This window comes from Mus caroli, unplaced genomic scaffold (genome assembly GCF_978045245.1).
Source record: "Mus caroli unplaced genomic scaffold, Mus_caroli_1 scaffold_5, whole genome shotgun sequence".
NCBI lineage: Eukaryota > Metazoa > Chordata > Mammalia > Rodentia > Muridae > Mus > Mus caroli.
This window is the reverse complement of record NW_028227260.1, coordinates 77,696,258-77,768,346: the sequence shown is the minus strand read 5'-3', so window position 1 is coordinate 77,768,346 and position 72,089 is coordinate 77,696,258. Positions and strand designations below refer to the sequence as shown.

Genomic DNA, 72,089 nt, shown 5'->3' with positions numbered 1-72,089 from the left:
CATTTCTAAGAGGAAAACTCATAGCTCTGAGTGCCTCCAAAAAGAAACTAGAGAGTGCACACATTAGCAGCTTGACAACACAACTAAAAGCACTAGAACAAAAGGAAGCAAATTCACCAAAGAGGAGTAGACAGCAGGAAATAATAAAACTCAGGGGCGAAATCAACCAAGTGGAAACAAGAAGAACTATTCAAAGAATCAACCAATCAAGGAGCTGGTTCTTTGAGAAAATCAACAAGATAGATAAACCCTTAGCCAGACTCACTAGAGGGCACAGGGAAAGCATTCTAATTAACAAAATCAGAAATGAAAAAGGAGACATAACAACAGATCCTGAAGACATACAAAACACCATCAGATCCTTCTACCAAAGGCTATACTCAACAAAACTGGAGAACCTGGATGAAATGGAGAAGTTCCTAGACAGATACCAGGTACCAAAGTTGAATCAAGATCAGGTTAATGATCTAAACAGCCCTATATCCCCCAAAGAAATAGAAGCAGTCATTAATAGTCTCCCAACCAAAAAAAGCCCAGGACCAGATGTGTTTAGTGTAGAGTTCTATCAGACCTTCAAAGAAGATTTAATCCCAGTTCTTCACAAACTATTCCACAAAATAGAAACAGAAGGTACTCTACCCAACTCATTCCATGAAGCCACAATTACTCTGATACCTAAACCACAAAAAGACCTTATAAAGATAGAAAACTTCAGACCAGTATCCCTTATGAATATTGATGCAAAAATTCTCAAAAAAGTTCTTGCTAACCGGATCCAAGAACACATCAAAACAATCATCCAACTTGACCAAGTACATTTTATTCCAGGGATGCAGGGATGGTTCAGTATTCGGAAATCCATCAACGTAATCCAGTATATAAACAAACTCAAAGACAAAAACCACATGGTCATCTCGTTAGATGCGGAAAAAGCATTTGACAAGATCCAACACCCATTCATGATAAAAGTCTTGGAAAGATCAGGAATTCAAGGCCCATACCTAAACATGATAAAAGCAATCTACAGCAAACCAGTAGCCAACATCAAAGTAAATTGTGAGAAGCTTGAAGCAATCCCTCTAAAATCAGGGACTAGACAAGGCTGTCCACTTTCTCCATACCTATTCAACATAGTACTTGAAGTCCTAGCCAGAGCAATTCGACAACAAAAGGAGATCAAAGGGATACAAATTGGAAAAGATGAAATCAAAATATCACTTTTTGCAGATGATATGATAGTATATATAAGTGACCCTAAGAATTCCACCAGAGAACTCCTAAGCCTGATAAACAGCTTCGGTGAAGTAGCTGGATATAAAATTAACTCAAACAAATCAATGGCCTTTCTCTACACAAAGAATAAACAGGCTGAGAAAGAAATTAGGGAAACAACACCCTTCTCAATAGTCACAAATAATATAAAATATCTTGGCGTGACTCTAACTAAGGAAGTGAAAGATCTGTATAATAAAAACTTCAAGTCTCTGAAGAAAGAAATTATAGAAGATCTCAGAAGATGGAAAGATCTCCCATGCTCATGGATTGGCAGGATCAATATTGTAAAAATGGCTATCTTTCTGAAAGCAATCTACAGATTCAATACAATCCCCATCAAAATTCCAACTCAATTCTTCAACGAGTTAGAAAGTGCAATCTGCAAATTCATCTGGAATAACAAAAAACCTAGGATAGCAAAAACTCTTCTCAAGGATAAAAGAACCTCTGGTGGAATCACCATGCAGGACCTAAAGCTTTACTACAGAGCAATTGTGATAAAAACTGCATGGTACTGGTATAGTGACAGACAAATAGACCAATGGAATAGAATTGATGACCCAGAAATGAACCCACACACCTACGGTCACTTGATCTTCGACAAGGGAGCTAAAAACATCCAGTGGAAGAAAGACAGCATTTTCAACAAATGGTCCTGGCACAACTGGTTGTTAATATGTAGAAGAATGTGAATAGATCCATTCCTATCTCCTTGTACTAAGGTCAAGTCTAAGTGGATCAAGGAACTTCACATAAAACCAGAGACACTGAAACTTATAGAGGAGAAAGTGGGGAAAAGCCTTGAAGATATGGGCACAGGGGAAAAATTCTTGAATAGAACAGCAATGGCTTGTGCTGTAAGATCAAGAATTGACAAGTGGGACCTCATGAAACTGCAAAGCTTCTGCAAGGCAAAAGACACCATCAATAAGACAAAAAAACCACCAACAGATTGGGAAAGGATCTTTACCTATCCTAAATCAGATAAGGGACTAATATCCAATATATATAAAGGACTCCAGAAATTCAAATAACCCCATTAAAAAATAGGGTTCAGAACTGAACAAAGAATTCTCACCTGAGGAATACCGAATGGCAGAGAAGCACCTGAAAAAATGTTCAACATCCTTAATCATTTGGGAAATGTAAATCAAAACAACCCTGAGATTCCACCTCACACCAGTCAGAATGGCTAAGATCAAAAATTCAGGTGACAGCAGATGCTGGCGAGGATGTGGAGAAAGAGAAACACTCCTCCATTGTTGGTGGGATTGCAAGCTTGTACAGCCACTCTGGAAATCAGTCTGGCGGTTCCTCAGAAAATTGGACATAGTACTACTGGAGGATCCAGCAATACCTCTCCTGGGCATATATCCAGAAGATGTCCCAACCGGTAAGAAGGACACATGCTCCACTATGTTCATAGCAGCCCTATTTATAATAGCCAGAAGCTGGAAAGAACCCAGATGTCCCTCAACAGAGGAATGGATACAGAAATTATGGTACATTTACACAATGGAGTACTACTCAGCTATTAAAAAGAATGAATTTATGAAATTCCTAGCCAAACGGATGAACCTGGAGGGCATCATCTTGAGTGAGGTAACACAATCACAAAGGAACTCACATAATATGTATTCACTGATAAGTGGATATTAGCCCAAAACTTAGGATACCCAAGATATAAGATACAATTTGCTAAACTCATGAAACTCAAGAAGAATGAAGACCAAAATGTGGACAATATGCCCCTTCTTAGAATTGGGAACAAAACACCCATGGAAGGATTTACAGAGACAAAGTTTCGAGCTGTGCTGAAAGGATGGATTATCTAGAGACTGCCGTATCCAGGGATCCATCCCATAATCAGCTTCTAAACGCTGACACCATTGCATACACTAGCAAGATTTTGCTGAAAGGACTCAAATATAGCTGTCTCTTTCGAGACTATGCCGGGGCCTAGCAAACACAGGAGTGGATGCTCACATTCAGCTATTGGATGTATCACAGGGCTCCCAATGGAGAAGCTAGAGAAAGTACCCAAGGAGCTAAAGGGATCTGCAACCCTATAGTTGTAGCAACATGATGAACTAACCAGTACCCCGGAGCTCTTGTCTCTAGCTGCATATGTATCGAAAGATGGCCTAGTCGGCCATCACTGGAAAGAGAGGCCCATTGGACTTGCAAACTTTATATACCTCAATAAAGGGGAATGCCAGGGCCAAAAGAATGGGAATGGGTGGGTAGGGAAGTAGGGGGTGGTATGGGGGACTTTTGGGATAGCATTGGAAATGTAATTGAGGAAAATATGTAATAAAAATATTAAAAATTTAAAAAAAAGAACTCACATATGAGCTGATAACTTCCTAGCTGACAAATAATTTCAAAAGAAAAACTCACGGACATTTTGCCATATTTTAATATCCAAACTGATCTTTCCAAATGTTATAAATGAATATTACCATTATTATTATCAAGAAGAAGAATGTTTAGTTTAGATTTAATGCCATAAACAATACTGATGATGGAACCCAAGCCTCTGAACATGTTATTAGGCAAATGTAATACCACTGAGGAATACTCCCAGTTCAAATTATGTATTGTAATAATAACTAATCCAAAGTAATGCTTAACCCATGACCAACGGTGATTTCCAAATACTAATTCCCATTAATAAGAATCAGAATGTTTGAGGAAAATAGCATGGGCAAGAAATGTGCAAGATGTGTCTGAATTTTTCCATTAAACTTGGGAGCAAGGGCACTACTATCATGGTATTGTTGTGTCCAAAGAACTAGGAAGCCAATTTACAGAGGCTCCCTCCCACTGACCAAAGAAGGGGATGTATACAAGTAAGAATGGCAATGGAGGGGATAGGGCTCTAGCTGCATCAGGACAGTACTTGTGTAGTATACAGAAGGCTCTGGTAATCCCAGCCTTACAAATGAATACAATTCTGATCCATGCAACAATGTGGATAGACCTTGAACACACTGTCTTAGGGCTTCTATTCCTGCACAAACATCATGACCAAGAAGCAAGTTGGGGATGAAAGGGTTTATTCAGCTTACATTTCCACATTGCTGTTCATCACCAAAGGAAGTCAGGACTGGAACTCAAGCAGGTCAGGAAGCAGGAGCTGAGCAGAGGCCACGGAGGGATGTTCTTTACTGGCTTGCTTTCCCTGGCTTGCTCAGCCTGCTCTCTTATAGAACCAAGACTACCAGCCCAGAGATGGTCCCACCCACAAGGGGCCTTTCCCCCTTGATCACTAATTGAGAAAATGCCTTACAGTTGGATCTCATGGAGGCATTTCCTCAACTGAAGCTCCTTTCTCTGTGATAACTTCAGCTGTGTCAAGTTGACACACAAAACCAGCCAGTACACACACTATTCTATGTAAAACTGTATTTGAACTGGGAGTACCTCTCAGAGGTTGGTTAGACACTAAAAGTACAAATATTGTGTATGTCAACTTATATGAGGTGCCTAGAACAGTCAAATACATAGAGACAAAAAATGATGCATAACAGAGGCTAGAGAATGGGGAGGCAGTATTAATATTTAAGAGGTACAGAGTCTTTTGGAGGATTATGCAAACATTGTGGAGTTAGATGATGTTGATAACAACACAACCTAGAAATGTACTTAAACTGCTAAATTTAAAAATAATTAAAGTGGTATTGGATAACCAATTGGTGTGCTCTTACCTGAGGAAAACTATTTTTCTTGTGTTCAACAGGTCTTAGTTTCCTATAGCTCCTTGTGTACTGTGGAGGTCTCATGGGTATTCCCTGTCCAATTTGACATGTTTGTTGTTGTGCTTGTTCAGCTCAATTTAGGCAGCAATGTGAGACTTTATGAGTGTAGCTTTTAACATAGACATATGAGTAACATTATAAGGATGGGCCAAATATTGTTTATGTATTTATATAGTGATAATTAATGAAAAATAGACTATAAATCTGAAAGAGAACAAGGAGGAGTATATGGGATATAAGAGAGGGTCTGGAGGCAGGAAAAGAAAGAGAGAAATATCAAAAAATAAAATAAATGATGGACAAGTTTATATTTCACCCTAGTTAAAAAATCAGTATTTTTTTTTTTTTTAGAAATGTGTGAATTGTGTGTTAAGGATTGTTTCAAAATATTCAGGGTAGGAGAGTGAATGAGGATACAAACAAAACAGGAATTGATAATGTATAGGTTCAGAAAAACATATTATGCTGGTGTCTGTACCTTTACATGTATCTGAAACTTTTCACTAAAAAAGAAATGGATGATGCTCACACTTGTAGTACCAGCACTTGGGAAATGGAAGCAACATTATCAGAAGTTCAAGCCCACCCTTGCTTACAGCAAGTTTGAGTTAAATTTAGACTATGTGATAACTTGTCTTAAGAAGGGCAAAATATGAAAAGAGACATTCTGCTATACATGTTTCATTTTATGGATGCCCATCATTTTAAGAAACTCAGTCATTCTTGGTCAGCATCTCAACAGATGAGATCTGGAATTAATTATATTGATATACAAGGTTGTACAGTTATTACCTCCTGACTTAAATTCTGGATCTTTGCCATCTGTTAAATATTATTGTGAACCCTTGGATGGATTCTCCCCTGAGGCACTGTAACTGCTGTCCTTTCTATATCACCCCTTTTGTAGTTCAAATCAGTTAAGAGACATTGGTGCCCCAAACCCCTGAAATTAATTTAGATGATCTCTGAAGGGGCTACCCAAGTCCTAATCATTCTCTCCTCCTCCTCCTCCTCCTCCTCCTCCCCTTCCTCCTCCCCTTCCTCCTCCCCTTCCTCCTCCTCCTCCTCTTCCTCCTCTTCCTCCTCCTCTGTCTTGCTGTTCTCCATATGTTTTCAGGACTCAGAACTAAAACATATGGACCAAAGCCTTTTCTACATCACTCAACTTCTCTGAATTACCTGCTCTCAGAAAGCCTTTGAAATTTTCTGCTCAGCTTAATATCCTGCAGGACCAACTTAATTTTTTGGCTTCTATAGAACTGTAGAACTAAATCTTACTTCTGCCAAGAATAGAATTTATGCTTTCTGTGAATGATGCTGCTTCCACTCCATCAAATTTTAACTGGGTTGAGATGGCTCCCAAAATGAAACTTCAACCACAATCCTCTTCCGATGTTTGGATTTTTAAATTTCCTCCCACTCTGCCACTCTGCCTTCTCCACTTGCCCACTTCCTTCCTCTTTTTTGTAACCCATACTTTGCTTTATCATCTTTTTTGCATCCCAATGACCCTCACCCTACCACAGTTCCATGTGTTTATGACACAACTACAAAAAAAAAACACTTATAAGATTTAAATGCTGTGAAGAAACTTGGCCTGCACAGGACCTTCATGACTTGTGCCCCAGGCCAAATAAATTTCTTTTTTATGCTGTGGCCTGTCATCAACTGGGACTCACTCATAGATGGCCTCAAACAGTTTTGGCTCCAGGGGACTTCCCTCAAGTACACACCATACCAAATCTAGTTTTTCTCCCTCTGCCTGTATTTCTTCCTCTTTCTCCTAAGGGATGTTCTGTAACATCTGTAGTTGCCTAACTGAATACAGAGTTGCTCTTCTCTTCCTAGAGGGCGTGCTATACACAGATGCTCCCCTTCCATACCCAGAATTAGAAGAATCAGCTCTTTCTAGCTCTCATGGATCTTATTATTGTCATATTACTAGAAGTTATTCACTACCATCCCTACCTTGAGGTACCTTCCAGATAGACACTCCACCCTCAATTATGTGTACTCAAATCTTGATGCTTTAATCTTATACATTCTTCAGCTTCCTCTTGCCATACACTGTCACCCAACTATCACTACAAAAATGAAGGCTGGCATGTTTTATGTGTGCTTAATTCCCGGAACTCCACCTCCACTCCTCTCCTCAGCCTAACACCTCTTTTTTCAGATGCTGTTGAGTACAAGGGGGGGGGGGAACAAAACTGACCTTTGCCATAAATATCATTATGCTGTGTAGTGACCACATCAGCATAAACCAGCACCTCTATTTTTATTTTATTTTATTTTTATTGGGTATTTATTTGATTTACATTTCCAATGCTATCCCAAAAGTCCCCCACACGCTCCCCCACCCACTCCCCCACCCACCCACGCCCAATTCTTGGCCCTGTCATTCCCCTCTACTGAGGCATATAAAGTTTGCATGACTAATGGGCCTCTCTTTCCACTGATGGCCAACTAGGCCATTTTCTGATTCATATGCAGCTAGAGACACAAGCTCCAGGGGGGTACAGGTTAATTCATATTGTTGTTCCAACTATAGGATTGCAGATCCCTTTAGCTCCTTGGGTACTTTCTCTAGCTCCTCCATTGGGGAACGGGTGGTCCATCCAATAGATGAATGTGAGCATCCACTTCTGTGTTTGCTGGGCCCCAGCATAGTCTCACAAGAGACAGCTCTATCTGGGTCCTTTCAGCAAAATCTTGCTAGTGTATAGAATGGTGTCAAGGTTGGAAGCTGATTATGGGATGGATCCCCAGATATGGCAGTCTCTAGATGGTCCATCCTTTCATCACAGCTCCAAACTTTGTCTCTGTAACTCCTTCCATGGGTGTTTTGTTCACAATTCTAAGAAGGGACAAAGTGTCCACACTTTGGTCTCTGTTCTTCTTGAGTTTCATGCGTTTAGCAAATTGTATCTTATATCTTGGATATCCTAAGTTTCTGGGCTAATATCCACGTATCAGTGAGTACATATTGTGTGAGATCCTTTGTGATTGGGTTACCTTACTCAGGATGATGCCTTCCAGGTCCATCCATTTGCCTAGGAATTTCATGAATTCATTTTTTTAATTGCTGAGTAGTATCCCGTTATGTAAATGTACCACATTTTCTGTATTTATTCCTCTGTTGAGGGACATCTGGATTCTTTCCATCTCCTGGTTATTATAAATAAGCCTGTTATGAACATAGTGGAGCATATGTACTTATTACAAGTTGGAACATATTCTGGGTATATTCCCAAGAGCGGTACTGTTGGATCTTCCAATAGAACTATGTACAATTTTCTGAGGAACCACCAGACTGATTTCCAGAGTGGTTGTACCAGCTTGCAATCCCACCAGCAATGGAGGAGTGTCCCTCTTTCTCCACATCCACAACAGCATATGGCATCACCTGAATTTTTGATCTTAACTATTTTGACAGGTGTGAAGTAGAATCTCAAGGCTGTTTTGATTTGCATTTCGCTGATGATTAAGAATGTTGAACATTTTTTCAGGTGTTTCTCAGCCATTGAGTATTCCTCAGTTGAGAATTGTACCCCATTTGTTTAGCTTTGTACCCCATTTTTTAATAGGGCTATTTGATTTTCTGGAGTACATCTTCTTAAGTTCCATATATATATATATATATATATATATATATATATATATATTGGATATTAGTCCCATATCTTATTTGGGATTGGTAAAGATCTTTTCCCAATTTGTTGTTGGCCTTTTTGTCTTATTGACAGTGTCTTTTGCCTTACAGAAGCTTTGCAATATTATGAGGTCCCATTTGTCAATACTCAATCTTATAGCACAAGCCATTGCTGTTCTGTTCAGGAGTTTTTCTCCTGTGCCCATATCTTCGATTCTTTTCCCCACTTTCTCCTCTATAAGCTTCAAAGTCTCTCATTTTATCTGGAGTTCCTTGATCCACTTAGACTTGAGCTTTGTACAAGGAGATTAAGAATGGACCAATTCCCATTCTTCTACATGAAATCCACCAGTTGAGCCAGGACCATTTGTTGAAAATGCTGTCCTTTTTTCCCACTGGATGGTTTTAGTTCAGGTGTCAAAGATCAATTGACCATAGGTGTGTGGGTTCATTTCTGGGTCTTCAATTCTATTCCATTGGTCTATTTGTCTGTCACTATACCAGTACCATGCAGTTTTTATCACAATTGCTCTGTAGTACACCTTGAGGTCAGACATGGTGATTACTCCAGAGGTTCTTTTATCATTGTGAAGAGTTTTTGCTATCCTAGGTTTCTTGTTATTCCAGATGAATTAACAAGTTTTCCTTCCTAACTTGGTGAAGACTTGAGCTGGAATTTTGATGGGGATTGCATTGAATCTGTAGATTGCTTCCAGCAAGATACCAATTTTGACTATATCAATCCTGCCAATCCTGCGTGAGAGATCTTTCCAACTTCTGAGATCATCTTCGAATTCTTTCTCCAGAGACTTGAAGTTCTTATCATACAGATCTTTCACTTCCTCAGTTAGAGTCACACAAAAGTATTTTAGATTATTTGTGATTATTTTGAAGGTTGTTGTTTCCCTAATTTCTTTCTCATCCTTTTTATCCTTTGTGTAAAGAAAGGCCACTGATTTAATTGAGTTAATTTTATAATCCAGCTACTTCACTAAAGCTGTTTATCAGTTTTAGGAGTTCCCTGGTGGAATTTTTAGGGTCACTTATATATACTATCATATTCTGTGAAAATGGTGATATTTTGACTTCTTCCTTTGCAATTTGTATTCACTTGATCTCCTTTTGTTGAATAATTGCTCTGGCTAGGACTTCAAATACTATATTGAATAGGTAGGGAGAAAGTGGGCAGCCTTGTCTAGTTGCTGATTTTAGTGGAATCACTTCAAGTTTCTCTCCATTTAGTTTGATGTTGGGTACTGGTTTGAAGTATATTACTTTTATTATATTTAGGTATGGGACTTGAATTCTTGTTCTTTTCATGACTTTTATTATGAATGCGTGTTGGATTTTGTCAAATGATTTCTCAGCATCTATAGATATGATCATGTGGTTTTTGTCTTTGAGTTTGTTCATATAGTCGATTATATTGATGAATTTCCATATATTACACCATCCCTGCATCCCTGGAGTGAAGCCTAGTTGATGATTATGGATGATGCTTTTGATGTGTTCTTGGATTTGTTTAGAGAGAATTTTACTGAGTATTTTTGCATTGACAGTCATAAGGGAAATTGGTCTTAAGTTCTCTTTCTATGTTGCATCTTTGTGTGGTTTAGGTATCAGAGTAATTGTGGCTTCATAGAATGTATTGGGTAAAACACCTTCTGTTTCTGTTTTGTGGAATAGTTTGAGGAGAACTGGAATTAGGTCTTCTTTGAAGGTCTGATAGAACTCTACACTAAACCCAGCTTGTCCTGGACTTTTTTTGTTTGGGAGACTATTAATGACTACTTGTATTTCTTTAGGGGATATGGGACAGTTTAGATCATTAATCTGATCCTGTTTAATTTTGGTACCTGGTATCTATCTAGGAATTTGTCAATTTCATCCAGATTTTCCATTTATTGAGTACAGCCATGTGTAGTAGTATCTGATAATGTTTTGTATTTCCTCAGGTTCTGTTGTTATCTCTCCCCTTTCATTTCTGTTTTTGTTCATTAGTATACTGTTCTTCTGCCCTCTAGTTAGTCTGGCTAAGGGTTTATCTATCTTGTTGATTTTCTTAAAGAACCAGCTCTTGGATTGGTTGATTCTTTGAATAGTTCTTTTTGTTTCCACTTGGTGGATTTCAGCCCTGAATTTGATTATTCCCTGCCCTCTACTCCTTTTTGGTGAATTTGCTTCCTTTTGTTCTAGAGCTTTTAGTAGTGCTGTCAAGCTGCTAGTGTATGCTTTCTCTAATTTCTTTTTGGAGGCATTCAGAGCTATGTGTTTTCTGCTTAGGACTGCTTTCATTGTGTCCCATAAGTTAGGGTATGTTGTGGTTTCCCTTTCATTAAACTCTAAGAAGTCTTTAATTTCTTTCTTTTCTTCTTTGACCAGAGTATCATTAAGTAGAGTGTTGTTCAGCTTCCACGTGAATGTTGGATTTCTACTATTTATGTTGTTATTGAACATCAGCCTTAGTCCATGGTGATCTGATAGGATGCATGGGATAATTTCAATATTTTTGTATCTGTTGAGGCCCATTTTGTGACCAATTATATGGTCAGTTTTGGAGAAGGTACTATGAGGTCCTGAGAAGAAGGTATATCCTTTTGTTTTAGGATAAAATATTCTGTAGATATCTGTTAAATTCATTTGTTTCATAAATTCATTTGTTTCAGTTATTTTCAATGTGTCTCTGTTTTGTTTCTGTTTCCAGGATCTGTCCTTTGATGAGAGTAAGGTGTTGAAGTCTCCCACTATTATTGTGTGAGGTGTAATATGTGCTTTGAGCTTTACTAAGGTTTTTTTAATGAATGTGGCTGCCCTTGCATTTGGAGCATAGATATTCAGACTTGAGAGTTCCTCTTGGAAGATTTTACCTTTGATGTGTATGAAGTGCCCTTCCTTGTCTTTTTTGATAACTTTGGGTTGGAAGTCAATTTTATTCGATATTAGAATGGCTATTCCAGCTTGTTTCTTCAGACTATTTGCTTGAATAATTGTTTTCCAGCCTTTCACTCTGATGTAGTGTCTGTATTTTTCCCCTGAGGTAGGTTTCCTGTAAGCAGCAAAATGTTGTGTCCTGTTTGCATAGCCAGTCTATTAGTCTATGTCTTCTTATTGGGGAATTGAGTCCATTGATATCAAGATATAATAAGGAAAAGTAATTGGTGCTTCCTGTTACTTTTGTTGTTATAGTTGGGATCCTGTTCTTGGGGCTGTCTTTTTTTAGGTTTGTTGAAGGACCACTTTCTTGCTTTTCCTAGTACATAATTTCTGGTGTTTTCCCATTATTATCCTTTGAAGGGTTAGATTCTTGGAAATATACTGTTTCAATTTGGTTTTGTCATGGAATACTTTGGTTTCTCCATCTATGGTTATTGAGAGTTTTGCTGGTTATAGTAGCCTGGGCTGGCATTTGTGTTCTCTTAGGGTCTGCATCATATCTGTCCAGGATCTTCTGGCTTTCATAGTCTCTAGTGAGAAATCTGGTGCAGTCTAATAGGTCTGCCTTTATATGTTACTTGACCTTTTTCCCTTACTGCTTTTAATATTCTATCTTTATTTAGTGCATTTGTTGTTCTGATTATTATGTGTTGGGAGGAGTTTCTTTTATGGTCCAGTCTGTTTGGAGTTCTGTAGGCTTCTTGTACGTTCATGGACATCTCTTTCTTTAGGTTAGGGATGTTTTCTTCTATAATTTTGTTGAAGATATTTGCTGGCCCTTTAAATTGAAAATCTTCATTCTCATCTATACCTATTATCCTCTAAGTTTGGTCTTCTTATTGTATCCTGGATTTCCTGGATGTTTTGATTTAAGATCTTTTTGAATTTTGCATTTTCTTTGATTGTTGTGTCCATGTTTTCTATGGAATCTTCTGCACCTGAGATTTTCTCTTCCATCTCTTGTATTCTGTTGCTGAAGCTCTCATCTGTAGTTCCTGATTTCTTTCCAAGGATTTCTATCTCCAGAGGTGGTGTCTTTTGTGATTATTTTATTGTTTCTACTATCATTTTTAGATCCTTGGTGTTTTTGTTCAATTCTTTCACCTGTTTGTTAGAGTTTTCCTGTAACTCTCTAAGATATTTTTGTGTTTCTTCTTTAAGGGCTTCTTGCTGTTTACCTGTGTTTTCCTGTATTTCTTTCTTAAATTCCTCCATCATCATCATGAGAAGTGACTTTAGATTCATATCTTGCTTTTCTGGTGTGATGGATGTGGGAGAGTTTGGTTCTGATGATGCCAAGTAACTTTGGTTTCTGTTTTTTTTTCTCTTCCTGTGCTTGCCTCCTGCCATCTTGATTATCTCAAGTGCTTTCTGCCCTTAATATATTTGATTATAGCCTGTCTTTCCTATAAGTCCAGTTGATTCAGGACTCCTCAGAGTCCAGCTTTCTCTGTGATCCTGTGATTCTGGGCTCCTGTAAACCTGAGCTTGTGGGTGTGTCAGAGATCCTAGCAGTCAAGTTTCCCCTGAGACCCTGAGATCCTGGTGTGACCAAGCTCCTGTTATCCTTGGATCCTGGAATCCTAAGATCCTGGGCTAGTTATAATGCCTGGAAGTGGTGTCTCTTCTGAGGATCATGGAGCTGTCTGGTCTGTTTGAAACCAAGGTATACCAATATCAATTAAAAGGATCTTGAGCATCTGGTTAGGCAGGGCTCCCGTGTCCTTGCTCTTGCTGTCACAGGCTCATCACAATTGGTTTGGAACCAATATTGTGTACCAATCACCAGTGATCCTCCAGTGCTCCTAAGATTGTGTTGAGAATCCCCTGTGGACTGTGGGACCTTCAGTCAATTCATGCCTAAGGTGACCTTGAGCTGACTGGAAGGGACTTATGCCCTTGGTCGGGCAGGTTTTCTTTTTCCCTGCTGCTGACTCAGGTCCTGTGCAATTGGATTGGAACCTATGTTGTGTTCCACTCACCAGTGATCTTAAGATTGCATGGAAAGCCCTCTGTGGACCATGGGAAGGTCTGCAAAATCATGCCCAAGGTGACCCAGAGCCAGTGCACTGACAGGAAGGGGAGTAGCATCTTTTCTGGTTGACTATTTAAATTTTCAGTAGTTTATTTTCCTCTATACCTCTTTCTCTCTGTGTGTCTCTCACTATCTCTCTAGGTTTCTCTCTGTCTCTGTTTCTCTGTCTCTGTCTGTCTCTGACTCTGTCTCTCTCTGTCTCCCTTTCTCTGTCTCTGTCTGTCTCTGTCTCTGTCTCTGTCTCTGTCTCTGTCTCTCTCTCTCTCTCTCTCTCTCTCTCTCTGTGTGTGTGTGTGTGTGTGTGTGTGTTTTGAGGTCATTCCCCAAACACAGTATATAACTTTCTGTTTTTTGTTTGTTTGTTTTTTTTAATTATGTTGGGTATTTTATTGTTTTTGAAAGTACTTAATTGTACTATCACAAAAACTGTATAAGAAGCTTGGTTTTCTCTTTCTCTCTCCCCTTCTTCCTTCTAACTTAAGTAACTTTTCCTTATTACTGGAGCAGTTAGAGGGTGGGTGGGGGAGTGGAATATAGGAGTATAAAAAAACTAATGAAAAGAATGGTGATTGTGGGACAAGTTTTGCATCTGTCTGACAGAAAAAAACTGATGGTGAATGAAATGGTAGAGAAGACCAGGAACACTTCAACTCTAGAGCTGTGTAACTTTCTGTTTTTGAGAAAGTCTTCTTAGTGGTCTGGAACTTGTCAAGTAGATAAGACTGGTTGACTAGCAGACCCTTAAGATCTATTTTCTCAGAGTTGAGATTACAAGTAGATCCCACCATGAATATCTTTTAAACTTGTTTTGGGATAATGGAACTCAGGTATTCATTCTACAAACTGATATATCACCTCATCTCACTAATATCCTCTAAGGACAAATAAGCATAATTTCTACAATTCTGAAAGTCTCATATATTTGTCTTGTTTTCTTTTCCTTTTGTATAAGGAATACAGGAAAGTCTGTTTTAATCACTTTCATGCATCTTTCTTTTTAAATGAATGCTTATTAATTCCCAATATTAACCTTTTCATTTGTTTCAATATCAGTAGATATTTAACAAGATGTGAAAGATAAAGTTTTGGTACTTATAAATTGTTCAGACCATATTTTTTTGTGATTCAGAAGCATAACATTACAGTGGAAAAGAAATATTTGGAATCACACAAGAGGGTAATTATCTCAATACGTGAAAATAAAATATTAGACACATGAATGTCAAACTTGCTTAAATCCTTTTGTTACTCTTTTTAATATTTGTTTTAGTATAAAAAGATTCCTGGGCTTTTGTAGTTTATTCAAGAATATTTCTCATATAATTTTGATTGTGAGTCTAGCCTTTCAAAGCTGAGCCATCTCTTGATGCAGCAGAGAAGAGTGATGTCCAGAGGTACCCTCTCAGAGGTGGAATGAAGAACTCTGTAAGGCTCTGTGAGGGGAAAAAGGGGGAACAACATTTGGGGGGTAAATAAATAAAATGATTAATTATTAGAAAATGAAGCTTTCAAGTTAATTTAACCATGGTTATAAAACAAATCTTAGTATACATTTCCAAAAAAAAAATAGTTAATGATTATTTCTACCAGAGTGTAAGAGCTTCTATGTTAGATCTGAAATGACTTTAAGAAAAAATGTCTTTGAACATATAGCATATGCTCAAATCCATGGGAATACAAACTGTGATTCACTGTGATATACTGCTTTCTTCTATACAAATAAAATATTCAATATTCTTAATTTAATTTGATGTACTCAAATGTTTTAACCTGCCAAACATATGTGAATATTGTTCCAAGGAATATTATAGTGATCAATAAATATAATTCTGTTAAAGTTATTCACATGTGAGAGTCTAGATGATTTTTACTTTAATAGTGAATCACACACCTAGCAGTTTCTATGACTTACTAATTACATACACAATTTTAATGTGTGGAAGCCTTACTTGAATTATTATTATTGATGAATTGTTTGACAAATGTATGCTAAAATATTATGGATTATAAAATATTTCTCCAATGCCCCAGATTCATCTTCAGCTCTGTAGCAGAAAATGTGCTGTGGCCTCTCTTTCCTTTCTGAACCCATCACCAATAAAAGACCTTCAAACCTTCCTTTCCACAACTCATCCCATTACCCTATCCTCCTTTAGCAGCAGACATTCCTTGGGAATACACCAGCTGAGAAGGCCAAGGAAATAGGTTCACAGAAATATCTCCTACTAAGCAGTACATAATCATCACACTCTCTTAAAGTTCTGGAAGGAAACAGAAACCCAAGGCACAAAATACTCCACCAACAGAAGCAAAATCATGTAGCATCACCTAGAACCTATAATCATCCCAATCTTAACCCTACAGAATGTGCTAGAAGGAAAACTGCAACATAAGGAAACAGTTAACTGCACATGTAAAAGTAGGGAATACATAGCCTTACACCCCGGCAATATCAAAAGAAGGAAAGAACATACACACACACAGAGACAGAGAGAGAGAGAGAGAGAGAGAGAGAGAGAGAGAGAGAGAGAGAGAGAGAGAGAGAGAGAGTACCACCACCACCACTACCACCATCACCAAGGAAATAGAAATTAACAATCATTGATCACTGATGTCTCTCTATTTAAATAGTATCAACTCCCCAATAAAAAGACATGGACTAACAGAATGGAAGAAAAAATAAGGCCCATCCTTCTGCTGCATACAAGAAATACACCTAAATAACAAGGATAGACACTACCTCAGAGCAAATGGGTGTAACAAGCAAGTCAGTATAGCCATTTTAATATCTAATAAAATAGTCTTTAAATCAAAACTAATCAAAAGATCTAGACAAGACACTACATACTCATCCATGCAAAAATATCTACCAAGAAGACATTTTAATTCATAATATCTATTTCCCAAACACAAGGGTAACCATGTGTATAAATGAAATACCACTACAGCTTAAATCACATATTGACCCTCATACACTGATTGTAGATGACTTCAACAGCCCACTCTCATGGATGGATGGATTATCCTGACAGACTAACTATAAATACTGAAATTAACAGACATTCTAAACCAAATGACCTAACAGACATCTAGTAAATATTTCACCCAAACACAAAAGCATGTACTTTCTTCTCATCACTTTGTAGAACTTTCTCTAAAATTGGGACTCCTGAGTATGAGAACAAATTTGTCTCTGATACTTGAGCCTACTCTTGGGGCTCTTTTACTTTTCGGTCAGCTTGCCTTGTCCTCCTTTGATATGATGGGTTTTGTTTTATTCAATAATAATAGGATAATAATTGTCACTTTTGTTAATTATCTTTTAGAAGCCTGTTCTTTTTATAAAAAAGAAAAGAAAAATCCTGTTGCTCATACATATACCTGAAAATATACATGCATACAGAGCTGGTTATATGCAATAGGAAAAGGGATCAACTAGCCTGAATATTTAATGAAGACCCTTCTTTTTCAGACATTAGAAATATATTTCTGCAGTCATGATATATACTACATATTATCTACTATGTATATTTACAATAAAAATAAACAATAAATAAATTTATATTTTAAGAAATTAATAATAATTCCAAAGTTAACAAAATTATATGGTAGATCTAATTGACTAAATATCAATTATTTGCTAATCTGTATTCCATTTAATTTTTTTATTATGTTACATCTTAGGAGATGAAATTGTATCCATGATGTGACCAGTCCTTGGTCCTGCTTCTGCATTTCTTTCTGTTCTGGCTACTTGATAAGTGTCTATGTTTGGATTAGAGAAGAATGCAGGCTTTTGTTTATTAGATACCAGTTGGATGCCTATGAACCTGAACTAAATCTGCTTCACAGTCTTTAGTCCTGGAGTTTCATTGCTGTGTGCCCAACTCTTAGTCATCAAGCTAATTTTTTCTACAATGCAAGTAGGTGTATATGTGGGAACAATTCTCCAGTGGTTCCTGCTTAAGAACATAGAGTCCCATAGTGAAACTGAGCACTGGCTTATGTCCCATCCAGCCTTCATTTTAGTAGATGCATCACATAGCCTAAATTTGTGTACAGGTTCATTCCTCTCACAGCAATAGAGATTATTGTGTATCATCCTCACTTCTTTCACAGATTTGTACTTCTATTATACAATCTTACCTGGAAATTTCTAAATTCCTATATTACTTTTCAACAGTTTACATACCAACTGTGTTAACAGCTGGCATTACTTGGCATTATTGTAATATATAGCTTGTCTTTTTTTAATCTTTCTGAAAAGCTTACATTTTTTGTCATATACAACAATTGACTATAATTTTAGGATCCCAAGGACATTTATCTGCAATACTCTATTTTGTACATTATCCATTCAACATCAGAAAATCAGCTTTGTTGTTCCTATATGTTTCAGGAATGAGTAAATTCAATTACTCTTCTATGTTTCACTCTGATTTGCATATGAACACACATCAAGACTCACATTATCTACCATTAAATTTTTTCATACATTTCATACACTGTATTCTGATAAAAATGTTTTTCATCTTCTTTTCCTTTTCTCTTTATGTTATTAATCCATTGATTATTATCACTGTGTCTGATTAATCCCAGAAAAATGATTCAACTGATTTATATAAAAACAACTACACAATAATAAAGCAATTTAAAATACAAAGAAAGGATTGAAAACAAGAATGGACTCAGGATATACATCAGTGTTAGAGTGCTGATCTGCCTTTGATAAGCCCAAGTGATTGAACCGAGTTATGAGAGAAAAAGAAAGGGAGGGGAGAAAGGAAAGAAAGGAAGAGGGGGTGTTTTACCAACGAAAATTCAATTCACTTCCACTACAATCAGTATTCAAACAAAGGTGTTCACTTTCGCCATTCCTATTGACTATTGTGCTTAAGTTTTAACTAGATCAATACAAAAAGAGACAAGAAGACACAAATGAGAATGGAACAAGTCAAAGTATGCTAATTCTTAGAGTATCTTGTTCAATATTACCCCTACTTTCAAAAGTTCAGTTTTGAGTCATCACCCAGTCCTGCTCATCCTTGTATAATGCCAATATTGTCTGAACAAGAAATGTATGGAGATAAAGCCTGGTTAATACAGAAAGGACATAATGATTGATGAAAGATGCATGTTTTTGTTTTTTTTTTTTTTTTTTTTTTTTTTTTTTTTTTTTTTTATTCATCTCACCTCACCTCACATCTAGAATGGGCTCCTGACCCATTCTTGGAAAGAGGTGTAGTTAGTCAAAATTCAAAGTTTCAGGGATTTGAGAGATCCTTTAATCACAAAGCAACTGAAGGGTCCTCAAACCTTACAAGATAAAGAAGACCATATATTTGTCCATATTCTCACTACACTGAGAATCTGACAGGTAAGTGTTTCAGACCACTCACTGCTTGCTCTGACAGAAACTCAGTTTTTCAGTAATCTGGCATGAATATTATTCCCCATTTCATAATGATCACTCTATCTACCATGAATGAATTCATGCAAATGACTTCAAGGAAGGAAAGTGGGTTTTGCTCTATACCTAACTTTTAAAAAATGCCAGCTTTCACTATAAAACTAACTATTGACCTGAAACTTAGACATGATACAACAAAGAGGTAACATCTTTTCAAATTTCTGAAAAAAATAGACCAAAACAGAGAAGTGGGGAAAAAAGACATAGTTTGATTCATCTGATTTTGTACAACTCCTACTGTTAAGATTCAGAGAACATCACAGAAAAGCCAGAGGATCAAGAGAGAATGTATTTGTCATATGGCAGGGAAGCAACACATGAAATATCAACAATGTGGTTGCCAAAACATGCTTTGAAATATGACAATACTAAATGACCTGCCAACATACACAGGGATAATCTTATATGGCACTACCCTTACATAAAATGGTACAGGTAAGTAATTGCTGCTTAGAGAGGGAGACTCAGTCTTTTCAAGGGATTATATGCCTGATTAACCAATCCAAGCAATCAGCTGGAAACACAAATACACACACATGCACACACATGAACGACACTAAATTAACTTAGTAGGTTGTACTTATAAATGTATACTTATATGCATATATATGTGTATATGTATATAAAAATAGGTAATTAATATAGAGCTGCAAATTTGAGGAGGGGTGGAAGCTAGGGTGAATTTGGATGGAAGTAAGGGAGGGGGAAATTATAGAAATACAACACTCAAATATAAAATTCTCAAAAAATAAAAATTTAAGAGTAAATATGCTTTCCTCATATTTTTATTGCTCCAATTATGTTTGTACACATAGTGCCATGTTTATAACAATTGTCCCAGGCCAAGTGATTCCATTTTATTTCCAAGAGTGATGCACAAAATTATAATTTTTCCAGTGAGTAGACTTAACTCCTATTTCCCAAGAGTTCCACAAAGAAGGGAGAGATAGAACCTGTAGAGACCACCTGTGTATGGCTCCCGGTCAAGGGATGGGGCCACCCACCCATCTCAATGTTTTTAACCCAGAAATGAAAACCTTACACTATCAAGAAGCTCTTGCTGACAGGAACCTGGAGTGGTGGTTCCTTGGGAGGTCCAGCTAACTGACCAATGCAGATGTGAATGCATGGAGCCAACCATCAGAATGAGCTCAGAAAACCTGGTGGGGGAGCTGGCAGAAGGACTGGAAGAGCAGAGTGTGATTGCAGCCCATTGGAAGAACAGCATAGGCTGGCCTAACCACCCAGTTATGCCAAGAGACTGGACCCCCAAGCAAGTAGTATACCTGGAGGAGTCTATGGCTCAATATACATATGTAGCAGAGTATGCCTGACAGCAATGGGAGGGGAGGCCCTTGGTCTCAGGGAGGTTTGATGCTCCAGTGTAGTAGGATGCTGGAATGGTGGGGTGGACGGGGGTGGGTGGGGGAGCAACCTTATATAGGAAAAGGGGAGGGGGAAGGGTTGTGTGGGATGAGGTGTTAGTGGAGGGATAACCAGGAAGTGGGATATCATTTGAGATGTAAACAAATGGAAGGATTATTAATAAGAAAAGTGTCCCATAATTAGGTTGGAGTGGCTAAGATGACAAGAATTGAATACTTTCTAGATATTGAAAAGGAATATACTGAAAAGAATGTTTGGAATGACAATTATCTTTGGAAATATATAGGTCTAGAAGCACATAAAGTTCTGAAAGACAAAGTATGACTGAAAATATGTTATGGCTCCTCAAAGATTCTGACCTCCTGGTGGTAGTGATCAAGGCATGTAATCTTATGCCCCAAGGCAGTTGGTTTGATTATAATAAACAGATTATGAAAATGTAGTGGTCTATCATTTGATACTAACATTCTATATGCCAAATGCAAGATGACAGTTTTTAAACAACATATATTATATAAGATATTATGTTGCCTCAAATTAATTTTTGCTGTGATATATAAAGCTATCATGTTATAAACAGTCTATGGAGAAGAAATATGGCATAAAATTAGAGGCTGCATTTAAAAACTGATATTTTCTGAAAAAAAATCAACTAGATTTTTATACCAATTTTCACAAGAGAGGATGCTAATGAACTCACAATTAGTATTTTTTTATTGGATTAATAAATAAGACCACAGGGCAAACTATGGGTCACAAAACTTGGACAAGTATAGGAGAAGACAGAAAGTATCTCAATCCTCTGTAACAGAAGTTAGGAAAGAGAAGCAACTGTCATTGGCAATATTGGCAATAAGTATAACTGCTTAATCATCATTAGAAACTCGCTTAAGAACTAAGAACTTCAGTGTTATCCAGTATTTAGTGGTGCATAAAATTTTCTTTTCTTTTTTTTTTTTAAAGATATATTTATTTATTTCATGTATATGAGTACACCATTGCTCTCTTAAGATACACCAGAAGAGGGCATCAGATCTCATTACAGATGGTTGTGAGCCACCATGTGGTTGCTGGGAATTGAACTCAGGACCTGTGGAAGAGCAGTCAGTGCTCTTACCCGCTGAGCCATCTGTCCAGCCCCTAAAATTTTCTTAAATGTATACTCATGAATTGTGGTAGTTTTTTTTTTAACAATATAGACTAAGGATTAGATAAAGTTTTCTTTGTACTGAAAGTACATTGAGAAAGAGAGATTTTTGAAGCTATTGTGATGTATGTGGATTTTGTTCTTCAACATAAAACGTACCTGCTGAAAAAAGAAACTATACATCAGACCTTGTGTTTCCTGTATTTTAGAAGAGCCTAAATAAGGAAGTAGAATATGAAACTCCAGACTCTTCTTACAAGCAGAGATATGAAATGACTTTGTACACACTCTCGACTTTCTTCTTTTAATGTGGAAAAAGCATGAGAAGCCCTTAAGCAGTATCCAAGTGGCAGAGGCTCACTGAGATTCTGAAGCCCCATCATGAGGTTATACAAGGCTTCTTTTCTAACACATCAAGAGTGGTCCTCAATTAAACAGAACAACACTATGGAAAGAAGTGCACGTCTAAGAAATAGGGAGTATAAATCTAAGAACATCAGAAAGGCTTAAGCCTCTATCATCTACAGTTTCAGTAAACAGCCTTTTATGAATGAAGATTCTGATACTGCACACTAATCACCTAATTAACTTAGTTACTATTAAGACATTATATACAATATAACAAACTATACTAGGAGACAAAGGAAATTGAAGCAAAATACTAAGCACTAATACCAAGTGGAAGTAAAGTACCTATGATGGATATGCTAAGGGCCATAATAGTAAAAGTAGATAATAAGTAAAATTAAATGGGTAATGTAAGCAGAGATATGACAAAATAAATTAAGAGATACAGCACATTAAACGGAAACAAGAGACAAACAATCTACAGACCCATGTCTAGCAAAAATTTATTTCTAAACAAAGAACAAAAGAATCACTGAAAATAAAATCAAAAGGTTTTTTTTTTCATCATGGTCCTTGGAATAATGCATAAGGTTTCCTTTTGTGAAAAAGAATTGTGTAAGTCAAAACCTCAGATCTACACAAAGGTTTAGTGCTACAGAATGGATGAAGTTTTAAAAAGATCTTTTGCTCTCTATTCTCAATAGATTTATAAGACAACACCTTGTTCAAATATGCTTATATTTTAAGAAAAACTAAATTGTATAAATGTGATTATTAAACACTTGAAAGAGAAAATAAAACCTTAAATGTCAGTGATGGCCTAAATATGCCAACTGAGTTTTGGGAAGTAACAGAAAAGATTAGACAAATCTAAATAGTATGTTGGCTATAAGAATTTATCTTAAATATGAAGATAAGAGTATATTGAAAATAAAGGAATGGGAAAACATAGCACCTGTATTTGTCTTGCTAGAATTGTGCCAGTAGTCATATGTATGATCTTAGCCGATCCTAGATCAAAGAAAGTTATTGTAAACATGGTGCATGATATAATGATACAGGGGTTATTTCCTCAATATGCCATAATAATTTTTACTGCTTATATACTGAAAAAATATTAACTAAAACTAGTCATGGCAAAGAATTCATTCTTACAAATGAAAATTAGAACATTTTTCTATAAGTATTTGATAGATCCAAAAGGCAGATAACCAATATGTGAAGCTGAATGTTACCATCAATTAGCAAGGTATGAACTACTATTACAGAATACACAAAAAAAGTAAGCAGCGCCCTTTCAAGCTCACATGGATAAGACATATTCATGTACCATATTATATCTTTAGCAAAATCACATTTAAAGAAATAGAAATCATAAAATATGTGGACTCTAATTGAAGTGAACTAGAAATTGATAATAAAATATTTTCATAAATATGACCTAACACACTGGGCGTGGTGGCGAATGCCTTTAACCCCAGCATTCGGAAGGCAGAGGCAAGCAGATTTCTGAGTTCTAGGCCAGCCTGGTCTACAAAGTGAGTTCCAGGACAGCCAGTCCTATACAGAGAAACCCTGTCTCAACCCCCCCCCCCAAAAAAAAAGACCTAACCTAACACTTTGAGAATAAATAACATATTTCTAAAGAATACATGGGTCCAAAAAATCTTGATAGAAGGTTTTAAAAATCATGTTAAAGTGTACAGAATGAAAATTCATCCATTGAAGTATTTGATTTATAATAAAAGTACTAATTGAAGGAAAATTTACAGCACTAGACACAAGGCATATACATTTCTTCCTACATTAGGAAATTACTTTTGTTGTTGTTGATGCTGATTATTTTTACGTTCTGAACTAAGTTTCCCCTCAATCCTCTCCTTCAAGTCCCACACACATATACCTATACCCCCTGTCCACTACTTTTTCATTCCTCTACAGAAAAGAGCAGGCCTCCCATGGATATCAAGCATCTATGACACATATCCATTAGAAGATTAGAAAGAAACATATAAATTTAAAACACAAAAAAGTTTCACATTAAGTTAAAAATTAATAAAATTGAAGATATAGATAGGGCAAATAAATAAAAACAACCCATTGTTTTAATGAATGATGATGAATATTTCCTACCACATTAAGAATGGAGAAGATATAAGTCCATAATCTATAAATCAAAGTTGTCTGTCAATAGTGATTATGAGTATTTTTTAGAGAGGCTCAAGTGGTCTCGAAATGATCATAGGTTGTAGCCATTGTCCTTAGTTATGGCTGTAAGTACATGGTAAGAACCTAATGTTGAAGACACCATATACTTTGGCTTCAGGACATAAAAAGAACCTAATTTGAAATAGCACACCAGAAGGAAGGATTTACAAGATGGTTTGTACTGTGGAAAGGTTTTGTTTTAAAGTAGCTATATTGTGATTCTACCAGAGGTTCTTATATTGTTGAGAATCATTTTTGCTCTCCTGGGGTTTTTTGTTATTCCAGATGAATTTGCTAATTGACCTTTCTAACTCAGTGAAGAATTGAGTTGGAATTTTGATGGGGATTGCGTTGAATCTATAGATTGCTTTCAGCAAGATACCTATTTTGAATATATTAATCCTGCCAATCCATGAATATGGGAGATCTTTCCATCTTCTGAGATCTTCTTCAAATAATTTCTTCAGAGATTTGAAATTCTTATCATACAGATCTTTCACTTCCTTAGAGTTACAGCAAGGTCTTTTATATTATTTGTGACTATTTTGAATGGTGTTGTTTCCCTAATTTCTTTCTCAGCCTACTTATTCTTTTTGTAGAGAAAGGCCACTGATTTGTTTGAGTTAATTTTATATCCATCTTCTGCATTAAAGATGTTTATCAGGTTTAGGAGTTCTCTGGTATAATTTTAGGGTAACTTATATATACTATCATCTCATCAGCAAATAGTGATATTTTGACTTCTTCCTTTCCAATTTGTATCCCCTTGATCTCCTTTTGTTGTCTAATTGCTCTGGCTAGAACTTCAAGTACTATATTAAATAGGTAGGAAGAAAGTGGGCAGCCCTATCTAGTCCATGATTTTAGTGGTATTGCTTGAAGCTTCTCTCCATTTAGTTTGATGTTGGCTACTGGTTTGATGTATATTGCTTTTAATATGTTTAGGGATGTGCCTTGAATTCCTGATCTTCCAAGACTTTTATCATGAATGGGTGTTGGATTTTGTCAAATGCTATCTCAGCATCTAATGAGATGATCACGTGGTTTTTGTCATTGAGTTTATTTATATAATGGATCATGTTGATGTATTTCCATATATTAAACCATCTCTGCATCCCTGGGATGAAGTCTACTTGATCATGATGGATGATCATTTGATGTGTTCTTGGATTCGGTTTGTGAGAATTTTATTATTTTTGTATCGATATTCATAAGGGAAATTGGTCTCAAGAACTCTTTCTTTGTTGGGTCTTTATGTGGTTTAGGTATAAGAGTAATTGTGGCTTCATAGAATGTATTGGGTAGAGTACCTTCTATCTATTTTGTGGAATAGTTTGAGGAGAACTGGAATTAGGTCGTCTTTGAAGGTCTGATAGAACTCTGCACTAAACCCATCTGGGAATCACCATGCCTGACCTCAAGATGTATGACAGAGCAATGGTCATAAAAACTTCATGGAACTGGTACAGCAATAGACAGGTAGATCAATGGAATAGAACTTAAGACCCAGAAATGAACCCATGCATATACAGTAACTTGATCATCAACAAAGAGCTAAAACCATCCAGTGGAAAAGAGAGCATTTTCAAGAAATGGTGCTGGTTCAACTAGCAGTTATCTTTTAGAAGAATGGGAATTGATCCATTCTTATCTCCTTATACAAAGTTCAAGTCTACAAAGTGGATCAAGGAACTCCACACAAAACCAGAGACAGAGAAACTTGAAGAGGAGAAAGTGGGGGAAATCCTCAAAGATATGGACACAGGGGGAAAAAAGTTTCTGTCAGAACAGTAATGGCTGCTGCTGTAAGATTGAGAATCGACAAATGTGAACTCATAAAATTGCAATGCTTCTGTAAGGCAAAAGACACTGTCAATAAGACAAAAAGGCTACCAACAGATTTGAAATTTATTTTTACCAATCCTAAAACCAACAGGGGACTAATATACAATATATAAAAAGAACTGAAGAAGCTGGACTACAGAAAATCTAATCACCCCATTAAAAATGTGGTACAGAGCTAAACAAAGAATTCTCAACTGAGGAGTAATGAATGGCTGAGAAGCAACTGAAAAATTGTTCAACATCCTTAATCATCAGTGAAATGCAAATCAAAACAACCCAGAGATTCCACCTTACACCCGTCAGATTGGATAAGATCAAAAATTCAGGTGACAGCAGATGCTGGTGAGGATGTGGAGAAAAAAGAACACTCCTCCATTGTTGGTGGGATTGCAAACTTGTATAACCACTCTGGAAATCATTCTGGATGTTCCTCAGAAAATTGGCCATAGTACTATGGGAAGATCCAGCAATACCTCTCCTGGGCATATACCCAGAAGATATTCCAACTTCTAATAAGGACACATTCTCCACTATGTTCATAGATGCCTTATTTATAATACCCAGAAGCTTGAATGAAACCAAATGTCCCTCAACAGAGGAACAGACACAGAAAATATGCTACATTTACACAATAAAGTACTACTCTGTTATTAAAATAAATGAATTTATGAAATTTTTAGCAAATGGATAGATCTGGGGGATATCATCCTGAGTGAGATAACCCAAGCACAAAAGAACACACATGATATGCACTCAATGATAAGTGGATATTAGCCAAGCAACTTAGAATACCCAAGATACAATTTTCAAAACACGTGAAACTCAAGAAGAAGAAAGACCAAAGTATGGATACTTCTTTACTTCTTAGAAAGGGGAACAAAATACCCATGGAAAGTGTTACAGAGACAAAGTATGGAACTAGATGGAAGGAATGTCAATTCAGAGACTTGCCCCAACCGGGGATCCATCCCATAAACAACCACAAAACCTAGACACTACTGCATATGCCAGCAAGATTTTGCTGACAGGACCCTGATATAGCTATCTCTTGTGAGGCTATGCCAATGCCTGGCAAATACAGAAGTGGATGCTCACAGTCATCTATTGGAATGAACACAGGACCCCAGGTGAAGGAGCTGACGAAAGTACCCAAGGAGTAAAGGGGTCTGCAACCATATAGGTGGAATAACAATATGAACTAACCAGTACCCCACAGAGCTTGTGTCTCTATTTGCATATGTAGCAGAGGATGGCCTAATAGGCCATCAATGGGAAGAGAGGCCCTTGCTCTTACAAAGATTATATGCTCCACTACAGTAAAATGCCAGGGCCAGGAAGTGGGAGTGGGTGGGTTGGGGATCATGGCAGGAGAGGGTATAAGGGGATTTTCAGGATAGCATTTGAAGTCTAAATGAAGAAAATATCTAATAATAATAATAATAATAAAGTAGTTATATTGTAATCTCAAAAAATAATAAAAATAGAAAATCTTTCTCCAACTGACCCAGAAATATCACCATTGCTGGCTAGCTTTAATTGTGAGAGAAGGTGCTATGCAGGCTGCTTATGGAGAAAATATGCCAACAACCCAACAAGGGGTGTACTCTGCATTGTGCAATGCCAACCTATCAGGCGAGATATACCTAGTGATATAATAGTAGCAAAACTGTTGCTTTGAGATAACTGATCACATTCTGAACTTAAGTCTGCTCAACAAGAGATAATTTCATGCCTAATAATATAATCCTAGTCAAAATCTCATGGAGGTGGGTCACAGGCCTTTGTAGAACATGCCATTATCATTTTGGTAAATAGTTAAGCTCTCAAATTGCCTTATAAATCTTTATGCTTATGCATATATATAGTGGAATTTTAATCTATCATCATGGCTATTCTGGCAAAGGATCACATCCAAAGACCTAGGTCTTTATGATCCAACGGAAATGTAGACACACCTTTAATATCCATCTTTAATCCCAAACAATGTAAGTAAGATTAGTTTATAGAAGGAAGCACCCATATTTGAAAGAGATATCTAATTGAAGGGCAGACAAAATGACGGACCTGAGAAAAGGATTTGACAGAATGAATCAGAGATAAGATACTCCCAATTCACACAAGAACAGCAGAGGGAAAAGAGGCAACTTAAGAGAGCAGCAGCAGCAAGAGAAGAGAAAGGGGGGAGGGAGAGGGAGAAGGAGACAGAGATGGAGACGGAGAGGGAGATGGAGGGAGGGAGCGAGACTGAGAGATGGAGAGACAAAGCAAAGTAGAGATGGAGGGATGGAGAGATGGAGAGAGAGGCACATAGATTTAATAGGGGCAGTTTGACAGGGGCAGGTTGGCAGATTGCAGGTGAAGATAGAAGGATAACAAGAATGAGAAAGAGTCAAAAGATTATAACACATAGCAAGAATTAGTTTGAGGTCAAGCAGAGCAATACAGTAAGAGTTGAGTGAAGCCAGACTGAATGAGTAAGCTTGGAGAAGAGTTTGGTTCAGAACAACTGAGTTGAACCTATCAGACTTCAGAAAGAACTAGTGTCATACTGCCTGTCTGCCTCACTGGTGGAGGTATTAAGGCTGCTTAGTAAGGCAGATGCAGTCTGTGATAAGAGTCTCCAGGTGTTATTCTCTGTGGAACCAGAAGGGAAAAGTTCTAGCATCTCTGGTACTGGTAGGAAGGGTAGGTTCTGCAGGACTCTGGTCTGTCAGGAACTTCCAAAGTGTTACAACTTTATAAAGGGAAAGCAATGTAGGGCAGGTAGCCAGGGTGTCTCCTGCTACCATAGCAGCACTAATGCCAGTGGTGGCAGTGGGGGTGGGCAGCAGAGAACAGCAGCAAGGAGCTGAGTACTATAGCCAGAGCCTCTAAGCATGTGGGTTGCTGGAAGTAACTATGATTAACAGTGAAGGGAGATCAGTAGCTCTGGGCAACCAAGAGCCATAGAGGGGGTGGGGGAGACAGGGAATGACCTGGTGGGCAGATCTAAGCTCCAGAGACCCAAGCTTCAGAAGATAAAACACTTCACCAGAGTGTGACAGCTCAATAACACAGCCACTCACAGATGTTTCTTTGTGAAATAACTCATGCACTTTATTCCATGTAGATAAGGACAGTGTAAACATTTTGAGAGTAGACTGGGATCAAGGAATAAAATCTTCACATTGGCTCAATCTGAGATATTAGGGATGCTCTATTTGCATAGGCATGGAGTTCAGGTCAAGCCTCATCTTGAGGATGGTCCTGAGAAAGGCAGGTAATGCTTCAATACTGGTTCAGAATCAGTAGTGGATGTAAGCTGTATGTTCAAATGCTCTCTCTTTGCCTGAGGATTCTCATCATTCCCCCTCCTTCTCATTTCTTCCTTCTTCCTTCTCTCACTCTTTTGCCTTCTTCCTTTTCATTCTTTTGCCTTCTTCATACCAGAGAACCTGAACCCAGTCTTTTATTTACTAAAGCTTCATCATCAATGTTTTGGTCATTATTAATATCTTTATATATCCTTAAATTTACATATATTTTAAAAATACTGCTTCCTTAGTTCCAAGCCCTGCTTCCTTCTTTTTTTTTTTTTTTTCCTCTCTGCCACCTACTGGTATACTTGTAGCACAGCACCACACCTGTAAAACCTCTAGAGGCAGGTTCCTGATCTATTTTTTTTTTAATTTATTTTTTTATTAGGTATTTTCCTCGTTTACATTTTCAATGCTATACCAAAACTCCCCCATACCCACCCCCCAGTCCCCTACCCACCCACCCCCCTTTTTGGCCCTGGGGTTCCCCTGTACTGGGGCATATAAAGTTTGCAAGTCCAATGGGCCTCTCTTTGCAGTGATGGCCGACTAGGCCATCTTTTGATACATATGCAGCTAGAGACAAGAGCTCCGGATCTATTTTTAAGCCACTTGAAATCTTATTCCAGCCACTGCTGTGGGTACCAGTTCTGAGCAGATTTTAGTCACTTTAAATCACTCTTACCAACGTCCTGTGTCCTGTATCCCCTGCTTTCTCCTGGCTTCTCCTTTGATGATATAGTAACAGTGGCCCATGGGGATTCACTGGGTACTCAGGCAGAGACTGCTTATCAGTACTTGAAGCTACTGTTTAGTAGGACCCAAGAGGGAAAACTATACCCTTCCATCAAGGCAGTGCATTCTGTGACAAAGTTTAGGGAGTTCTGTATGATCTAGCAGTTCTTGTCTAACGAGTGAGCAACTCCACACTACATTTTATTTAGTTCTTTCTTTTCTCTGTCTTAGTCTTGCTGTGGTTTCTCGCTGGCAACTGCAACAGATTGATGCTTGTAGCTTGTCAACTTGGCTACTGCAATGGGAACAGAGGGCCCCTCTGCTTTTTTCCATTTGCTTTTCCTAACTTTAATCTGGTGTCAGCCTAAATATCCCTTTATGACCTGTTCACGAATGTTTTTCCATCCTCCAAACTGCTTTGTCTTTCCTTCGTGTGGTTGCCGACCTCTTCAAAGCTTATTATGGGCTATTTTATTGTGGTCTCAATGTTCATAACTTTCTTTTTTTTTGATTTTTAATATTTTTATTACATATTTTCCTCAATTACATTTCCAATGCTATCCCAAAAGTCCCCCATAGCGCCCCCCACTTCCCTACCCACCCATTCTCATTCTTTTGACCCTCGCATTCCCCTATATTGGGGCATATAAAGTTTGCAAGTCCAATGGGCCTCTCTTTCCATTGATGGCCGACTAGGCCATCTTTCGATACATATGCAGCTAGAGACAAGAGCTCTGGGGTTCTGGTTAGTACATCATGTTGTTCCAACAATAGGGTTGCAGATCCCTTTAGCTCCTTGGGTACTTTCTCTAGCTTCTCCATTGGGAGCCCTGTGATACATCCAATAGCTGACTGTGAACATCCACTCCTGTGTTTGCTAGGCCCCGGCATCGTCTCACAAGAGACAGCTATATTTGGGTCCTTTCAGCAAAATCTTGCTAGTGTATGCAATGGTGTCAGCGTTTAGAAGCTGATTATGGGACAGATCCCTGGATACAGCAGTCTCTAAATGGTCCATCCTTTCATCACAGCTACGAACTTTGTCTCTGTAACTCCTTCCCTGGGTGTTTTGTTCCCAATTCTAAGAAGGTGCACAGTGTCCACACTTTGGTCTTCATTCTTCTTGAGTTTCATGAGTTTAGCAAATTGTATCTTATATCTTGGGTATCCTAAGTTTTGGGCTAATATCCACTTATCAGTGAATACATATTGTGTGAGTTCTTTTGTGATTGTGTTACTTCACTCAAGATGATGCCCTCCAGGTCCATCCATTTGGCTAGGAATTTCATAAATTCATTCTTTTTAATAGCTGAGTAGTACTCCATTGTGTAAATGTACCATAATTTCTGTATCCATTCCTCTGTTGAGGGACATCTGGGTTCTTTCCAGCTTCTGGCTATTATAAATAGGGCTGCTATGAACATAGTGGAGCATGTGTCCTTTTTACCGGTTGGGACATCTTCTGGATATATGCCCAGGAGAGGTATTACTGGATCCTCCGGTAGTACTATGTCCAATTTTCTGAGGAACCGCCAGACTGATTTCCAGAGTGGTTGTACAAGCTTGCAATCCCACCAACAATGGAGGAGTGTTCCTCTTTCTCCACATCCTCGCCAGCATCTGCTGTCACCTGAATTTTTGATCTTAGCCATTCTGACTGGTGTGAGGTGGAATCTCAGGGTTGTTTTGATTTGCATTTCCCTGATGATTAAGGATGTTGAACATTTTTTCAGGTGTTTCTCTGCCATTCGGTATTCCTCAGGTGAGAATTCTTTGTTCAGTTCTGAGCCCCATTTTTTAATGGGGTTATTTGACTTTCTGGAGTCCACCTTCTTGAGTTCTTTATATATATTGGATATTAGTCCCTTATCTGATTTAGGATAGGTGAAGATCCTTTCCCAATCTGTTGGTGGTTTTTTTGTCTTATTGATGGTGTCTTTAGCCTTGCAGAAGCTTTGTAGTTTCATGAGGTCCCACTTGTCAATTCTCGATCTTACAGCACAAGCCATTACTGTTCTATTCAGGAATTTTTCCCCTGTGCCCATATCTTCAAGGCTTTTCCCCACTTTCTCCTCTATAAGTTTCAGTGTCTCTGGTTTTATGTGAAGTTCCTTGATCCACTTAGACTTGACCTTAGTACAAGGAGATAGGAATGGATCGATTCGCATTCTTCTACATGTTAACAACCAGTTGTGCCAGCACCATTTGTTGAAAATGCTGTCTTTCTTCCACTGGATGTTTTTAGCTCCCTTGTCGAAGATCAAGTGACCATAGGTGTGTGGGTTCATTTCTGGGTCTTCAATTCTATTCCCCCTGCTTCCTTCTTAAAACCAAAACTATACACAAAGCAAAACACATTTCCTTATACTTTTTATACAGCCTGTTCTTCACAGGTAACTTGGCAGAGCTCTTTTGCTTTCTTGGTATACCAGTCAACAGTCTTTACTAACTCATTTCATGTAAGAACAGAAAGGTAACAAAGTACTGAAGTTAAAATAATTTCTTACAATTTTTTAAATTTTATGCAAGTAAAGCACTTAGCTTCCTGAATATCTCTTTAGGCATTGCCATCTCCAATTACTCAAGAAGATAGGAAAACAAAGTATTAACTTTCATATACTTGTATATCATCTTTTAATTCTCCCGTTTTTGTTTCCTATCCTAGCAATTTCATAGCCTCATGTACTCTCTTAATATTATTTTTTTTTGCTGTTGTTGAATTTATTACAGGAAGTTAACTGCCAAATGCTGTATGATACTCCCAACTGTTACTAGGTGGTGATGCAGATGAAGTCAAGGGTTGAGGGAACAGTCAGGGTTTCTGCTGGCAAGGTTCAAAGAACCTCAGATGACCTCCCTAGGAAGTGGCCATGCCAACTGGTCATTAGGCAGATGACATTCCTCACCAACAGACTCTGGGCACCAAAGTTCTCAGCCAACTGCACACACTTGGGATGGGCTAAGCAGACTGCTGCTGTACAGAGAGGGCACAGCCTTGTGCCATCCACCTCCCCTCTGTGTTGTGCGGAGCTAGCTCAACCTTCAGATCCACAGGCAGTGGGTCTCTCCATGACACAGCAGCCTGTACGGATGTTGGTGCCTTCTTTAAGGATACTTGCAAACATTCCCTGATACCCAGTTATTTCAAGATACTTTATTTTCACAATGGGTCACAACATAAGCTTCTGGCCCATTCTGCCAATGTACAAGCTAAAAATGCTTGCTCAGCAGCTGAGGGGCACACGTTAGTATCATGTCTGAAAAGTGAATAAAAATCCATATAAAACAAATATTCAAAATTTCCATAGGAACACAGTAAATGTGACTCCCCATCTCCTAGCCTTCCATACTGCATTGGTGCCAACCCTACTCTCACAAAGACATACCAAACTAGCAGTAATTAAGTTAAATGCTCCCCCCAAATGCCTTAATTCAAGCTAAACTTGCAGGCAAGAGCTACAAGAATGGCATCTACACATTGATCCTAACAGCACAGGCTGCAGGTTGACGGTCCATCCTGCTCTCCTGGGCACAAGACATGGGCAGCGTGCCATCATCCTGCTCCTCCACCTCTGGCAAGAAGCCATGGCTCTGGATCTGTTTCATGAGTTGTCACATTGGCCGTGACATTACATAGTAGATGTTTGGCCTCTGGAACCCATTGAAAGTAGAAGTAGCAGCAACGGTGTATGCACCCATGTTCTCAAACAGCATCCAATCACCCACATGCATTTCAGGCAGGTTACAGCGCTCCACGATCCTATCAAGGACATCACATGTTGGCCCCCAGATGCTGGGTGAGTAATAATTCTCATCTGGCTTGGGTCTCTTCTGCAGCAGGGCTTTCACATGGGCATGATCATAAAGAATGCAATTAAATGATCCATATAAGCCGGGCATGGTGGCACATGCCTTTAATCCCAGCACTTGGGAGGCAGAGGCAGGCGGATTTCTGAGTTCGAGGCCAGCCTGGTCTACAAAGTGAGTTCCAGGATAGCCAGGGCTACACAGAGAAACCCTGTCTTGAAAAAAAAAAAACTTTAAAAAAAAATGATCCATATACTCCATCATTCACATAATGTATGAAGGTTTGCTCATTTGACTCATCTTCATCGTCAGAGCCGGGCTGCTCCTTCCACACGGTTTTTTTGGCAATGATGTTGACTGAAAGCGTGAAAGATGACACAACATAGTATCTGCCTGGCTCAGATATGATTCTCACTCCAGAGTCTGATGGGAAGTACTTTTCCAGAGCTGGGTTGATTACACGGTGATCTCTTCAAATTTAAGCTTTGTATCTTCAGATCCAGGAAAGCCACCACCAATATCAAGCAGATACATGCTGAAACCAACTTCTGTTGCCATGTCAAACACACAGTGGACATCAAAAACTGCCTGAACGAAGGTCTCGGGGTCAGTACATCCACTGCCCACATGGAAGCTCACACCAATGACGTCAATATTTGGCTCTTTTGCCCGTTCCAAGAGAAGCCTGCTGGTTTTGAGTGTGGTACCAAACTTAACACTGAGGCGACAAACAGCTTTGAAATCATCAGTGGCAATCCACAGAGCCAACTTTGCCTTTGGATGTGCTCTGGTGACTTTCATCAATTCAATTTCACTGTCAAAAGTCATCATCTGGACTCCATTACTGGCAGCATACTTGATTTGAGAGACTTTTTACAAGGATTCGCATAGATAATCCTCTCTGGGGGCACCCCAAGCCCCTGTACCAACTGTATTTCAGTCTTGCTTGCACAGTCAAATCCTGTCCCAATGGCAGCTAGGGTGCTCACTATGGCTCTGCTATTGTTACACTTGACTGCGTAAAAGGGAGTAACACGGGGAAGAGCTTTTAGCCACCTCAGATGCTTCTTTAGATTGTCTCCGAGGTCCACAACATAGAAAGCATCCTAATCATCAGAGGAAGAGACTTCATTGATTTTTTTTTGGTCCAGAATGTCCTTACCAGTAAAGCCTTCATCAAGGATGTGGCAGTCAAACTCGTCCTTAGTAAAGCTGCTCATGGTTCTCAATGTGCTTACAGAAAACCTGGAGATGGAATCAAATTATTGCCAGCTCCTCACAAGGCTGATTTAGCCAAGAACTCTGAATGCTGTCTCCTTGGAGTGGTGGAAACACTCACAGCACAGTGGCACGGCTGGCCTGACCCATGGAGGCGCAGCTGCCAAACTCCATCCATCCGAGGAGCGCCTGTCCATCTGTCTGTCTGTCCATCCGCACGCCTGCCGCCGCCCTGTCAGCCGCCTCTTTGAGCCCACCACAGACACCGACCCCAGGTGGCGCTGGGCCGCTGGCTGAGGGCAGCCACCATTGCCTGCTGCAGGGACAGACCACTAATATTATTTATTTCTAGATCATATTCAAGCCTTTCTCCCATAAAATAAACTCATCTATCGTTTTCTTGTTTTCTACAGATTCTTTCTTCATTTACTACCCATGCTTTGATCATGATAAATATTTTTATATATCTTTAAATTTACATATATTTTATAAAGTTGTGACTACTTTAACTTCTACCTTGATGTCCTCAAGTTCACTCTAGTTAATTAATCAAACATTCATTTGACAAGAGTGTACATATATTGTAGTGCTAGGAAGTCGTCTTAGTCAGGGTTTCTATTCCTGCACCACCAAGACCACCAAGGTGTTGTTTCTGATATAATAGCCTTAGGATCTCTTTATTACAAGCCCGGGTTTGTGTTCTCCTCCAACCCAACTATGACACAGCAGGACAGGAAGGCAGAGCAGCAATGAATCCTCAACAGGACAAGTTTTTATAGTAAAATAGGAGCAAATAAGGGGGTTAGGGAGGGGGTGTCCAATATGACAAGAATATAATAAAATGACTATAAGCAAGACTGTATGCAATCATAGTCTGAAAATACATCTGAACTAATCGGGCTAATCTTTGATTAACTGTTGTTTAGAAGTAGCTAGAGCATAACTCTGGACAAGGATAAGCCTTGGAGTCCTTCCTGGTACATAGGTACAAGTGTGATTTCTGCTACAGGTCAAGTTCTTAGGCTTTTTTTTTTTTTCTGTTCTTTAACATGGAGACTGGTCCAAGGATGGAGTAGGTTTGGTCTGTCAGTATCTCCTCATAATTCCAAATTGAGGACCAAGTCTGGCAATGAACAATTCTACAAAAGATCATGTAGGCTGTTAATGGCCTCTATGGCTATATTATGTAAATCCTTACTACGGCCTTGAAATGCCAAGTGGAAGACCAGTTTCTAGTCCTCCACAGCTTAATGAACAACTCCATTCCTCATTCCTGAGAACCAGATCTATTTCATTTATTATGGAGTGATTAGCTGTGAGTAATAGGGCAAGTGTATTCCCCAGAAAGAGAGACCAAAAGTAAAATAGAAGGGACTGCAGATCTGTTTGTGGACAAAAGCAACCATCAGTGAATGTGAAGATCAAAGGCCTGGTGAAGCTTCAGGGGGCAGGACTGGGCCACACCTCTCCTTACTCAGCCATGTAAGACCCAGCATAAAGTGTTGTCCCTAAATGACTGATTGTCACAGCCCTCTTAGTGGGTGTCCATGTTACATGTTCCAGAACAAGTAGAGGTTGGCAGGGAGAAGCCCCAAGCCTGCTGTTCTCAATTCTGAATTTTCCCCAATGTTTGAGCCTGCTCAACCTTCCAGTTCTTCTGTTTAGTTGTATGGGTCACAAACTAGAAGGAGTGAGTTCATTTAGCTGCAAGCCTTGGAGATGACAATTACATCTGGTGAATAAAATTAGTATCTACACCCATATATTGGGCAGCTTTCAAACTTCTTCAGAGAAGGTTCTTGTTGCAGTAGAGAACAGTCAATGCACCGACACACAACTGGACAAAGTGCTAAGTGTCAGAAAAGGGGTTCTCATCCCTGAATGTGACAGCTTAATCAAGCCCACACCAGGAGTCAGGAGACATAATGAATAAGAAGTCAGAAAGATTCAGAACACTGGAGGATGGGGAGGAGTGCTGTGAAGTACTGTCTTATGTACATGAGACAGGTATCTCAATTTGAACTTCTAGCAGTTAAGGGTTATCTGTACAACATCTGCACAACATCAAGCCTGACAAAATTCCAGCATAGGTAGAGAAAGCACTCTTTAGGCCCTACCTCTTAGCTACAGGCTATTGACAGTTGACAGTGGAGGAGGGAACATTACTTTTGAGGGTGTAGTCACTGGTAGGTTTCTCATGTTCCAGTGCATGCTCTCATACCTCTTCACAAAAGTAAAACACTAACTATATTTAATGACCTATCAAAAAGGAGTTTAAAAGAACTAAAACATGAGATTGGGAGGAAGCCTTGTTGGGAGGGAAATTTGTTGAGAGGGAGATTGGTTGGAAGGGAGATTAGTTAGGACAGAGATGGGGAGAATTGAATCAGAGAAATAGATGAGAGGATATGAGGATATTTTAATATATAGATGTACAAGAGTATCAATAATAGGGAAACTTGTCCTTAAAATGACGATTCTAAAGGCAATGAAAGTATAATACATATTATTATAAAATACTAAGAAAAATTTTATGTCTCCAAAATTTCATGACACAGATTGAAGAAATTAATTTAATTTCTTAAAAGACACCAACCAGTACCCCCCAGAGCTCCCAGAAACTAAACCACCAACCAAAGAGTACACATGATAGGACCCATGGCTCCAGCTGCATATGTAGTAGAGGATGGCCTAGTCAGTCACCAGTGGGAGGAGGGACCCTTGGTCCTGTGGAGGCTCTATGCCTCAGTGTAGGGGTTTGCCAGGGCCAAGAATTGATAGTTGGTTGGTTGGTGAGCAGGGGGATGAAGGATGGGATAGGGAGTTTTCAGGGGGGAAACCAGGAAAGGGGAAAACATTTGAAATGTAAATAAAGAAAATATCTAATTAAAAATTATCAAAACAGAACAAAATAAAAAAGACAACTAGGTGATTTTATTGGAATATAGAATATCTCAATACCTATATATGAAATAAATTTAAACAATAGCACTACTATGTTTCAATTATCAAATATATTAAATATTAAAGAAGAATTATATATATTCTATACAAATAAGCACATGAACCATTTATTACCATGTATCATTAATAGCTTATTGCTTAAAACAATGATACCACTAAACACCTATTAGAATAAATGAACTCTAAAACCCTAAGAAAACAAAATATAAACAAGAATATCATCATTTAGAACCTATAGGGATTCAAAATTGTACAGCTTCTTTGGCCAATGGTTTACCAAGGTTTAATAAAATTATTCTCATGTTCTCCAACAATTAATTCTTTGATATTTTCATGGGTAACTTGAAAACCCTGTCTACACAAAGCATACATGCACATTTATAATTGTCAATCCATAGAAGAAACTTTCAAAAATTACTTGAAACAGCTTCTTACAGAGACAAAATATTATATATAAATTCACATCATATGGAATATAGTAGTACCCAATTAAAAAATAAGAGTACAGTCATATGTAACTCTAGCATCTAGAGATATCAATACCCTTTTCTGGCCTCCTCAAATACCCTAAACACATGCTATACATAACATATTGTACACATATACATAAAAATACTTTGAAAATTTAGACTGTCAAACATGTCTAATGTGCATTTTAAAACATATTTACGGCAATTAAAATATTTGGAGACAAGGGTATCACGTTTCAATTTGTAAAACTCTTTTTAATTCTACTGTGTCATTATGATACTTTGAATAATGCCAAGTCATAGCTGGAGAAACTAAGTTTAATAAATATCAGCTAGCTTTTCTGTAAAAAAAAAAAAAGAATAAAGAAAAGCAATAGTAGTGATAATACTTTAGTAGTGTCATTTAAATAGACAGTGCATGCCACATTTTTTCAAGCTTATGCTAAAAACAAAGATAATAAAAAAAACCCACAAACTATTTTAAAAATATTACTGGGAAATCTTGGTATTGATTTAAAGAAAAGAATAAAAGATAAAAGACTAAAGCTACATCTTCATTTCATACTCTGTGAAAAGTGGAACTAAGAAATGAAATCTTGAAACTTCTAGAGGGAATTTATGGAAAAGAGTTAAGTGCATAAACATAGCTAATAAATTTCTAAATATTTGGACTCAAAAGCTGTGTCCATATTCCCACAATCTGCCATATGGGAATCAGAAAAAGTGGAAGTGCTACATAGCAAAAGAACAAAGTTCCAGGTGAAAAAGTACATAGAATCTTTGCCAGTTATTCATAACCCAGAATTTAATACAGATAAAATAGAAAGAATTGAAAAGTACATGGCAAAATATAAATAGCATAGTCAATAAATTGGCAAATTAAGGGAATCATTTCAAATGAAGTACATACAGCCAATAAATGGATGAAAAACTGATAACACCTTCATCCATTAGGGAAACAAATCATTATGGCATTGTGACTTCCTCTCATTGTACTGAGAATGGCAAATCCAAAAGACTCTATTTTCAATAAAATAAATGATTTACTGTTATGTTGTGGATTTAAAAAGAAAGAAAGAAAAGAAAGTAATTTTGGTGAGGATGCAAGGAGAAATATACTCATCTACATAAAGTGGAAATGTAAAATTTCCTGCTACTGCATTAAATATCAGAAATTTAATGAGATCCTAGCATGGTAATTTATACTTCTCATCATAGGACATGCAAAGGCAGGTGACTTGTCATTTTAAGTATACTTTAGGCTACACAGGAGTTTGTAAGAAAGCCTATACTATACAGAAATACTTGGTTCCACCCTCCAAATAAAATGACAAATTTTTCATAAGGAAAAATGAGAGAGGCCAGGGGTGGTGATGTATACAAATAATACTTGTAATGGGGACACAGAGATAACATAATAGTGACTTTTCAGGAACTCTGAGACCCAAGATAGTGAGTTCCATGACAATCTGAGTTCCATGGAGAGAAACTGCCAGAAGACTTTAATAAATAAGAGAATGAAAAAGGAAAAAAAAAAGGCAAGGAAAAGAGAAATGAGGGAAATGAGATGGGGGGAGGTGTAAAGTGAAGACAGGGCAATGCAATTATGAACCAAGTTCACAAAAACATAGATGGAACTGTTATCTTTACTTTATACTGTAGTCCTTGGCATCTGCGCTGGACTGAGATTCACTCCATCTACTTCATACTCATGACCCTGATAAGAATTTGATCTTTTGCACCCTTTGGTTCACATTATAAGGATGAAATCCTAGTTCCATTCAAAGATAAGAAAAATAATTTTTGTGTGCTCTCTGGGAATTCCCCTCCCCCAGAACAACAACAACAAAACAAAGGAGATGGATTAGTTGTGCCCTGCTGCCCATGGGTTCCCTTTAGATGATCAAAGCACCTGAGGCATGCTTCCAGGGCGGGGGGGGGGGGGGGGGGGGCGGGGGGGGGGCGGGGCCCAGTGACCGGAAGTGGATGATCTTAACGTCCTCTTTGAGGACAGATCAACCTGTACGATTAGGCTTTGAGCCTAGAAGCATGGCCTTTACTCTGGTAAGAATCTTTCGTGGGTGATGACAAGATTAAAAACTATAACATCCCATGATAGATTTCTCGATTCATAACCCACCCTGCCTCAGCAACGGCCTGGTCGCTGCCTTGTACCTCAGAATTCCAGGATGAGGCAGTTAGGGCCAACTGCCATGAATGAGCCTTGTTCCTCAGAATTCCAGGATGCGGCAGTTAGGCCCAACTGCCATTAATGTTCCTCGTTCTTCCTTGGGAGGAAAGGTCGCGATTAGAAGTTCGGGGTTCACAGAAAGGGAAAGTTAGATACAATGAGTTTAAGAGGAGGTAAACTGGGAAAATTAAAGACTCCGTGCTATGTGTGTGGCAAAATACACAGAATTGTTCCCCAATGTACCATAGATTATGTCAAGGTTCAGACGGGCCCATAAGGCTAAAATATTAGGCTTTGTCCTTTCAAAAAGAAGAAGTGGGAAATTAATGGATACCATTTCTGGAAAGGAAATGGACTGGGGGTGGGGACATTACAAAAGCATAGGCATATTTTTTTATATACTGAATGTTATCAGACATCAATGGTAAAGCTGGCCTCAATTTCCACCTAATTTTTCCTTGTTAGTGAAAACTATAGTGCTAGCTTCAGAGCAGCACAATAATGTGGCCATAAAGACTTAGTTTAAAATGAACATAAATGTTCATGGAGAACAAAATAGGGCCCTGGTACAAGTCCTTCTTTCACGCTAGTCAGCTATTACTTGGATTGCCAGGCAATGGCCTAACAAACTGTGATTCTCTCCACAGATTTCTCAGGAAGCAGACTGAACAGGAGAACAGGAACAGGGTTTGAATCCAGAAAGGTGCCCAGAGAAAAGCGACTGTGGGTGGGGGTGGGGGTTTGTAAAGGGAAGTTGCTTTCTACCTAATGATGTTTACATAGTGTCATTCTCTCCCCCTGAACTTTCTAGTACCCCTGTCCACTTATCCAGTGCAACATGCCAAGAGGCAACAAGAGCAAGAGCCGATCCAGGGCCAAAAGGCAGCAGATGAGGGGAGAGAAGCCTAAACTCCAGGGTGCTCAGCCCACTGTGGAGGAGGAAGGGAAAGCAGCATCTCCTGCTCTTGTCCAGGGAGATGCCCCCAGCTCCTCTGATAGAGGCACTCCTCAGGAGTCCCAGGAGGCTGCATCCCATATCTCTCCTGAGTTAAATGTGTCTCATCCAGCCCATAATATTGGTGCTGAGGGTTCCTTTGCAGGTGTGGATGAGAGACGTGCAAATGTCTCCATTATAGCAGATGCCATCCAATGTGCACGCAGAGATCCTCTGACCAGGAAGGGCAGCAAGGTACTTCACTATCTGCTCGAGAAGTACCAAAAGGATGAGCAACCTGCAGAGGGAGAGATGCTGAAGCTGATTGGCCGGAAGTACAAGGTTCATTTTCCCCAGATCCTGGAGAAAGCCACCTATCAGCTAGAAGTTGTCTATGGTCTGGAGTTGAAGGTAGACAACCCTGCTACTCACTCCTATGTCCTTGTTAGCAAGTTACCCATCCTCCCTGGGGCAAATGTGGGTGGCAGGAGAGAATTGCCTAAGACAGGTCTCATCCTGACCATCCTGGGTATGATCTTCATGAAGGGCAACCGTGCCACTGAGGAAGAGGTCTGGCAGTTTCTCCACATGCAGGGGATATATCCTGGGAGGAGGCACTTAATCTTTGGGGAGCCCCGGAATTTCATCACCAAAGAGTTAGTTGAGCAAAATTATGTGGAGTACCGCCAGGTTCCTGGCAGTGATCCCCCAACTTACGAGTTCCTATGGGGTCCCAGAGCCCATGAAGAATCTACTTCCAGGAAAGTTATGGATATTTTAGCTAAAATCAAGAGTGCCATTCCTAGTTACTATCCTCAACAATATGAGGAGGCTCTCAGTAACCAGGGTGAGAGAGCAGCAAGGAGAGATGAGGCTGGGGGTTTTCATGCTGCCAGGATTCCCTCACATGCCCAAGCTAGCAGCTCCTCCCACGATTAGATAGCCATTGGTGATAGCTATCACTGTGCTCAAGACCAGCCAGTCTTCTGAGTAGTGGGGCATTTATGAGCAGTGGGAATACAGTAATACAATACCTTTGTTATGCATGGGGAAAGTATATATACCTGTAACTGAAGATTAATTTGTTTTATATATGTTTCTTAATCCAATATCTGCTATGTTTACTGCTCTTTGTCAAGGGTAATATATTTGGCGTTTTAAAGTTATTGGAAAACCTTTACAAATGTTTTCTCAGTAAGTGTAAAACAAGACATGGGAAAAGGTTTCACAGAATGTGATGTGCCACAATTGGTCAAACAAAGTGAAGTGATCAGTTCATCCTTGTCACTCTTGGTTTTGTCTTCATTTCATAATTTTAATAGAAATAAACTTGGTTTCATTACCTTAGCAAACTCCTTAAGAAAATAAACTGATGAATTTAGCCTCATATCCAGTGTCTCTGTCATTTCATTATTTTCCCCAGTCATCCTTTGAACATCAGCTCTCTTTTTTTCAGCCATTAAATTATATTAATGTTTAAATGTTCCCATTCACTATTTGTTTTTTTTATTATATATTTTCTTTATTTACATTTCAAATGTCATCCCCTTTCCTGGTGTCCACTCTGAAAATCCCCTATCCCCTCACCCTCCTTCTGCTCACCCACCCACACACTCCTGTTTCCTGGCCCTGGCATTCCCCTACACTGGGGCATAGAGCCTTCACAGGGCCAAGAGCCTCTCCTCCCATTGATGACCAACTAGGTAATCCTCTGCTACATATGCAGCTGGAACCATGAGTCCCACCGTGTGTTTATTTTTTTTTCATTGATGGTTAATCCCTCAGAGCTCTGAGGGTGCTGGCTAGTTCATATTGTTGTTCTTCCTAGGGGGCTGCAAGCCCCTTCAGCTCCTTAGGTACTTTCTGTAGCTCCTTCATTGGGGACCCTGTGCTCTGTCCAATGGATGGCTGTGAGCATCCAATTCTGTAGTTGTCAGGATTTCAGCTCTTTGATAGCTTCTTCCCCCAGATATTATTGTCAATGAAAATAAAGATCCACCCAAAACTGAAAACTTATGCCCCAATATCCAGGTTTCCTGTCATTTCATTATTTTCCAGTCATTCATTGGACATCAGTCCTTTGATAGCTCCTCCCCACAGATATTATTGTCAATGACAGTAAAGTTCTACCCATTGCCCAAAGGTATTTTGATTTTATCAGCAGCTACACATCAAGAAGAGGATAGAAATGTCTCTAAAAATGGAGTCTAAAACAAATAAATAAATAAATAAATAAATAAATAAATAAATAAATAGAAAAATGAAGGGCATGCAGGAGAATATATTAGGAAGAACAGATTTCTGATTCAGTACAGCTACATATTATCTGATTTAGGTCATTTAGAGCATTGGATGATTTCAGTTCAGTCAACGGCATGTAATTTAAGTGACACTGCATGGTGGGTTGCATGAGGCTGTGGGAGTGATGAGCAAGGTTAGATGCTCAGAAGATGGGCCCCTTGGAGTATTGTGAGTTGATAAGCAAATATGACTCAGTGCATCACAGAGCTTAAGCTAGAACAGGAAATAAATCATAAATGTCCCTTAGCATCTGAGTTTGCCAGGAGGAAATACTTCCTGGGTTAGAAATGGTCAGTGTCATGCGTTTATCCCAGTGCAGGTGAATAAACTGCATAAGCCGCATGATCAAGTGAAGAGATTATTTTCTCCTTTTTGCATATTACAAAAGCCATGTATTAAATTAGCTTACATGGTTTGGACTAAATAGTCTAATAATGATTCTTTACATGCTGGAGAGGCTGAGGTCCCAGCATCAGCTCACTACTATAGCCTGAATGCCTCAGTGGTCCTGATGTAGTCTGGTAGCATGACGGATTCCAGCAAAGCATCCTGAGAAAAATGAATAATAATCCTTTGAGAAGAGTTTCCTAGAAAACAATCCTCTTTTAATTAGAATGTGCTGATAGATCCAAAGTTCCCTTTTAAAGTGTATTTAAACCAGGTTTCTTAGAATTTACTTTGTCAAACTTCAAGGACAAGATCTAAATTTGATGTTGATAAATGCAAACCTAAAGCGTAATTTGGATAGAAAGGGCTTAAAATTATTATTGTTGAACCTTGAAACATAGCAAAAGGTTAGCTGCTTACACCTGGTGAAGAAAAAAAAAAGACTACTCCCAAATTCAGTATCATTTTCTATAAGTAAATCTAAATTTTTAATATGATATAATTGTATCATTTCTCCTCTTTCCTTTCCTTTCTCTGCCCTCTCTGATTTACCCAATTTGTAAAATATCTGACCTCTTTTATAAAAAATGGTTTTCATATACACACAAATACCATAGTATTGGCTGATTGTGGTGTGTGTTTGTGTATGTGTGTGTATGTGTGTTGCAATTTCTTCCAAGATGAAATACATCTTCAGAAAAGAATGATACCTCATAAAAATCAGAAAGTAACAAAACTTGCACATGTCAGAAAAATGAAGCCAGGTATACAAGGCCTTTCCCCCAGTTAATTAAGCAGTAACAGACTTTGATGGAGGAGACAGTCCTGTCAGCTGAGCAGCTTGGGAGAAGTGCAGGGAAATCTTTTTTTTTTTTATTTTTAATATTTTTATTACATATTTCCCTCAATTACATTTCCAATGCTATCCCAAAAGTCCCCCATAGCGCCCCCCACTTCCCTACCCACCCATTCCCATTCTTTTGGCCCTGGCATTCCCCTATATTGGGGCATATAAAGTTTGCAAGTCCAATGGGCCTCTCTTTCCATTGATGGCCGACTAGGCCATCTTTCGATACATATGCAGCTAGAGACAAGAGCTCCGGGGTTCTGGTTAGTACATCATGTTGTTCCAACAATAGGGTTGCAGATCCCTTTAGCTCCTTGGGTACTTTCTCTAGCTTCTCCATTGGGAGCCCTGTGATACATCCAATAGCTGACTGTGAACATCCACTCCTGTGTTTGCTAGGCCCCGGCATCGTCTCACAAGAGACAGCTATATTTGGGTCCTTTCAGCAAAATCTTGCTAGTGTATGCAATGGTGTCAGCGTTTAGAAGCTGCTTATGGGATGGATCCCTGGATACGGCAGTCTCTAAATGGTCCATCCTTTCATCACAGCTACGAACTTTGTCTCTGTAACTCCTTCCCTGGGTGTTTTGTTCCCAATTCTAAGAAGGTGCACAGTGTCCACACTTTGGTCTTCATTCTTCTTGAGTTTCATGCGTTTATCAAATTGTATCTTATATCTTGGGTATCCTAAGTTTTGGGCTAATATCCACTTATCAGTGAATACATATTGTGTGACTTCTTTTGTGATTGTGTTACTTCACTCAAGATGATGCCCTCCAGGTCCATCCATTTGGCTAGGAATTTCATAAATTCATTCTTTTTAATAGCTGAGTAGTACTCCATTGTGTAAATGTACCATAATTTCTGTATCCATTCCTCTGTTGAGGGACATCTGGGTTCTTTCCAGCTTCTGGCTATTATAAATAGGGATGCTATGAACATAGTGGAGCATGTGTCCTTTTTACCGGTTGGGACATCTTCTGGATATATGCCCAGGAGAGGTATTGCTGGATCCTCCGTTAGTACTATGTCCAATTTTCTGAGGAACCGCCAGACTGTTTTCCAGAGTGGTTGTAAAACCTTGCAATCCCACCAACAATGGAGGAGTGTTCCTCTTTCTCCACATCCTCGCCAGCATCTGCTGTCACCTGAATTTTTGATCTTAGCCATTCTGACTGGTGTGAGGTGGAATCTCAGGGTTGTTTTGATTTGCATTTCCCTGATGATTAAGGATGTTGAACATTTTTTCAGGTGTTTCTCTGCCATTCGGTATTCCTCAGGTGAGAATTCTTTGTTCAGTTCTGAGCCCCATTTTTTAATGGGGTTATTTGACTTTCTGGAGTCCACCTTCTTGAGTTCTTTATATATATTGGATATTAGTCCCTTATCTGATTTAGGATAGGTGAAGATCCTTTCCCAATCTGTTGGTGGTTTTTTTTGTCTTATTGATGGTGTCTTTAGCCTTGCAGAAGCTTTGTAGTTTCATGAGGTCCCACTTGTCAATTCTCGATCTTACAGCACAAGCCATTACTGTTCTATTCAGGAATTTTTCCCCTGTGCCCATATCTTCAAGGCTTTTCCCCACTTTCTCCTCTATAAGTTTCAGTGTCTCTGGTTTTATGTGAAGTTCCTTGATCCACTTAGACTTGACCTTAGTACAAGGAGATAGGAATGGATCGATTCACATTCTTTTACATGTTAACAACCAGTTGTGCCAGCACCATTTGTTGAAAATGCTGTCTTTCTTCCACTGGATGTTTTTAGCTCCCTTGTTGAAGATCAAGTGACCGTAGGTGTGTGGGTTCATTTCTGGGTCTTCAATTCTATTCCATTGGTCTATTTGTCTGTCACTATACCAGTACCATGCAGTTTTTATCACAATTGCTCTGTAGTAGAGCTTTAGGTCCGGCATGGTGATTCCACAAGAGGTTCTTTTATCCTTGAGAAGAGTTTTTGCTATCCTAGGTTTTTTGTTATTCCAGATGAATTTGCAGATTGCACTTTCTAATTCGTTGAAGAATTGATTTGGAATTTTGATGGGGATTGCATTGAATCTGTAGATTGCTTTTGGCAAGATAGCCATTTTTACAATGTTGATCCTGCCAATCCATGAGCATGGGAGATCTTTCCATCTTCTGAGATCTTCTAGAATTTCTTTCTTCAGAGACTTGAAGTTTTTATTATACAGATCTTTCACTTCCTTAGTTAGAGTCACGCCAAGATATTTTATATTATTTGTGACTATTGAGAAGGGTGTTGTTTTCCTAATTTCTTTCTCAGCCTGTTTATTCTTTGTGTAGAGAAAGGCCATTGATTTGATTGAGTTAATTTTATATCCAGCTACTTCACCGAAGCTGTTTATCAGGCTTAGGAGTTCTCTGGTGGAATTTTTAGGGTCACTTATATATACTATCATATCATCTGCAAAGAGTGATATTTTGACTTCATCTTTTCCAATTTGTATCCCTTTGATCTCCTTTTGTTGTTGAATTGCTCTGGCTAGGACTTCAAGTACAATGTTGAATAGGTATGGAGAAAGTGGACAGCCTTGTCTTGTCCCTGATTTTAGAGGGATTGCTTCAAGCTTCTCACCATTTACTTTGATGTTGGCTATTGGTTTGCTGTAGATTGCTTTTATCATGTTTAGGTATGGGCCTTGAATTCCTGATCTTTCCAAGACTTTTATCATGAATGGGTGTTGGATCTTGTCAAATGCTTTTTCCACATCTAACGAGATGACCATGTGGTTTTTGTCTTTGAGTTTGTTTATGTACTGGATTACGTTGATGGATTTCCGTATATTGAACCATCCCTGCATCCCTGGGATGAAACCTACTTGGTCAGGATGGATGATTGTTTTGATGTGTTCTTGGATTCGGTTAGCAAGAACTTTATTGAGGATTTTTGCATCAATATTCATAAGGGATATTGGTCTGAAGTTTTCTATCTTTGTTGGGTCTTTTTGTGGTTTAGGTATCAGAGTAATTGTGGCTTCATAGAATGAGTTGGGTAGAGTACCTTCTGTTTCTATTTTGTGGAATAGTTTGTGAAGAACTGGGATTAGATCTTCTTTGAAGGTCTGATAGAACTCTGCACTAAACCCATCTGGTCCTGGGCTTTTTTTAGTTGGGAGACTATTAATGACTGCTTCTATTTCTTTGGGGGATATAGGGCTGTTTAGATCATTAACCTGATCTTGATTCAACTTTGGTACCTGGTATCTGTCTAGGAACTTCTCCATTTCATCCAGGTTCTCCAGTTTTGTTGAGTATAGCCTTTGGTAGAGGGATCTGATGGTGTTTTGGATGTCTTCAGGATCTGTTGTTATGTCTCCTTTTTCATTTCTGATTTTGTTAATTAGGATGCTTTCCCTGTGCCCTCTAATGAGTCTGGCTAAGGGTTTATCTATCTTGTTGATTTTCTCAAAGAACCAGCTCCTTGATTGGTTGATTCTTTGAATAGTTCTTCTTGTTTCCACTTGGTTGATTTCGCCCCTGTGTTTGATTATTTCCTGCCGTCTACTCCTCTTGGGTGAATTTGCTTCCTTTTGTTCTAGTGCTTTTAGGTGTGTTGTCAAGCTGCTAATGTGTGCTCTCTCTAGTTTCCTTTTGGAGGCACTCAGAGCTATGAGTTTTCCTCTTAGAAATGCTTTCATTGCGTCCCATAAGTTTGGGTATGTTGTGGCTTCATTTTCATTGAACTCTAAAAAGTCCTTAATTTCTTTCTTTATTCCTTCCTTGACCAAGGTATCATTGAGAAGAGTGTTGTTCAGTTTCCACGTGAAGGTTGGCTTTCTATTATTTATTTTGTTATTGAAGATCAGCCTTAGTCCATGGTGATCTGATAGGATGCATGGGACAATTTCAATATTTTTGTATCTGTTGAGGCGTGCAGGGAAATCTTGACTTGCTTATTTAAGCAGTCATTACTCAGGCTTGAGTAGGCTTTTCAGTTATGCATCTGTCCTTGATTCACCTATAATAGTTTACCTAACCCTTCAAATATATCTCTGTAAGTATCACTAATATATTTATTGGTCTAGTAAGTCAGACTTGAGTGGAATGATTCCAGTATATTGTAGATTGACAGTAATAGATATTGGTTTAGATCTACCCAAGAAAAGCTATGAAGCATTACATGAGCAAGGTAGTTGAGGCATTTTAGAAAACAACAGTTCCATAACAACAGTAGTTGATAATTTTCTTTTCTTTTCTTTTTTTTTTTTTAAGAAAGATGCTTTCTCTTTATTCCCCATCTGCTGAGAAAGGCGATGAGGAACATTTTTTGTCTCATAGAGGCAGACAATAAGATAGCTCATGCATTGGCTTGATAGTGCAGTCAGTTGTTATTTTAGCATTAATAGTAACACAAGGGAAAATGTGATAACCTATAGACACTATCCTGCCTTGATATCTTTCTTTTTTTTATTAGGTAATTTCCTCAATTACATTTCCAATGCTATCCAAAAAGTCCCCAATGCACTCCCCCAACCAGTCCCCCACCCACCCACCCCCAATCCTTGGCCCTGGCATTCCCCTGTACTGGGGCATATAAAGTTGGCAAGTCCAATGGGCCTCTCTTTCCAGTGATGGCCTACTAGGCCATCTTTTGATACAAATGCAGCAAGAGACAAGAGCTCCGGGGTACTGGTTAGTTCATAATAATGATCCACCTATGGGGTTGCAGTTCCCTTTACCTCCTTGGGTACTTTCTCTAGCTCCTCCATTGGGGGCCCTGTGATCCATCCAATAGCTGACTGTGAACATCCACTTCTGTGTTTGCTAGGCCCCGGCATTGTCTAACAAGAGACAGCTATATCTGGGTCCTTTCAGCAAAATCTTGCTAGTGTATGCAATGGTGTCAGCGTTTGGAAGCTGATTATGGGATGGATCCCTGGATATGGCAGTCTTTAGATGGTCCATAGTTTCTTCACAGCTCCAAACTTTATCTCTGTAACTCTTTCCATGGGTGTTTTGTTCCCAATTCCAAGAAGGGGCACAGTGTCCACACTTTGGTCTTCGTTCTTCTTGAGTTTCATGCGTTTAACAAATTGTATCTTATATCTTGGGTATCCTAAGTTTTTGGGCTAATATCCACTTATCAGTGAGTACATATTGTATGAGTTCCTTTGTGAATATGTTACCTCACTCAGAATGATGCCCTCCAGATCCATCCATTTGCCTAGGAATTTCATAAATTCATTCCTTTTAATAGCTGAGTAGTACTCCATTGTGTAAATGTACCACATTTTCTGTATCCATTCCTCTGTTGAGGGGCATCTGGGTTCTTTCCAGCTTCTGGCTATTATAAATAAGGCTGCTATGAACATAGTGGAGCATGTGTCCTTCTTACCGGTTGGAACATCTTCTGGATATATGCCCAGGAGAGGTATTGCTGGATCCTCTGGTAGTATTATGTCCAATTTTCTGAGGAACCGCCAAACTGATTTCCAGAGTGGTTGTACCAGCTTGCAATCCCACCAACAATGGAGGAGTGTTCCTCTTTCTCCACATCCTCGCCAGCATCTGCTGTCACCTGAATTTTTGATCTTAGCCATTCTGACTGGTGTGAGGTGGAATCTCAGGGTTGTTTTGATTTGCATTTCCCTGATGATTAAGGATGTTGAACATTTTTTCAGGTGCTTCTCTGCCATTAGGTATTCCTCAGGTGAGAATTCTTTGTTCAGTTCTGAGCCCCATTTTTTAATGGGGTTATTTGATTTTCTGGAGTCCACCTTCTTGAGTTCCTTATATATATTGGATATTAGTCCCCTATCTGATTTAGGATAGGTAAAGATCCTTTCCCAATCTGTTGGTGGTCTTTTTGTCTTATTGACGGTGTCTTTTGCCTTGCAGAAGCTTTGCAACTTTATGAGGTCCCATTTATCGATTCTCGATCTTACAGTGCAAGCCTTTGCTGTTCTATTCAGGAATTTTTCCCCTGTACCCATATCTTCGAGGCTTTTCCCTACTTTCTCCTCTATAAGTTTCAGTGTCTCTGGTTTTATGTGGAGTTCCTTAATCCACTTAGATTTGACCTTGGTACAAGGAGATAGGAATGGATCAATTCGTATTCTTCTACATGATAACCGCCAGTTGTGCCAGCACCATTTGTTGAAAATGCTGTCTTTTTTCCACTGGATGGTTTTTGCTCCCTTGTCAAAGATCAAGTGACCATAGGTATGTGGGTTGATCTCAGGGTCTTCAATTCTATTCCATTGGTCTACTTGTCTGTCGTTATACCAGTACCATGCAGTTTTTATCACAATTGCTCTGTAGTACAGCTTTAGGTCAGGCATGGTGATTCCTCCAGAGGTTCTTTTATCCTTGAGAAGTATTCTAAAGTATTCTTAAACAAAACCAAATTCACATATTATTCTTCCATGAATCCAGCCCTTCACAGGATAATAACAGAAGAAAAAACAAAAACAAAAACAATACAAGGATAGAAACCACATCATAGAAAAAGCAAGAAAGAAAATCTTCAACAAACCTAAAAGAATACAGCCACAAGAACAGAATGCTAACTCTAACAACAAAAATAGTAGGAATCAACAATTACTTTTCCTTAATATCTCTTAATATCAATGGACTCAATTCCCCCATACAAAGACATAGACTAACAGATTGGCAACACAAAGAGGACCCAACATTTTGCTGCTTACAGGAAACCCATCTCAGGGGAAAAGTCAGACACTACCTCAGAATGAAAGGTTGGAAAACAATTTTCCAAGCAAATGGCCTGAAGAAAGAAACTGGAGTAATGATTCTAATATCTAATAAAATCGACTTCCAACCCAAATTTATCAAAAAAGACAAGGAGGAGCACTTCATACACATCAAAGGTAAAACCTTGCAAGAAGAACTCTCAATTCTGAATATATATGCTCCAAATGCAAGGGGAGCCACATTCATTAAAGAAACTTTAGAAAAGTGCAAAGCACACATTGCACCTCACACAATAATAGTGGGAGACTTCAACACCCCACTTTCATCAATGGACAGGTCGTGGAAACAGAAACTAAGCAGGGACGCCATGTAACTAACTGAAGTGATAAATGGATTTAACATATATCTACAGAACATTTTATCCTAAAAAAAAGGATATAACTTCTTCTCAGCACCTCATGGTACCTTCTCCAAAATTTACCATATAATTGGTCACAAAACAGGCCTCAACAGATCCAAATATATTGAAATTGTCCCATGCATCCTATCAGATAATCATGGACTAATGCTGATCTTCAATAAAAACATAAATAATAGAAATCCAACATTCACGGGGAAACTGAACAACACACTATTCAATGATACCTTGGTCAAAGAAGGAATAAAGAAAGAAATTAAAGACTTTTTAGAGTTTAATGAAAATGAAGCCACAGCATACCCAAACTTATAGGAAACAATGGAAGCATTTCTAAGAAGAAAACTCATAGCTCTGGGTGCTCCAAAAAGAAACTAGAGAGAGCACACATTAGCAGCTTGACAACACACCTAAGAGCTCTAGAACAAAAGGAAGAAAATTCACCCAAGAAGGCTAGACAGCAGGAAATAATCAAGCTCAGGGGCAAAATCATCCAAGTGGAAACAAGAAGAACTATTCAAAGAATCAAACAAAGGAGGAGCTGTTTCTCTGAGAAAATCAACAAGATAGATAAACCCTTAGCCAGACTCACTAGAGGGCACAAGGACAGCATCCTAATTAACAAAATCTGAAATGAAAAGGGAGACATAACAACAGATCCTGAAGAAATCCAAAATACCATCAGATCCTTCTACAAAAGGCTATACTCAACAAAACTGGAAAACCTGGATGAAATGGACAAATTCCTAGACAGATATCAGGTACCAAAGTTAAATCAGGATCAAGTGAATGATCTAAACAGTCCTATATCTCCTAAAGAAATAGAAGCAGTCATTAATAGTCTCCCAGCCAAAAAAAGCCCAGGACCAAATGGGTTTAGTGCAGAGTTCTATAAAATCTTCAAAGAACACCATCTCTCCACAAACTATTACACAAACAGAAACACAAAATAGTACTCTACCCATTTCATTTTATGAAGCCACAATTACTCTGATACTTAAACTACACAAAGAACCAACAAAGATAGAGAACTTCAAACCAATTTCCCTCATGAATATCGTTAAAAAAACTAATCAATCAAATTCTTGCTAACCGAATCCAAGAACAGATCAAAACAATCATCCATCCTGACCAAGTAGGTTTCATTCAGGGATGCAGGGATGGTTTAATATACTGAAATCCATCAATGTAATCCGCTATGTAAACAAAATCAAAAGACAAAAACCACATGATCATCTCATTAGATGCAGAGAAAGCATTTGAAAAAATCCAAAACCCATTCATGATAAAAGTCTTAGAAAGAACAGGAATTCAAGGCTCATACCTAAACATGATATAAGCAATCTACAGCAAACCAGTAGCCAACATCAAAGTAAATGGTGAGAAGCTTGAAGCAATCCCTCTAAAATCAGGGACTAGACAAGGCTGTCCACTTTCTCCCTACCTATTCAACATTGTACTTGAAGTCCTAGCCAGAGCAATTTGACAGCAAAAGGAGATCAAGGGGATACAAATTGGAAAGGAAGAAGCTAAAATATCACTTTTTGCAGATGATATGATAGTATATATAAGTGACCCTAAAACTCCACCAGAAAACTCCTAAACCTGATAAACAACTTCAAGGAAGTAGCTGGATATAAAATTAACTCAAACAAGTCAATGGCCTTTCTCTACACAAAGGATAAACAGTCTGAGAAAGAAATTAGGGAAACAACACCCTTCTCAATAGTCACAAATAATATAAAATACCTTGGCTTGACTATAACTAAGGAAGTGAAAGATCTCTATGATATGAACTTCATGTCTCTGAAGAAAGAAATTCTAGAAGATCTCTGAAGATGGAATGATCTCCCATGTGCATGGATTGGCAGGATCAATATAGTAAAAATGGCTATCTTGCCAAAAACAATCTACAGATTCAGTGCAATCCCCATCAAAATTTCAACTCAATTCTTCAGCGAATTAGAAAGGGAAATCAACAAATTCATCAGGAATAACAAAAACCCTAGCATAGCAAAAACTCTTCTCAGAGATAAAAGAATCTGTGGTAGAATCAACATGCCTGACCTAAAGCTGTACTACAGAGCAACTGTGATAAAAACTGCATGGTACTTGTATATCAACAGACAAGTAGACCAATGGAATAGAATTGAAGATCCAAAGATGAGCCCACACACCTATGGTCAGTTGATCTTTGACAAGGGAGCTAAAACCATCCTGTGGAAAAGAGACAGCATCTTCAACAAATGGTGCTGGCACAACTGGTGGATATCATAGAAGAATGCGAATTGATCCATTCCTATCTCCTTCTACTAAGGTCATAACTAAGTGGATTAAGGAACTCCACATAAAACCAGAAACACTGAAACTTATAGAGGAGAAAGTGGGGAAAAGCCTCAAAGAGATGGGCACAGGGGGAAAATTCCTGAATAGAACAGAAAATGGCTTGTGCTGTAAGATGGAGACTCAACAAATTGGACCTCATAAAATTGCAAAGCTTCTGTAAGGCAAAAGACAAGGTCAATAAGACAAAAAGGCCACCAACAGATTGGGAAAGGACCTTTACCTATCCTAAAGCAGATATTGGATTAATATCCAATATATTTAAAGATCTCAAGAGGGTGTACTCCAGAAAGTCAAATAACCCCATTAAAAATGGGGCTCAGAGCTAAACAAAGAATTCTCAGCTGAGGAATATCGAATGGCTGAGAAGCACCTTAAAAATTGTTCAACATCCTTAATCATCAGGGAAATGCAAATCAAAACAACCCTGAGATTCCACCTCACACCAGTCAGAATGGCTAAGATAAAAAATTCAGATGACCATATATGCTGGCGAGGATGTGGAGAAAGAGGAACACTCCTCCATTGTTGGTGGGATTGCAAGCTTTTTTTAAAAATTTTTAATATTTTTTATTACATATTTTCCTCAATTACATTTCCAATGCTATCCCAAAAGTCCCCCATAGCGCCCCCCACTTCCCTACCCACCCATTCCCATTCTTTTGGCCCTGGCATTCCCCTATATTGGGGCATATAAAGTTTGCAAGTCCAATGGGCCTCTCTTTCCAGTGATGGCTGAATAGGCCATCTTTCGATACATATGCAGCTAGAGACAAGAGCTCCGGGGTACTGGTTAGTTCATAATGTCGTTCCAACTATAGGGTTGCAGATCCCTTTAGCTCCTTGGGTACTTTGTCTAGCATCTCTATTGGGAGCCCTGTGATACATCCAATAGCTGAATGTGAGCATCCACTCCTGTGTTTGCTAGGCCCCTGCATAGTCTCACAAGAGACAGCTACAAGCTTTTACAACCACTCTGGAAATCAGCCTGGCGGTTCATCAGAAAATTGGACATAGTACTTCCAGAGGATCCCTCAATACCTCTGCTGAGCAGATACCCAGAAGATGTTCCAAACGGTAAGTAGGACACATGCTTCGTTATGTTCATAGCTGCCTTATTTATAATAGCCAGAAGCTGGAAAGAACCCAGATGCCCCTCAACAAAGGAATGGATACAGAAAATGTGGTACATTTACACAATGGAGTACTACTCAGGAATTAAAATGAATGAATTTATGAAATTTCTAGGCAAATGGATGGGCCTCATCCTGAGTGAGGTAACCCAATCAGAAAAGAGCTCACATGATATGTACTCACTGATAAGTGGACATTAGCCCAGAAACGTTGAATACCCAAGATACAAGATACAATTTGCAAAACACATGAAACTCAAGAAGAACGATGACCAAAGTGTTGTCACTTTGCCCCTTCTTAGAATTGAGAGCAAAACACCCATGGAAGGAGTTACAGAGACAAAGTTTGGAGCTGAGACAAAAGGATGGACCCTCTAGGGAATTCCATACCTGGGAATCTATCCCATGATCAGTCTCTCCAAACGCTGACACCATTGCATACACTAGCAAGATTTTGCTGAAAGGACCCAGATATAGTTGCCTCATGTGAGGCTATGCTGGGGCCTAGCAAACACAGAAGTGGATGCTCACAGTCAGCTATTGGATGGATAACAGGACCCCCAATGAAGGAGCTAGAGAAAGTTCCCAAGGAGCTAAAGGGGTCTGCAACCCTTTGGTGGAACATCACTATGAACTAACCAGTACTCCCCGGTGCTCATGTTTCTAGCTGTATATGTATCAGAAGATGGCTTAGTTGGCCATCAGTGGAAAGAGAGGCCCATTGGTCTTGCAAACTTTATATGCCTCAGTATGGGAGAACGCCAGAGTCAAGAAGTGGGTTTGGGTGTGTAGGGGAGTGGGGGAATAGAGCATTGGGGACTTTTGAGATAGCATTGGAAATGTAAATGAAGAAAATACCTAATTTAAAAAATAAAAACAAAAACAAACAAACAAACAAACAAATAACTTTATGTTCCAAATTTGGAGGGGGGGAGAAGAAGAGACATGTTATGGCTAAACCTTAATTTTTGTTAACTTAGCAATTGTATAATAAGAAATGTATATAAAATTTCCAAATCTAAAAGAAAAAAAAATGAAACATCTCCATCAGGCTTGGAGAGACATAAGGAAGGAAGAGGGCTTGGAGAAAGGGAAGGAAGAAAAGAGGAATGGTGATGTGGTTTGGTGAAAGTGAAAGAGAGAGAAATGGCCTTGATGGTCATCAGTGGGAGGAAAGAACGTTGGGCCTGATTCTGTTCAATGCCCCTATGCAGGGGAATGCCAGAGCAAGAAGACAGGACAGGTGGGTGGCTGGGGGAGCACTGCATAGAGGCAGGGGAAGAGGAGATGGGACAGGGGTTCTCCAAAGGGGAGAACTGGAAATTGGAAAACATTTGAAATGTAAATAAAGAAAATATATAAACAAAACCCCAAAACAACAACAACAACAAAAAAAGCAAAAAAACAAAAAACAATCCTAGCACCTGAAAAGTTCAAGGTTATCTTTTTGCTACAAAGTCTGGCCTAGAGTTCCTGCCTCAAAATAAAATAATAAAACAGAAAATAAAGAGATGAGAGAGCGAGTGAATGGCTGAAAGATCTGTAATTGTTTTATTTATATAGACAATGCTTTTAAAATTGGGATCCACACTTAGAGTCATTGGAATCTAATTACTTTTAATGTTCTCCTTGTAATCCCATCACATTATTGAATAGATCATCACAAAAAATGAAAAGGGTAACTTATTGTGTACTATATATTTATGACTGACCATTAGAAACTATGCAAATGGAAGAGAAATGTCCACCTAGAAAGGAAGGGCAGTTTTCTACAATTCTCCTTCCACTGTTGTTGTGCTCAGTACAGTTTTCAAGGCAGGTAATCTGTGCCTGTTCTTGCTCAGCAGTATCTGAAAAGTACAATAAGATATGTTATGCCTTAAGGAAAAAATGGTTGTAAAATACAACATAACAAATGATAGTATTTTAAACAACAGTGAAAGTACTTTATGACTAAAATGACTACAACATATATTTCATTATCCTTTCTCATCTCATTGAATTAAACCACTAAAAAAAAAAGATTTTATGCTTCCACCAGTACCTGTTCAACCTACAATCAGTCTCAGGTGCCTTCTAACCCTCCCAACCACAGCCAGCACCCAGACTTCACACATCCTTCCCTTGGTCTAGCCTAGTGAAGAAAACTCATCTCTGCACTCATGCCCTTTCCTTAAACTGGTCAGATCTATCCAGGGCTCCCCAAGCAGTGCCCAGGGCTAGACTGACCATCCTCACCTCCAACATAGCAAACATCTAACCTTCTCCAGGGTACCACATCCCTTGCCCTGACCTAGTCTAGTCACACCAGCCCATCCAGCAATCAACATCTCTGCTCCAACTAGAAACTTCACTATCAGCAAACACTCACAGGGCCATTCTGTGCACCATCCCGTACCACACTGCTTACTGGAACTTACAACACCCTCAACTAGAGTCTAGCCTGGTGAGTACACCTGATCTTCCATGCACATCTTTTTGCAACCTGTCAAATCAAATCCTCATTCTACAACCAAGGCTCTGGGCTAGTCTATCATCCTTGCCTGACAGCTTTCAGTCAATCTCTAGGGTTCCCACATTCTCTGCCATAGCTGAACACCACTTTCTGTGCTACAGCAAACCTGCAGGTTTTTAGCATGACCTGCCTTATCTGTAACCACCCAAAGGTCTCCTTTGCCTCTTGACCAAGACCCATTGGTACCCAGACCTTTCAAGTATACCTCGAACTATAACCTGGTAAGCACCCCGATCTCCATGTCTAACCCACCAGATCAAGCTCTCATCCAATAACAGTAGTTTTACAACCCTCATATGCATAAACAGCCAGCCTCTAGACCTCCTAAGAGTCACATATCCCTTACCCTGGCATAGCCTGACTAACCCTGCCTGCATTGTGGTCATTTTCTGGGCTTCTGCCAGGACCTGCAATCACCAACAGGTCCAATTCAGTACCCAGAGGTCTTAGTCAGGCTTTCTATTCCTGCACAAACATCATGACCAAGAAGCAAGTTGGGAAGGAAAGGGTTTTTTCAGCTTTCACTTCCATACTGCTGTTCACCACTAAAGGAAGTCAGGGCTGGAACTCAAGCAGGTCAAGAAGCAGGAGCTGATGCAGAGGCCACGGGGGGATGTTAAATATTGGCTTGCTTCCCCTGGCTTGTTCATCTTACTTTCTTATAGAACCCATGACTAACAGCCCAGGGATGGCACAATATCCACAATGGGCCTTGATCACTAATACAGAAAATGCCTTACAGCTCGATCTCATGGAGGCCTTTTCTCAAGGGAGGCCCCTTTCTCTGTGATAACTCCAGCTTGTGTCAATTTTTTATTATATATTTTCTTTATTTACATTTCAAAAGTTATCCCCTTTCTTAGTTTCCCCTCTGAAAATCCCCTATCCCCTGTCCTCTCCCTGTTCCCCAACCCACCCACTCCTGCTTCCTGGCCCTGGCATTCCCCAACACTGTGGCATAGAGCTTTCAAAGGACCAAAGGCCTCTCCTCCCACCGATGACCAACTAGGCCATCCTCTGCTACATATGCAACTAGAGACTCGAGTCCCACCATGTGTTTTCTTTTTTTGGTGGTTTAGTCCCAGGAAGCTTTGGGGGTACTGGTTAGTTCACATTGTTGTTCCTCCTATGGGGCTGCAAACCCCTACAGCTCCTTGGGTTCTTTCTCTAGTTCCTTCACTAGGGACCCTGTTCAGCCAGTACAGCAGATTTCTCATGACCTCCTCTAGGGTCTAGCCTGGTGATAACTTCTAGACCTCCCATTTTTTCTCACCCTGTAAGATGGAGCCCATGTACCCCAACCTACTCTAGCTAGCTCCACTTGTTCTATAGCCAACCTTTAGGCTTCCAATAGGTCTCATGTTCCTTGCCCCTGTGTAGTTTGTCCATAACCACCTGTTTCCCGACAAATTTAGGTTCTCCTTACCTATAACTACTCACAGGACCCTTTTCTATCACCTCTTCCAACCAACTCATTACCTATATTCACCACATCCTTCTCAAGTGTCTAGTCTGGTTTGTTCCTCTGAGCTCCCATCCATAACTTTTCAATATCCTGCCACATGTAGCCCAGGCCACACAAGCAGTGCCCAGGCTTAGTCTAGCCACTATGTCTTGCACTGAAGCCAACCTTTATGCTTTCCCAAAGTCTCACATCCTTTGTCCTGACATAGTCTGAACATTCTCTCCAGCTGAAGCCAACCTCTAGGTTTCTTCCAGCATCTTCTCTACCTGAAACAACCAAACAGGTCCTTTCAGCACTAATTCCAACTACCCCACTTGGTACCCAGATTTCCCCAGTCTTCGTCTAGGATCTTGCTGAGTCTACCTGATCTTCCCATTCATGACTTTTCCAATATCTGCCCTATGCTTCCCAGATGCACAACCTGTGGATTAGATCAGGCTATTTTGGCTATCTTTGTTTGTGCAACAGCCAAACCCTTGGTTTCCCCGGGGCCCCACATGCTTAGCAATGCCCTAGGTGGAATACCCATGCCTTTGATGCAGCCAAGCTCTAGGTTTCTGACAGGACCTTCCCTACTTGCAACAGAAAACAGGCCCTTTCTCCTTAGCCCCCAGCAAGCACCCTCCATTTTCATATTCTCCAGGTTCTAACCTGACGAATTCCCCTGATCTTCCCATCCATTTCTTTTGTGAATCCTGCCAGATCTATCCCAGGTCATCTGGTCACCCAAACATTGTCCCATCCCAGTCTGGCCATCCCTGCATGCAGAGCAGCCACCTTTCTAGGTTTACTGAGGGTACAAGATCCCTTTGCCATCTTAGACTGATCACTCATCCCTGTGCTGTAGCCAACATCTAAGCTTCCACCAGAATGTGCCCACCTGAAACCACAGACAAGTCCCTTTTGTGTCACCTGAAAACATGACAACTGTTTCATAGATATCCCACATCATCTTTCAGGGTCTATAATGGTGAGCTGCCTGACCTCCCCATCTAATACTTTCCCCCAATCTGCTAGATGTAACCTAAAGTCAAATAACCTGTGCCCCAGCCTTGTTGGACCATACCTGACAGGACCAGAGTCTACATATAGGTTTCTGCTAGGTCTTGCTTTAACTGCAACCCCCCTACATTGAACCCAGATTTCCCATGTTCTCTCCTTGTGTCTACCCTGCTGTTTTCCCCTGATCACATCTTCTCCTCAAACCATAAGATGTAAAGAGGTCTGCAAAACCTGATCTCAGACTTAGTCTAGCCACACTGGCTTACACTGCACTTGACCACTTCAAGTCTGTCTCACATCTCTTGTTTTACCTACTCTGACTACCCCTGCCTGCAGAGCAGACAACCTCTATGTTTCTGCCAGGATTTGCCGTCCTGCAGCCACACAAAGTTCCCCTCTGTGCAGCCTCTACCATGACTTTCAGTAACCAGACTTACCACATCCTTTTGTTAGTATACCTGACTTCCCAATCCAAATCTTTGCCACAACCTGCCAAATCTAATCCCAGACCACATGTACATCCCTAGCCTAGTCTCATAACCCTGCCTGCATTACAGCTAACATCTAGACTGCCACCTTATCCTGCCCTACCTAAAATCACTCACAGGTCTTTCTGTACTACCTGAAATCACTCCTCAGTTCTAAGACTTCCCAAATACTCCATACTCCTGCAGGGTCAAATCTGGTAACTCTCTTGGACATCAGATCTACAGCTTTTCTGAAAATTGCCATATGTAGCTTTGGTCTGACAACCAGAGTCCTGTCTTATGCACAGTGCTCATGAAAAGAAGGCAACCTCTAGGCTTATTCAGGATCCCACATCCTTTCCCTGGCTTAGTCTGACCACCACTGCCTGCTTTTGTGTTTGCATGCACGCTTCTCTCTCTCTCTCTCTCTCTCTCTCTCTCTCTCTCTGTGTGTGTGTGTGTGTGTGTGTGTGTGTATTACCCCTCTTTTTTTTAGATAAAGGCATTTTATTTATTATTATTTTTTATTTTTTTCCATTCTCCCCCACCGCCTGCATGCCGTTCTTTTTTTAAAGGGATAATTTCATTATTTACATTTCAAATGTTTTCCCCTTTCCAGGTCTCCCCTTTGGAAGCCCCCTATCTCATTTCCCATCCACTGCCTCTATAATGGTGTTCCTCCACACAACACCCACTTCCTTCTTCCTTCCCTGCCATCCCCCTGCAAGGGTCTCTCCTCCCACTGATATACAACAAGACCACCCTCCGCCACATGTGAAGCCAGAGCCATGGGTCCCTTCATGTGTATTCTTTGGTTGTTGGTCCAGTCCCTGGGAGCTCTGGATGTGTCTGGCCCGTTGACACCATTGCTTCCTTCATGGTACTGAAAATACCCTCAGCTCTTTCAGTCCCTTCTCCAATCCTCCATCTGGGACTTCAGCCGGTTCTGTGAGACTTTTTCTGGGGATTTGTAACACACATCTACTCAGATAGGGAGTCCAGGACAAACCAAAATGTAGATACCACATAAGCCCAAATTGGTGAACTAATAAGTTTTATAGGGGTTACTTTAGGAATATGGGTGAGGAGTTATTTATAGAAGCAGAAATGACTCTAAGACAGCTGTATCACCAAAGCTGGAAACCCGGAGCACCATTGCACAGCCTGGAGACAGATCCAAAGATTGAAGTGTATCACTTCCATGTTGCTCACTTGATCTAAACATCTTCCAGGCAGTTTAGCTGGTTTCTGCTCTTTCTAGGCAGGGGGCTAGTCTCGGAGTCTTCTTTGCAGCTTGGCTTGTATTGAGACAACAGTTTTTACTGTTTATATAGTTGTATAGAGGAAGGGACCTAATGAATGTGGTCAGTTGTATAGACTTCCTGAAGCTATTTTGAGTTTACCTTGTTTTAAGGAGCTTCTTTGCAGGATGGAATATTTCAATCTGAATGAATATTGTATACAATACTCTTTAAATTCTTTCTGCCCCCATCGTCCACAATGACACCTGAGTCTTTGAGGGGGTGATTAGAAATTTATCTAAGAGGCAGGTGGATTTCTGAGTTCGAGGCCAGCCTGGTCTACAAAGTGAGTGCCAGGACAGCCAGGACTACACAGAGAAACCCTGTCTCGAAAAACCAAAAAAAAAAAAAAAAAAGAAATTTATCTTATTATTAGGCTACACTGCCACAGCAACACTCATTTGTTGCTTTGCCAGTGGTTATGAGTTGAGTCAGTCAACAATAACCATGATCTATGAGTATAAATTTGAATTTCCTCTTGTGGAGCAAGCCTTAAATTCTATCAGAAAGCTGCTGGACTTTCTCATCATAGCAAAGTAAGTACTGCGTAAATAGGCACATTCTGCTGTGCATGTCAGTATTTACCAGGTAAGGTCCACCATCAAGCAAGAATATTGGGACAGTTTTCCACTAGCAGTCTGTTTGCCCCTTCTTGCACCATGAAAGGATTGAAGTTTGCAGTTCAGTCCCCGGAAAATTTCTCTATGTCTTACTGTAGCCTCCCCCTCACCCAGCCTGGAACCTGTTTGCTCAGGGGTGGAGCTTCCTGCTCATTCGTCCTGCCAAGCCTACTGCTGGAATGTCCTTGGAAGGAAGATAGTAGTTTCCACCTGTGTGCTCTTGGGGGAGGGGAATGTACGCCTGCTGGTCACACTGAAGAAAAGTGAAAAATCATTATGACTCTATTAAATGACTAATTTTACTAAGTCTGAATATACAGTCTCTGATGTACTATTGCCATAAAGTTAAAAGGCTAGAAGCTAGTCTAAACTGGAAAAATGACAAGCAAGGATGGATCTAAGACATGAATTTAATTTAGTTTTTTAGTCATTTCAATCAGGACACTGAATCAACTTACCTGCCAGCTCGGCACACGAATTACTAATATGCTTCTGCAGCGTTCTGTGGAGAGAACCTGTTTTTTCCTTTCCTAATAAAGTAGCTGTTTTAGGATCAATCTATAAGCCAATAAGTAGATTCTTTTAAGATACTATAAAGCATTTATTAAATTTGACATTTTAATCTCAAATTTTGAAAATAAAGGTAAGATTTAAATAGTGTGCATGGGAATGCACTAAATAGTATATATGGGGATACAATTTCTCTCTTTTTTGTCTTTAAGAAGTTAAAGTTTTAAATTTCACAATATCTAATCTTTTGAATTAATAACTTGTTGGACAAAACATTTTAAATACTTGGCTGTAAAGGGGCAGTGACTAATTGCACTTTCAATCATTTTTCTTAAGGAGCAGTTGTAACTAGAAAGCTTGAAAAGTTATTAAGAGTCACACGTGCATAATTTATTATTAACTAGGAATATGCATAAGCAATTGTAAATTTGAGAATTAATAGTATCTGAGGGATGAACAATCTCAAGCAATTATGAGCTCAGAGATATAGCATTGACTATTAATATAAAAATTAAGGTTTGATTGTTCAGTATTTTAAAGTACCATCTACAGCACACAACTAGATTATTTGTGCTGGAACAGGGGAAACTGTGTGTCTTAAGACTCCGCCCCACAGCAGCTAGTTGGGCCCACTTGGGCCAACGATCGGCTGGGAGGATGAGAAAAATGACTTTACAATAATGTTTTTTCTGGCCAAAGAATTGTCTTGGGCACAACTAATTTTTAATTACCAATTAGCAACAATTATAAAAGCTTTTTTTTATTTTTTGTAAAACCTTTTGTAGTAAACTAAAACACTAAGTAATAAAAGGATATTGTCTCTGAATCTCTTGGGTGAGAGCAAGGATTTAAGGTAAACTTCCTTTGAGAAGCATTAGTTAATAAAATACTTTCCATTTAGGAAACAATATACACTGAAAGATTAAAACTTTTGGCTTCTTGTATAGAAGCAGAAACAATAAAAATTTTTCTTACATAATGTAAAGCTATATTAGCCATACCTAGAGACAAAATTTTTTAGTGATTACCAGTTTACTAGAAGCAAAACTCTTTGAATTTAAGCATTAGTAAACATCTGAATAGATCTGCAACACTGTTAAAAAGAAATTTTCTTGAATACAGGGAAAAACTTTTTCAGGCACTGTTTGCAAAACAAAAGAAAGGCCACAAGCGGCTCTGGGGCTGCCCAGAGCCCTGTATTGACTCAAAGGTAAAATACCTTTTAATCTGAGCATCAATCTTAAATTTGCAATCAAACTGCAAGCTTTAGTCAATGGAACAATGGCAGTTTTAACCATAATATTTAAGTTTCTTGTGCAAGGTTAGGATAATATCTACAACCATGGGAAAGCAAAACTTAAGTTTAAAACAATTTATCATCTTTAAACTCAATATTAGAAGCATTACTATCATATTACGAAGTTTGGATGTCAATTAATACCTATGAATACCTATTAAAGCAAGCTTTAATGCTTTAATAAAGAGACATTGCTTTAAATCTTATCTTAAATTTTACTATTTAGGATAGGAACCACATTAATTATTGTCTAAACTAGAAATATCTTTAGAGACCCAGCCTCTTTGCCTGGCTTATGCCACATGTCGGAAGGACTCTAAACTTGATTTATCAAATTTAACACTAACCATCTGTAGGAATGTAACAATTATTGATCTTAACCAACAACTTATGAGCTGAATGTTAAAACATGTAGAGCACATTATCAATAAAAAGGAACCAAATGAAGCAGTTAATTTTAGACCAATCAGAGAATATTAATTTTTGTAGCTACAATCATAGAATAAAAAAGGCACTTTACCATTGTCAAACACATTAATCATGAACCATTTATCAGATTTTTTACTCCGAAACTAAGAGGCTGTGCAATCGCCCCCTTTTTTAAAAACAAACAGTTTTTCCAGCAGGGGCCCTCCTGCCACGTGTCTGGGTCTTGGCTGAAGCACGTGGCAGCTCTCTGCTTTGCAGATAAAGTTTGTTTTTTTTTTTATACCATCTTTATTATCCAACATAAAACATAGAACATTCATTCATACAGACTGGACACGAACATACATGAATTGAACACGAGAACAGATTGGTGCACCAGACATTAAACAAGACACAAAAGGGGACACAGTACTCTTGCTATAAAGCCCAGAGAGAACAAAGCATGGCACTCCTGAAATTTCTCTCTGCTTTTTGGGACTTTTTACTCCCTCATGATGTTTTTTTTTTTTTTTTTTTTTTTTTTTTTTTTTTTTTATTTAAACTGGGGCAATCCGCCTGATCCATAACTTTAAACCCTTTCTTCTTCCACCTAAGCAGCTTCCTAAAAAGCTGCGGCACACCACCTTGTTTCCGTTTCTAGTTCCGATTAACAGGCTGCTGACACAAGCAGAACCATCATTGGGTTAGCACTGATTCAAGCTTAATTCGTATCCTACCGCATCCTCAGCAACACTTTACAAAACTGAAATTTTAAGCTAGCACTAGCATGTGTACCTGTCCATTGCTCCAGTGCCCAATACGAAGATCCTTGCCTTTCCTCTGGAGCTCCACACCAGCAGCGTTTCTCTTAGCATCCCTCTGCCATTCTTCAGGTCCCAGTTCAGGCACCAAACGGTTGGGGGCTGGCCAGCAGCCGGCAACGTGAACAGTTCCACCTAGATGGCAGCTCCGAGCTGAAAAGAGAGGAAGCTAGATGGGGAGGAAGAAGAAACGAGGCCAAGACAAGTTCATCCTGTTCAAAGCCCAATTTTACTAGTTCAGACACTCAGTTATAAAGGAAGGGGGAGGGGACCCGATTTCCCGCCAAACAATCTCGGGATCAAGTAACAGGGTGGGCACGTGTGTGGCTCCAAGCAGCAAAGCGACAGGGTCCAGCAGTAGGCATGGCAGGACGAATGAGCAGGAAGCTCCACCCCTGAGCAAACAGGTTCCAGGGTGGGTGAGGGGGAGGGTACATCTTACAAAGTAAGATTTTCAGAAATAGTCTTACCATCTAGCATACAAAAAACAGTGTGGCCTCAGGGCTTTTCTGGACAACTTACAGGAGGTAAAGGAACTCAGCCACTGAGGATTTCATTCAATAACATTTTGGCCTTTCCCACCCATGTAAAGTACCTTTTGAATTTTTTTTCTTTAAACTAACCCAATTCACGTAGGTTTGTAAGGTAGATAGGAATAACGTTGCACCTGGTTTTCTCTCCAAAGGTTTCCCAAACTTTCAAAACATGTCAAGGTTATCATTATGTCATCTATATAACAAAACCTTTCCCAGAGAATTGGCAAGAGGGGACAACATCCAAAAACACCATCTCAGAAAATAGTGAGTTAAAATGTTAGTCTTGGTGACACACTCTACAGGTGTCTTGTGTTGTCATATGTTCTGAGTAAGTATTAGGTGACCCCAGAAGTTCATAACTAATAAGAAACTAGAGTTGGACAGAAAGAAGTTAATTCACAGCATGGAAACTTTCCATCCATTTAAATCAATTGCTTCTTCCTCAAATCCAGATTGGGTACAAAGCATAGATAGGAGATGGTAATTCTTACTCATTTTCTCTGAGCTATTACATTTCTATATCTTGGATTTTTTCCATAGAGACTCCTTACATTTCTCTACCCTTGGAAACTCAGAGGACCTCACAAAATCTTTCTGATCTTCCCAGGTCCAAAGGAGAACATAGACCTGTTTTCCCATGCTGTACCTACTATTTTCCTGGGTTATAAAGTCCCTAGTTTGGTACTATGGCTATTTCATCCTTATTTATCATATGTGGATGTTCAGGGAAAACATGGCTAGGCAAAGCCCCTCTACCTCTGGAGGCTTCCTTGGGGTATCAATTTCTTTCCCCTATACAATGTAAACAATCCTTCCTGCTTTACAGTCATCCTCTAGTTTTTTGCCAGAATTTCTGCCAGAAATTCCTACCTGCAATCACCAACAGGCTCCTTCTGTGCTGCCTCTGACAGCACTATCCAGATTTTCCACACCTTCATCCAGAGTCTAGGTTGGTGAGCATGCCTGTACTCCCCAGTCACAAATTTATCCTCAATCTGTCAAGAGCCCTCACTTCTAGTGTCCAGGCCTAGGCTAGCCACCCCAACTGCAAGGCAGATAAACTCTAGGCTTTTCCAGGGCCCCACATCCATTCTTCAAACTTAGTCTGACCATACTCACCTGTGCTGCAGTCAAGCTCTAGGCCACCACATTATGAGCCCAGACCACTCATATCTTTCTCCATGGTCTCTCCTGGTGACTATCCATAAAGTGTGAAAATAAAATAACCATTTCACTATACATTATTTAGTACCCAATACTTTAAAATTATATTCCATATCCTTTATATTTTGAATAAACATTCCAATATTACTCAAAATTATAGATTATCAGAACAACTCCATGGATAAGCATTTTGGAAATTACTCACAAGTTCATTTTTTATTAGATATTTTCTTTATTTACATTTCAAGTGTTTTCCCCTTTCCTGGTTTCCATTCCCAAAACCCCCTACCCCCTACCCCCTACCCCCTACCCCTGCTCACTGACCAACCCACTCCCAATTGCTGGTCCTGGCATTCCCCTACACTGGAGGATAGAGCCTTCACAGGACCAAGCATCACTCCTCCCACTGATGCCCAAGAAGGCCATCCTCTTCTACATATGTGGCTAGAGACATGGTTCCCTCCATGTGTACTCTTTGCTTGGTTGTTTAGTTCTGGGAGCTCTGGATTTACTGGTTGGATTATACTGTTGTTGTTCCTATAGGGCTGCAAACCCCTTCAGCTCCTTAGGTCCTTTCTCTAAATCCTCCATTGGGGACCCTGTGATCAGTTCAATGGCTGGCTGAGAGCACACACCTCTGTATTTGTCAGGCACTGGCAGAGCTTCTCAGGAGACAGCTATAACATGATTTTGTCTGCAAGTACTTGTTGCCATCCACAATAGAGTCGGGGTTTGATAACTATATATGGGATGGATCCCCAGGTGGGGCAGTCTCTGGATGGCCTTTCCTTCAGTCTCTGCTCTATACTTTGTCTCCATATTTCCTCCCATAGGTATTTTGTTCCCTTTTAAGAAGGACCAAAATATGCACACTTTGGTCTTCCTCCTTCTTGAGCTACATGTGGTCTTAAGCACATACTTCATAGATTATCAGTCTTTTTTTCGTCTTGAGCTCCAAAGTTACACTTCTTGCAGTCTAACGTAAAACATTATTTTGTAAATCATTTTCATTTTCATCACTCCAAAAAGCATCTCAGGAAATGAATAGCATCCTGTTCTGACTGAGAATATACAATGCATACACCAGCAAGATTTTGCTGAAAGGACCCTGATATAGCTGTCTCTTGTGAAGCTATGCTGAGGCCTAGCAAACACAGAAGTGGGTGATCACAGTCAGCTATTGGATGAAACACAGGGCCCCCAATGGAGGAGCTAGAGAAAGTACCCAAGGAGCTAAAGGGGGCTACAACCCTATAGGTGGAACAACAATATGAACTAACCATTACCCCCGGAGTTCGTTTCTCTAGCTGCATATGTATCAGAAGATGACCTAGTCGGCCATCATTGGGAAGAGAGGCCCCTTGGTCTTCCAAACTTTATATGCCTCAGTACAGGGGAACCCCAGGGCCTAGAAGTGGGAGTGGGTGGGTAGGGTAGTGGTGGGAAGGGTCTAGGGGACTTTTGGAATAGCATTTGAAATGTAAATGAAGAAAATACCTAATTAAAAAAATCTCAGTAAAAAACAAAACATGTGTATGACTTAGATGAATAAAATACTAATCAATACAAAAATTTATCATTTAAATATTCATTTCTGACAACATGAAAACATCAAGAACTTGCCAGGTCAGCTTACTGTGTGTTTTCTCTCTAAAACAGAAATCTTTAAAGTTCTATAATAGAACTTACTTTTGGTAGTAGTTAAAAGAAAAAGTCTTTCCAATTTTTTTCTTCCTTTTTTTTTTCTAACAGCAAACCTGCTCTAAAGATTCTGTCTTGTACTACAGGTTGTAGCCTAATTATATCTTAATATTGCACTTGGAAGACCATAGGCAAGTCTTCTTGGTTCAGGGCTTTCCTATCTCTGCTTTGACTCCTATTGATGTGTCAGAGTCATAAGACAAGTAGTTCAATAGGGCAGTAGTTCCTGTTGTACATCAGTAATGCTTTCTAACATATCCTCATAGATGGAAGACTAGAACATTCAATGCTGAAATAATTTCATCTGCTTTTGGACAAGAAAAAGAGCAAAAATATAAAGAAAAAAATATGTCTCCTGATTAGGTTGAGTTGGTGGATGAGAGAACACTTGAGAAGAAATAAATTTTGTTTTCATTTATGTTTATTTTGAGGTCATTGGTGGGATCATTAGCAACCAAAAGTCCAGAATGTATTCATGGAAGCCAGTAAAGGAAGAGATTGTCATGGCAGATCCGATATGTAAATAGAGGAGATATAGTGCTTCAGCTGCAGTTTAAAGCTAAGGGGCAAAAGTCACCCCACACACTTATGGCAGTAACTGAAAGCCAACAAAATCTAAAACCATAGATAGAGATAAGATAAACAGAAATGACTGGATACTTCAAACCAATATTCATACATATAAGTAAATATATATACATACATATATATATATTCATTTTCCTTTTAACATATAACACATATATATATATATATATATATATGCATGTGTGTGTGTGTACACAAATGTAGGTAGGAAGGTATGAGAATGGTCAGAATCAAAGCTTTATTGTTCTTCTCTTTTAAATGTTCAAGTTATAGTTATGCCTTAAAAACACATAACTTCTTTTTTTTAACACATAACTTCACAGATAGCATTAGCATTAATATTTCTTAACAGATAATGTTGGAAGAAATCATGGGACTTGTTTGTCCTGTTTCATGATTAGATTGACTGAATGAGGACCCAGCTATATATCCTTGGCATATATCCAGAAGATACTCCAATATATAACAAGGACACATGCTCCTCTATGTTCATAGCAGCCTTATTTATAATAGCCAGAAGCTGGAAAGAACCCATATGTCCTTCAACAGAATAATGGATACAGAAAATGTGGTACATTTACAAAATGGACTACTAGATATTAGAAACAATGTCTTCATAAAATTCTTAGACAAATGGATAAACCTAGAAAATATCAACCTGAGTGAGGTAACCCAATCACAAAAGAACACACAAGGTGTGCACTCACTGATAAGTGGATATTATCCCAGAAACTTGGAATACCCAAGATAAAATTCACAGACTGCATGAAGCTCAATAAGAAGGAAGACCCAAGTATGGGTACTTCAGTCCTTCTTAGAACGGGAAACAAAATATGCATGAGAGCATATATGGAGACAAAATGTGGAAGAGAGACTGAAAGAAAGTCCATCTAGAGACTGCCCCAACTGGGGATCCATCCCATATACAGGACCAAACCCAGACACTACTGTGTATGCTAAGAAGTGCATACTGACAGGAGCCTGATATAGCTGCTTCCTGAGAGGCTTTACCAGAGCCTGGTAGATACAGAGGTGGATGCTTGCAGCCAACCATTGGACTGAGCATGGGGTCCCCAATGGAGGAGTTTATTTAGACTCCTGAATTTATGAATTTAAGAGTTGAAGGGATTTGCAACCCCATAGAAGAATGAATTTAAGGAGTTGAAGGGGCTTGCAACCCCATAGGAAGAACAACAATATCAACCAACCAGAACCCCCAGAGCTTCCCAGGACTAAACCACCAAGCAAAGAGTACACATGGAGGGACCCATGGCTCCAGCTGCATATGTAGCCAAGGATGGCCTTGTTAGGCATCAATGGGAGAAGAGGACCTTAGTCCTATGAAGGCTTGATGCCCCAGTGTAGGGGAATGTGAAGGCAGGGAAGAAGGAGAGGGTGTGGGGGCAACACCCTAATAGAAGCAGGAGTAGGGCATAGATTGTTTCTTGGGAAGGACCACGAAAGGGGATACCATTTGAAATGTAAATAAAGAAAAATGCTCAATAAATAATAATAATTAATAAAAAATCCCGAGGTAAAAAATAATAAGTCCAAAAGACAAATGAGCAAGACAAAAAACATCAGAGCACGTTTCATCTTAACTCAATTAACAATGTTAAATCATCTGCCATATTTTTTCTGAACAAAAATAAAGTTCAGGCTTTTAAGATACAAAAAATAAATTTCAGGGGTCAATTTTTACTATCAAACTTCTTGTAGCTCTATTGTGTTATAATGGTAAGAAATTATTTAATAACCTTTATCTACCAAATAGTTTTCAGATGAATTTGTATAATATCTAGACTCGAACTTTTCAAGTAACTTAAATGTCTGCACTATCCTAATATGTCTCCCATGCTACCAGCAACTGAGTTATCTTTAGGGAAGCACTAAAACTTGATTGGTCTCAGACCATAGTCAGAAG

At 39.1% G+C, this 72,089-nt stretch overlaps 1 protein-coding gene and 2 pseudogenes across 1 annotated transcript; 1 reads left to right on the top strand and 2 right to left on the bottom strand.

The window, feature by feature from the left end:
* Positions 1-29,581: 29,581 nt before the first annotated feature.
* Positions 29,582-29,706, bottom strand: LOC147004656 (small nucleolar RNA SNORA17; annotated as a pseudogene).
* A 3,741-nt stretch (positions 29,707-33,447) lies between these two features.
* LOC110289255 (ornithine decarboxylase-like) lies at positions 33,448-35,143 on the bottom strand (annotated as a pseudogene).
* Positions 35,144-41,580: 6,437 nt separating this feature from the next.
* LOC147004655 (melanoma-associated antigen B4-like) lies at positions 41,581-42,615 on the top strand. Its single transcript, XM_085837824.1, has one exon. It carries the CDS (start codon positions 41,581-41,583, stop codon positions 42,613-42,615), a length of 1,035 nt encoding a protein of 344 aa, XP_085693950.1.
* Positions 42,616-72,089: the final 29,474 nt, after the last annotated feature.

What these genes read in the sequence shown, in the direction of transcription:
- LOC147004655 (XM_085837824.1), top strand. Translation starts at nt 41,581, where the DNA reads ATGCCAAGAGGCAACAAGAGCAAGAGCCGATCCAGGGCCAAAAGGCAG.